This window comes from Odocoileus virginianus, chromosome 15 (assembly GCF_023699985.2).
Source record: "Odocoileus virginianus isolate 20LAN1187 ecotype Illinois chromosome 15, Ovbor_1.2, whole genome shotgun sequence".
In the NCBI taxonomy this organism is placed as follows: Eukaryota; Metazoa; Chordata; class Mammalia; order Artiodactyla; family Cervidae; genus Odocoileus; species Odocoileus virginianus.
Window position 1 is genome coordinate 19,111,678 of NC_069688.1, and position 72,089 is coordinate 19,183,766.

The window sequence follows — 72,089 nt, forward strand, 5'->3', positions numbered from 1 at the left end:
ACACACATACACTCTTAGGGCTTCCTGATGGCTCAGCAGGTAACAAATCTGCTTGCAATGCAGGAAACACAGGAGACTTGCGTTCTATCCCTGGGTCAGAAAAACCTCTCGGAGAAGGAACTGGCAATCCATTCCAGTGTTCTTGCCTGGAAAATCCCATGGACAGAGCAACCTGCTAGGCTACAGTCCAAAGGGTCACAAAGAGTCGGACATGACTGAGTGACTAAGCACTATATATTTATTATTAATGTATGTGGATATATATTTATATATATACTTATTTTTGTAGTGTGTATATATATAAGCATATATGTATTATTTTGTATATTATAAAATATATTTATATACTAATTTTGAAATATATAAATTATAAGTATATACTTTGAATTTATACTTATAGTTACATATATATGTATTTTATACTTAAGTATACATATACTTACTTATATATATACTTATTTTTAAAGCATACATGTGGTGCTTTAAAGACTGTATATAAAAAAAATATATATATATATATATATATATATATATATATATATATATGTCATTGGCCCAACTTGAAGCACAGGAGTAGCTGTGCACGCACACACACATATATATTTATATATGTATACATATATATCAAATATATACACATATACATGGATATTATATATATCTATGCAGCTACTCCTGTGTTGATTGGCTCAGTGACTCAGGATGACCAAAAGACTGGTAGAAGCGATGTAAAGACTTCTAAGCCTCTGACTCTGCTGCCTGCCCCCTTCCAGTTTTAGGAATTCTGTGGCCACTGCTCAGAAACCAGGGTACTCTGAGAGGACATATAAGGAACCAAAGCACCTGGATGACCTGAGCAATGTCACAGAGCTCCCAACCCAAGGTGAGTTGCCAGATGGGCACACCCACGTGAAGCAAATCAATGTTAGCAGCAGCCACTGTTCTGGGTTGAGCGGTTACCAAATACTTGACGCAGCTACCAGCAGCCAGAGTGACGTGCTGTCTAAGAAAATCCAGGGCACCTGGCACTGCCCCCTGATGAGGCTGGGAGAACAGGGAAGTGCCTGAGAAGGCTGGAAAAGAAAAACTGCTACTGGAACGGAAGATGTAAAGATGGTGACTTAGGTCTTTTAGCAGCAAAATAACTGGCAAAACACACACGTTTCTGGCTAGGAAAGTTTTCCAAGAAACGTTTCCAAGTGTCCATCGGTTTCCTTCAGTTGTGCAGGGGGAAGAGAGATGAAATAAGAGAAGTAGTTCCCTTGCAGGAACAGTTTAACAGAGATACAGGCAACTCAGGCCCTGTAAGGGGTGGTGGTGTGGTGGTGGGTTCCACTTTCTCCAGAGCCCAAAAGTCTCAAAGTGAGAATTGGTTTCAGAGCCATTCTGGCTGTGCATCAAAGGAGATTTTCAAGAAACTGACAAGACGACCTACCAAATGGGAGAAAATATTTATAAATCATATAAATGTAGAATCCAGTATATGAAGAACCCTTAGAACTCAACAATAAAAAGAAAACTGAAAAAAAAAAATGGACAAAGTGCTTGAACTGGTATTTCTTCAACAAAAACACAGAAATTCCCCACAGGCACATAGAACACCCACTTAGAATGGCTATTTAAAAAGAAGTCATGATAATGTAAATGCTAGCCAACTAAAATGTACTACATAGGAATGAGAGCAGAAAAGGTTCTTGTAAAATAACTAAATCTTCCCTTCATATGAGAAAGTAAACTGACATTATAAAAATGATTTATCCAGAAATACCAATTTAGTCATATAGCTTAGCACATAAAAGTGGTTAAACAAGTAAAATTACCTTTACCTGGCAAAGTTGGGAAATAGGACAGGGGTTTAAGGGCTTCCCTAGTGTCTGACAGTAAAGAATCTGTCTGGAATGCAGAAGATCCAGGTTTGATCCTTAGGTCAGGAGGATCTCCTGGAGAAAGGAATGGCAACGCACTCCAGTATTCATGCCTGAGAAATCCCATGGACAGAGGATTCGCCTGACAGGCTACACAGAGAGTCAGACATGAGTGAGCGACTAACACTTTCCCTTTTTTCACTTTAAGGGCATATTTTTTTTTTTTTTTTGGAAAGCATGTGCATGTTTTACACCATGATGATTTTTAATAAAAATAAGTTTGCGTAATTTTTGCTCATTCTGGTGTTAGTATATCCAGGTACCTTTGCAAAAATAAAACTATCCACCTAACTCTTACGTGCTTAAAATGTACTGGCATTTAAATGTGACTTAAACTTTCATTCTTACAATAAAGCTACATTTCTATTCGAGTATGAATAGTGAATTTGCAGGTTCTGACTAGACAAAGAAATCTTTATAATAGCTAATGTTTATTCAGTACTTAGTCTTTTTATCTGAAATTGTTCAAAGCCCTTTACATTTATTATTGTCACCACTTAATTTTCTAAACAACCCTCTGAGGCAGGTCTTATTATTACAGCACTTTATACATGAGAAAACTGGAGTTCAGAGTTTATGCAGCTTGCCCAGATGAAGTCAGACCTGGGACAGAAACTTAGGCACTCTGTTGCCATGGTGGCCTCACCCACCCAAAGTTAAGAACCCAATAGGCTTCATTTCTCTTCTTTGTAACTAAGAAAACCATACTTTCTGTTTGCTTTATGAAGGCATAGGTAACCACTGATAGCATGGATATAGAATAGGATGTAAGGAAAATGATAAGCAACAAAAGTTGACATTAAAGAGCGCCACTCAGGAGAGATCAGGTTCAGCCTGCATTCCACAGCATGACTCTGAAATCTGAAAAAGTCCATCGGGCAGACTCACTCAGACCCAAGAACACCTGCTCAGCAGACCCACCCTTACACAGAGCTCTTTGCTGGTGATGCTGTCTGCGTGAGGATGCAATGGAAGGACTGAAGAGAAACGTGAAATCATTTGTCCATTTATTCATTAATATGTTGTCAAATTCAGTTTTCTATACACTATAGTGTTTATTCCATTTTCTGTACTATTAGATATACATATTTAAAAAAATATTTAACTTATTTCTATGAAGAAATTAAATACTTTCTGGAAAAAAAAAAAGCCATTTTATTATTGTTCTCTAGCAACAAACCTGAAACAAATCTCAATCCACTCAGGCAGCTCACTTAAATGCCTCTGTTCACGGCATTTATCTGAAGACCGGGTTTACACAACTCTACTCTACAGAAGGCTGTTTGACCCTGTTACATAGCATATAGTTAAAGAACATTTTTGTAATAAACATGTTTCTCTTTGATATGATACAGAACAAGTTTTTCACACTTCCCAGCAGTCACTCAAATATATTAAAAATGTTTCCGTCTTTAAAAGGCACACACACTTACAGGTTCAAATCTTTATTGTTTTAAAATTCTACATGTCTTTTACAATACAACATTTTGTTATTTAAATGACCTCTAAATGGTTAATGTACAATGAATATGCTTTTCTGAAACTGAACCATGAATTACGACCTCGTCGATATGATTCTTCTAAACAGAGCACGAAAGTGTTGGGAGGGGCTGTGTGCTACCTGGAGACCACCCCCAGCACACTCCTCCTTGGAGAACCCAGGCGACCATCTGCTCAAAGTGCTTCTCAAGACTGTGGATATGCCTGATCTTAAAGTCAGTCAATTGAATTAGAGTTCCTTTTTGTTTTGAAACATCAAAGGGCATTTAAAAAAATAAATGAAACAATTTGCTTTAGTAATCTACAGAGGCAAACAAAATCATGATTATCCGCATGCAGGAATACTTCTCTTTAAATAGTTTTGAAGAATGTATACATTTTATAAAGAATGTGTTAAAGAGTGCAAGTCTTCTGATATTGGCTTCACAAAAAGACAAATGCTGGTACAGTAACTAACACGGACTATCTAAATTCAAGCTAATGTATATGTAACAGGCAATTAGCATGGCTTATCGTAGGCCACAATGCACAGGGTATGCCCTTTGAGAAAATGAACTAGTTTGGTCCCCATTTCTAGAGTTACTTGGGTAGAAAAAAACAAAACCATTTTAATTCAGCTCAGAGTTTTGATGAATTTATTGTTCCTAAAGTGTAGCCAGGTAAAAAGTAAATGATATACACCAATGAAGTACATTGTCCTGTTGACTTTTATATAAAAAGATGGCCTGCTGTTTTTGGAGTGATGAAAGAGCACTGTTGGACAAACCAGGAAACATCACAGAAGGTCTCAATTTCTTCCTCAAATTACACTTTCTTATTCCAGGACACAGCTTTCACTCTGTAAAACTTTGTCCCCAAAGGAACTTTAAATCTGTTTTGTGCCTAAGACAGAAAGAAAAGGATGATTAAACCAAAGTGCCTAAGTTCCATCCATCACACTACTCAAGGCTAGATTACTGGGGGGGGGGTCCTTTATGAGGATGTCCACCTCCTCCCCATATCAGTGGAGACTCAGCCACTAATACTGAGGCAAGAGTCAGTGATCACTGATAAAGGTACAGTGCCAAGTGAGCCGTATGTCATTATGATGAGCATTAGAAAAAGTCCAGCACCACCCGGCTCGAGTCCTGCTGGTACACAGGGCACAGAGGAGGGTGGGGAAGCTGCTCACTGGAGGTCACTGAGCCCTCAACACCAACACTGCCAACATCACAGTCAGGCGCATCCTGAGCCGGCAACACTTCACTTGTCTCTCCTCAGTGGGCGGGGGGGGGGGGGGGGGCGGCACTGAGAGTCAGGACGCATCAGCTCTGCCAACAGATGGATTCATCACCAGCTCCTTTACTGCACAAGAAGCTCCAGCAACTCAACACAGAACAGTAACTTGCTGCAGTTTTCCTGGACCGGTTGACAGTTTGTTGGTAATCTAGCTCTATTTTCAGAAGGCAAGTAACACAAATATTCATAAAACTGCTGGTGCAAATGCACATTCATGAAATTCAAGGCCTGACTCAAGTGAACTAAAAGGCCAGGACTAGCACTGCACCTGACTTCTACATGACACAGCCAGAGAACCTTCTTCCAACTCCCGGGTCTGCATCCCACCGTGAAGCTTACCTTTTTGGCCTGGCAGTACTCCTTTTCCATCACTTTTCCAAGGACCCACGGTCTTCGAGATGCACCTGAAGCTATGGAATCAAATCATTAATTTCTTTTTGAAAGTACAATTATAATTACACATGAAAACAAAACTGCCAGAATCAAAACAGACTAAGGACCTTCTTCCAAGTGAAATCACAGAAATGCAAAATGACTTATAAAACAAAACTGGATTCATTTTACTTTAAGTGCAGATGGTAAGTAAATCAGAAGCAAACAATCAGAGTACAAATCAGGAACAAATAAATCCAGGTATTCTAAGCAGCTCAGCAGTGCCACCTACTGTAAGTGCAGACACATGACCTGTTCTGCTGCTGAAAACAGGCGCAAAGCTGATTTTCTAGATTCAAAGCAAAGCACTGCATTTTTACTTTTGGCACCACAATACAAACAGTCAGTGCAAAATAAATACCTAAGAATGAAAGAATATCAAAGGGACTACTTTTTTGAAGGGAAGGGAAAAAAATGTGGAAGGAGACAGGATGAAAAAACCCATGTCACAAGCTGAGAGACACATGCTAATTCTCTTTTAAAATTCACCAGAAGTTGTCATTAAAAAGTTGATTCCAAAAGTATTTGACCAATAATTTATCTGTTTAGAGTAAAACCTCTGAAATTCCCAAGAGAAGATAAAACTGATTTTATTCTATAAATATTACTTGGCAAGATGTAAATTACCAGATCTCCTGAATAAACCATCAGAAACACACACACAGACACCACCATGGACAACAAACCCCTGGGCCACAGGACATGGCGAGCCTATTCTAAGGCCCAGTAAGCACTCCACAGACGAGTCACAGCTTCTGAAAAGAATCATCTAACACAGCAGCCCCCAAACTTTTTTGGCACCAGGGACCGGTTTAGCACAAGACAATTTTTCTACACACAGGGGTGCAGATGGTTTCGGGGTGATTCAAGCACATTACATTTACTGTGCACTTTATTTCTATTATTACTCTAACAGCTCCACCTCAGATCATCAGGCATTAGACCCCGGAGGTTGGGGACCCCTGGTCTAACACTAAAGTCCAAGGAGTGATGAGTACCCCTGGTCAAGGGCATAACACCCTGGTCAAAAAACCATTAAAAAAAAAAAAAGAAAAACTCAAGTTCATGGCTTTCAAGGTAAAAAAACTAGTAAATTAAACTGCAAGTGTCTTGTCTCACTTTCCACGGTTACACTCTACATAACCCACCAACAACAGCCACAGAGCCAGTGTCAGAGAAATGACATCTGAACACTCCAAACAGGAAGTGAAGTGAAGTGAAAGTCACTCAGTCATGTCTGACTCTTTGTGACCCCATGGACTATACAGTCCATGGAATTCTCCAGGCCAAACAGGAAGATCAAACCAAATGGATACAGTCCTTCTATTTAGGCAAAGTATTCCAGGGTGTCTATTATGCTCTTTTTGAGTTCTTTTAAAGGCCAATGTACCAGATAATTGTAATATACTAACTGCAACTTGGTATATTTTAACAAAGCTCATTGCTTTGAAAAGAAAATGAAAGTAGTGACAAGTTTAATAATGAAAAACAAGGCAGAAACACAGAATGATATGTTGCACAGAAGAGACATTCTATAATTTAAAAGAATTTATTTTCGCCAAAACAAGGAGTGCCCCTATAAACAAATGAGCACGTTATAGTCAAGCTTACATAGGTATGAGCATTTTAACAGTACAATCCTGCTATCACCAGGGTATGAGATAACTGACCTGACTGCGTTAGCTGCACTCAGGCCGAACTGTCAACAGAATCCAGTAAAATAATCTGGATAATGCAAACCAAATAAAAACAAACAAGAAAGCAGATGGAAGCAGAGCTCTCTCTTGCCTGTGTAACTCTGACACAATCAGACAGCACACACTGGGTTTATGTCTCAGTGTGACACTTACCGCCCTCTCCCGGCCTGAGGTCCAGGGCGGGCAGGGACTCCGCGTGCAGGAAGTAGAGGGTGGGGCTCACGGTGAAGAGCACGTAGTTGTCGTGGCGCTCGTCCAGGATGATGAGCACCAGGTCGCCCACCTGGAAACTTAGCAGAGGAGCAGCTTCAATCACTGAGAAGCCACCACCACCCCACCTCAACGGTCTGCTTGTGGATGCTGCAGGGCCCAACCAACGTTTCGTTATCAATGCAACAGCAGGTGTCTCAGCTACATGACTGCTCACGCAGTGCTGGACATACACATATGTTCAAAGGGTAACACCAGCAACTGTCAGAGACCAACACTGGTTAAGAGAACAACCACACACACACACACACACACACACACACGGCTTGGGTGAGGAGGAAAAAAAATACCCAAGTTCACCTAGTTACAGGAAGAAGGTACTCATCCAAACCTAGTATTTTACAACAAGGCACACAAATAGGGGGCGCAAACGAGTAGTCACGTTGAGGAGGGAAGCGCTAACTTGTCCAACAGTGCTGCTCCAGGCTCTGAGGAAAGTCCCCTCAGTCTGGGAGGAGAGGCAGTAAGGAGACCAGGTATGATGGCCTGGGGTTTCAGATGGCATCTGTCTGTCTCCTCAGGGTCCTTCAGAATTATCTTCGAAATACCAGTTCAAAATTAATTTGGATCTCAGACAATAGTGGTCCTGAACCTGATAAATCATTAACATCACTAGGGAAACTCTACAAAGATAACAGTCTTTCCTTCATTAACTGTTTATCTCACAATTAACTGCCTGCCTAAAAGAATAGGACCAGACATGTTCGGGACAAACATCAGAAGACAACACCTCAAAAGGGAAGGTGGGCTTCTCGGAGATGGCGTTTTTGTTTTCAGCTCATCTCTCTCATTTTTGAAAGACTGTAAGCTGATTTGACTTGACATACGGCTGGCAGGGAAAGACAGATACACCCAGCCCTTTCAAATTACTGAGTTTAATGTCAGTAACCCAGACATTTGGTTAACAGATCTATTACAGACAAAACAGAAAGTCTTCTTTATTTTTTAAGTCAGTGCTAACAAGCAGTGCATTATTGATGTGTAGCATATCAAGAAAACAAAGTCCGAGAAATAAAAAGAGGAAGAAACACTGCAACTTAAAAAAATCAAGAGTCTCCAATCTAAAATGAAAAAGATGAAGGTGGTAAAAGGGATTTAAAAGAGGTGGCAGCAACTGAAGAGGCTTTAGAAATGCAATGTAAGTGACAATTAAAGCTAGGTACAATCCCAATGCAGGAGACACTGGAGACCCAGGTTCGATGCCTGGGTGGGGATGATCCCCTGCAGAAGGAATCCAATATTCATGTCTTGGGAAAGCCCATGGACAGAGGACCCTGGTGGGCTACAGTCCAAGCGGTCAAGAAGAGTCAGACATGACTGAGCACAACAGCGTCCCCAAAATAATACAGAAAAACCTTGCTTTTCAATTAAAAAAATATTACAAATGAATGTATAACACTCTGTTGACTGAAACTGAGGTTGAAGGGTTATAGTCACTGAAACACATTTTCATGAACAATTCAGTACTTTTCAATTTGGCAATTTTTTTTCCACAGGAAAAAAATACACACACACAATACTTACTCTCTAATGGCTATCTTCTCAGAATGCCTCGAGGATACGGAAGACATGCTCTGAGACATCTGGAAGAGAACAGTTCAAAAGCTTACATGAATCACGCGCTCTCTCCGGGCACTTTCTAGGCCTGACTGCAAACACTCCTTCCACTATGATGTGTGGTCACGTCTGTGTCCCAGCTTTCAGGGCCCAAACTCCCATGCTTCATTAATGTAATGCCTTTCCTTTAACAGTTACTCTCAGTGTACAAATTTACCTATACTTCTACTTATGCTACTCTTAATCAAATTTGGCTGGATTAAAAACTGGATATAGAATTATTTTATCAATAAACAGATACTTAACCCTAACAAATATCAGAAGGAAGGAGCTGATGATTTCAATAAGAGTTTATAGTCCACAATTCTGAGCAAGCAGCAGCCCAGGAAGGGCCTGCCTATCATCCTTCCCTGCAAGCATCCAGGTGGGAGGGGATGGGGCTAACTGGTCTCAGTCGGGCTTCAGCCCACTTCTCACACTGTTACTTGATACAGGGCACGTGGGTTCCCAGGTCTGGGGGCCAGAAAGGATGGCAGGGACATCTAACCCTCCCAAGCAGAGTGGCCCAACGCTAATCACGCAAACCAAGGACAGATAAATGGCTTTCCGTCTTAAACACTGAACAGCACCTACAGTGTCCTGTGCACTGCCCACTGCTCTGGGAGCGCAAAGGACACAGTGACGACGCCCTGCGGGCAGAGTCTCCTCCCCCAGGGACATGGGGAGCCGCTGTGGCAGCAACTTCTGCACCTCTTCCTGAAAGGATCTGCTTCACGCACACAGACAGCAGATAGCCTGAAAGCTGCTATGGTCGTAAGTTCAGGACTGACGGTTTAGCTGTGGTCATAAGTTCAGGACTGACGGTTTAGCAGTTATGGAAGTAATGTGGAAATTTCGCTGCTCGAGTTAAGACAGGCACATGCAAGAAACTGAATGCCTCCATACAAGACACTATACTTTAAAATAACTCCACTCTAATCAGTGCCTTAAGGTACTGAACACAGGCCTCAAACTGCTCCCATTGCCTCATAAATCCTAATCATTAGCATATGAAAAATGAAGCAACTGCTTTATTAAAGCATGTAAGACTGACTTGTAAAACTGATTAGTCAACAAAACCTACCAGGAATGAATTAATCAAACCACACAACTTCTGATCTTCATAATGAAATGTGACACAGTTTAAATGTCAAGATCAACTGGGTGAGAAAGCTTACCAGTCTCTGATTTAACCGCTTGTTTTCTTCTTCTTTCAACTGTAGTGTCTGCAGAGAAGAGAAAGAGACACCATGGTTTATGCTCATAAATACTCAAATCCAAACACAATGGACTAACGCTAATCTCTAGTATAAAAAGATCTTGGGGACATTCTTTTCTAGAGAGTCTCTCCAACTGTTTTATTTACCGGCAAAAAAGGCAAATTGAATAATTTTTAGGTATACTTCCTTATGTTAGGTGTTCTCATAGCTTAATCTGCATTAGAAGCCCTCGAGGACTTGCAAATACACACTATCAAGATCTGTCCCCAAAGGCTGTGTTAGGAGGTGGGGCCCAGGAGGTGGGACCCACAGTTACACACACAGGCAAGCAGACGTGATGACCCTTCACTAACAAGAGCACAGGGGAGAGACCCGAGCAGCGAGGGCACACGACTGCACAGTTCAGACTCCGAATCCTCAGACAGTTATCTTGTGGAGAGCAAAAGAAACTGTTAAAAATCTTCAAAGCCTAAGCAATGAAAAGTGCTCATGAACAAAGAAAGGCAAGTCTGCAACTAAGAAGAAACCCCTACTGCCATTTTTTTCTCTTCACCTCAATCAGTCCCTATAAAAAACCTAACTTTTCTTCATTATCCACATAGTCTATTTTTGCCCTATTTTGGAAAACACTTAATACTTAGTTTTTGAAAATTAATATGTGGAATTCACACTTAAACTGTGTTGCTGAATCCTGAACTGTTACCAGCCACTAGGATCAGAGATGAAAGAGCTTCTCAAAAATAACCACAAAACAACCATTAAAAAGATCTAATATATAAACACATATAGTCTGTTCTCCTGTAAGGTCGCTTCACTGCAATCCAGAGTGAAGGCCTTACCCACTATGCTTCAACATGGACAAAACGCACTTACTCGTTCCAACAGCATTATCCGCTGTCTTTCTTCAGAGAGCACGTGGACGTTTTCTCTAAGAGAAAATGACTTACTTTAGCCATACTGACAAATAAAACTGTAACAGAGTGCACAATGAGGTTGTCTGAGACACGTGTACTGTGCAACACTAATCCACACCCGCTCACCTCACATGACTACCTCCTCCCTGCACCCACAGCCCTGGGGAAACCAGGCTCCTCCTCCTACACTTCTACCTATATGACTTTCATTTCAGATTTTACCTGTAAGTGACCATTCCATCCACCACGGCCTCAGCCCCATGAATACACCTGAGCCTCTGGTAACCCCTGCTCCCCGAGGCAATGGGCTCAACCCTGGAACCCCTGCAGACACCAGTCCGGCAGCCCTTCCTGACTACCTGTGGACACTGCAGCGACACCAAGGCACCCTGTGAAACACGCCCATATGGGCTCCCACAGATAACTAGTAATGGTAACACAGTCTGTGCTATAACCAATCCACCGGGTCCAGCTCCCGAGTCCATGGGCTGCGGTCACCACTAGGGCTGCCCAGCCCTCCCACCCTCAGTGCCAGCTGGCCATGCCTGAATAGGAGGACGGGGCACTCACTGGACAGACATCGTGCTAGTCTCCATGGCTGAGTCTGGCCTCCCCTCACCAAGGGTGTCCAGGGCCTCCACCGGGGGCTCAGGAGCACAGGCCCCGTACAACTCTGGGGCTGCGGCCATGCCCGGGGAGGGCACAAAGGCACCGCCCCGCAGCCGGCTAACCTCCTCTTCCAGTCGCTTCTTCTCTTCCAGCAGACGCGCACGGTCCTCAGACAGGGACTCGATCAGATCTGCAGCCGGGGGTGGGGACAGTTACCCACAGTGTGCATCTGTCAGAGCCAAAGATGCTGCACTCCTGAGGCCCACTCACCTTTGTCCCGCTCCTGCTGCTGCATTGTGCTCTTGAGCTTATCACTGAGATCATTGATTATGTTTTCTTTCCTCATTTTCTCTCTTGTTAAAACGGTGTTAAAATTGGTCTGGAACAACAGAACGAGAACCACTCACATGATCTGCATGCACAGGGCAGTGACGGACACAAAAAACACACTACATCTATTTCTGGTGGTACGTCTCGACATGGAGAAGAAAAGTATCATTCACAAGGTGACATTTTAAATAAAAATGCCAGCTCATCACATGGATAAGAATTAACAGCACATAATGGAGAAGAAAATTTCACAGCTTAGAGAAAAAAATTCAAATATTATCTATGTAGTACTATAAACACTTTCATTTGCAAAAATTAATGTGATGTGAAAATGTTAACGATTTTGACAAGATCAGGGAGGAAGCTAGGAAGTCAGGAACAGAATTTACATTTCTTCATTTCTAAACTAGAACTGTTTCCTTTTTGAAGTACTCATGTGAAATAATGACTGTTAAAAAGAAAATGCTTTTAAATATGAAGAAGATACTTTGCAAATACCACCAGGATCAGTGTAGGAAAAGTCACACTTAAGACAGCAAAAACCTCAACTACACAGACACACTTGTTAACCTTCTCAGTCCAGGAGTCCACACACCTGCTGCTCAGCGATCAAAGATGTTCTAACATTCTGCATCTCCTCATTCTTCCTTTTCTCCTGCTCTTCAAGTTGTTCTAGAAACTTAGCTTTTTCTTCCTGGAGCTTTTCTTGAAGTTCAGCAACTAGGCTTGAAGAATCTTCTCTGGCAGATTCCATGGCATGACTTTAAAAATTAAATAGAGTATTATATTTTTTCCCCCAGTATTACAGATATAATCACAAGTATACCAAGTATCATAATTAGACGACACCAGAAATGCTAAACATCTTCCTTTATCCTAACAGTAGTTAACTGGTGTCAAAAGATCTTTCTACGTCAACTCTCGTTTTTTATCCACCAATAAAAGAGAAATAAGTGCCAGGGAAAAGCCTAATACAGATCACATACTCCCAGCAGTGTGGTTGAGTGGTTTATCTGATATTTAGGATAATCAGTTTCTACAGCAAAAGGCAACATTTTCAATATAAAAATCAATATACTTCAAGAGCTCAGCTTCAAATTCTAGTTTTACCTTCCTTGTAACTGCCAGACAAAGGACTGAGAGCTGAATAAAAATACACCTGCAGAACACATCTGTTGAAGAGCTTTCATTCTTTAAACAGGCTTTGGTTCATTTTGTTAGTTAATGAATAAATAACCTTAAACTAAAGCGAAACTTAAATGTGTACACATAGCAAACTGACATATGCCTGAATTCAGATTCACTTCTCTCAGAACTTGCTCACCTCCAAGGGGTGCTGAGGGGCTGAGAGGCGAGGTCAGCGAGAAAGCACAAAGCCCAGGCTGCTGGTTATTTTATCTGCTTTCAACCTCACAATCCTCTACATCAGAACTGCTTGTCAAGAAGTAGATACTCTCATCCAAGGTGTTAAAATATCCCCAGCTCAAGAGAAAGACTGTCGTGTGAACATTCTCACACTATCCTAGCAACCAAGTCAATGGAGAGTTTTAAATGTACATTTATTCAATTTAAAAGGACACTTCAATGTTTTTCCAAGTTTCTCCTTTGGGGCTGGGGAGGGGGTCGATTAAAAATCACAGGCAGCATCATTTCAAGGTCACTGAGGAACCAGGATGGAGCCAGGGACTTTGCTCACTCAGAAAACGGACTTGGGATAAAATGAGCCATACGCAGGGCTCACATATGAGCATCTCTTCATACTGTCTGCTTAATGTCTACTTCGTGCAGGGAAGGGACAGGCCTACAGTTACAGGGTAAGCCAACTATTGTGGGGAAAACAAAAAGCCAAGTTCCAGGCAAGTAGGCAGGGCAGAGGGAAGAGAATGAGGTTAGAGGCGAGGGGGAGGCAGGTCACAAAAGCCTAAATGGACTAATGTAACATATAAGATGAAGAAGCAACAAGGTCCTGTTGTACAGGGAACTCTATTCAATATCCTGGGATACGCCTTAATGGAGAAGAATATACACATGCTTAACTGCACCACTTTGCCACAGAGCAGAAATTAGGATAACAACGTACATCAACTATTAAAATGTTCATTGTGTCTGACTCTTTGTGGCTCCGTGGACTGCAGCCCACCAGGCTCCTCTATCCATGGAATTCTCCAGGCAAGAATACTGGAGTGGGTAGCCAACCCCTTCTCCAGGAGATCTTCCCAACACTGCAGGCAGATTCTTTATGGTCTGAGCCATGGGGCTTCAGATTATACTTCAACTATGTGTCAATGAAATAAATTTTTTAAAGTTAAAAACAAAGTAAGTCCCTGGCAATCCAGTGGTTAAAACTCCATGCTTCCAAAGTAGGGAGCATAGGTTTGATCCTTGATCAGGGAACTAAGATCCCACATGTGCTGGCATGGCCAAAAATAAATTAATTTTTAAAATTAAAGAAAAAAAAAAGGAATTATCAACTACTTGAGCTATCAGGGCAAGACACAGTGGGTGAGCTATCAGGGGCGTGAGCCATGAGAACCCACAGCCTGTCAGTACAAGATTTCTAAGTATACAGCAGTTCAGGCACACGGGGCGGCCTGTCCAAGGTAAGGGTGAGGATTTCTGAGACCCAGAGGCAGGACAGAGCATATTTGAGTTGCTGCTCCAGCTCCTCCCCTGAATACCTGTACACCCCCTGCTGTGGGAGCATTTACCCACCCCACCCCCACCCCACCACTGCCCGACCACCCCACCACCAACAGCCCATACCCGTGCGGCTGCTCTGCCAAAATGGACACTGAACGGAGCTTTGTCAAGTCCTACGGGAGAACCATGGTTGAGGCCCTTCAAATTCTGAAGCAGGGAACCTGGCTTCAGGCTTGTACCTGGTCTGTGGAGACTGACCCCCCCATGGTCTCCTCAGTTACCATAAAGTGGACACAGCCTCACTCCTGGAGCTAGGACACTCAGGTGACACGGTGGACACAAGGTGGGGTCCACACGAGTCCTGACAGCACTGGGCAGGTATGGAGGGGCTTCCGTTCCCCCACGGCAGCCATGGCGAGCCTGCAGGAGGGCCCAGTGTCCAGAGGATTCTCAGAGGACTCCAAAGCACGATGAGGAAGGGTAGGATGAGAGGGAGTGCAGTATCTGGGCAGTACCCCACAAGGACCACAATCTCTGACCGAACACTGTGCACCATACTCTTCACTGGCCCCTGGAGGACCCTGGTGCCGCCAGCCTCCCTGGCCTTCTGTGGTGACTGCCTCGACCTCTGCATCCCCCAGGCTCTGGGGACACTCAAGCGGTCCAGTTCCTCTAAGAGCCTCCAATCCCTCCAGAAAACATAAAGAGCTTCCGTTTTCAAAATGGACTTTGAGATTCAACTGTACACCAGGATATGAACAGTATACAGCAGATAGTTAATCACAAGAGACTGCGTAAAAGTGATAAGAAGCGGCTGGAGGTTAAATTACATAAAGCACATACACCTATACAGATATTCTCTTGGAAGAATTAACGATAGAACCAACTAATAATGCTCTCGAAATTGTTTATTAGGCCACAAATCCCCTCAATATATTTTAATGAGTAGAAATACCAAAGACCATTTTCTCTGATCAAAGTCAGTAACATCAGGCAGCAAGAATAATAAAAAGGCAAAAAACCCCACCACTGTATAAAACCCAGAATTTAACATTATCTTTTGAATCACAGAGGCAATAACTGAGATTGTAATATCAGAAAATAACAACCAGGAAGCGAGTCGCAACCTAGACGTTCCTAACTACTGCTCTTTTATACATACATACATACATACATGATTTTAAAAGAATGAAAATCAGTAACTTTCAAATGAAAAATTTAGGGAACAAACTACAAATAAACCAACAGGAAATTTATATATTAAAAAAGGAAAAAAAGATCCTGAAAACATTTGAAATTTTCAAAACTGATTTCTCTTGAAATCCAAAATACAAATCCATTTTTAGAGGCCATCCCAGTGGATTTACAGTGTTATTCCTTTCAAATGTTTTTAAGTAACACAGACTACTTTAAAAAGGACATCTTTACTTCACAAATATCTCAATGGTTACTTTTACCTAAGGTAAATGGGGAAATTAAGGTACTGTGATTACACACACAATTAAAATTTGAATCACCAGACTGTAATTTTATGATTACAGACTGAAGTTCTTTCTTACCTTTTTGCTAATTGACTCTCAAGATGTTTAACTTTCTCTAACAAGTCTTTCTCAACAGCTTCTCTTTCCAAGTGCATTTCTTTTCTGGCAGTCTCAATAGCAGCTTCTCTTTCACAATTAAGCCTCTGAACTAGCTGATCTCGGTCCCGTTCCTGTCTCATGACAAATTCTTCTTTGTCTTTCTCTAGCTTCTGGATAATAGCTTTGTACATATCCTCTTGCTGGGAGATTTTCTCATCTTTTTGTTTTTCAAGAGCACTCAATTCTAAGTCCAATTTACTCTGCAGTTCAGCTAATTCTTCTTTCAGACCTTTTTCTATTTCAAATGCTTGCTGATACAATGATGTCATTTTGTTCAAATCAGTTGTAAGCCTATCAGATTCTTCTTCATGTCTACTAATTAACTCGGAAATGCACTGATCTTTTTCAACTGTCATTAAAGTTCTCAGCTCTGCCAAGCCCACCTGATAATTTTCATTATTGTCGTGAATCTTTTGGTTTAGTTTACTGATCTCTGCTCTCAGCTGTTCGGTCTCTTTTTCGAAGACAGACTGCAAGGTCTTCTTCTCCTGGGCTTTGCTTTCTTCCAGCAACATTTTTATCTCGTCAGTTTCTGCTTCCTTCAGAGCCAGCTCCACCTCTAACTTACATCTCGTGTCCGACAAATCCGAAACCTTGAGCTTTAACTCTTGGAGCTGCTGCTCCTTCTCCTGGATGACTGCGGCATGAGAATCTTGGATCTGCTCAATCCTCTGCTGGTTTTCCATTTCTAGTTTCTCCAAGCAGAGCCTGTGCTCGCTCATGGCCTTCTCCAACTCCTGTGTGTGACGGCCATGCAGTGTGTCCTCCAGCTCCTTCAGATGACTCTGCTCCAGGCGCTGGAGCTCTGCCCGCAGTAGCTGGAGCTTCTCGTCATTCTCCACGTGGAGCTTCTTCAAGTCCTCCAGTGCAACCTCGCGCGACTGCCGCAGGGCTTCCATCTCACAGTGCTGGGTGTGCACCATGCGCTCCATCTCGAGCAGCTTCTGGTCCTTCTCTTTCTGCAGGCAGATGACGGCTTCCTTCTCATGCTTGACCAGAGCGAACTCATTGTCCTTATTCTGCAGCACCTCCTCTAGGCACACCAGGTCCCCCCGCAGCTTGGTGATCTTGCTCTTGTTCTCTTCACTCTCCTTCACCAGAGTAGCAAGCCTGCCCTCATACTCGCTTTTTAAAGACTCTAGTTCTTTTTGATGTTTTTCATGTAGTGTTATTTCCAAAGAGTGCTTTACTTTGTCGATAATGCTTCTTATTTCTACTGCTGTACACTGCAAGGAATTGGCAAAGTCACACTGTTCCTTCTGCACGAACGTCCGGAAGTGGCAGAAGTCCTCCTTCAGGGTCTGAATGCTGAGGTGCGAGTCGTGGGCAGACGTGCGGCACCTCCCCAGCTGGACGCTGAGGGACGCGTGGTCGCCCAGATCCTCCTGACTGGGGGCACTGGTGTCCTGCATCCGTCTGCTGTCAATGGCGTTGATGACAGAGGAGTAGAGGGACTCCACCATCATCTCCGGGCTCTGCGGGTCACTGATGGGGTTTGGAGACGATAGCTGCTCCTCTATGACAAACTCGTTCACTGCAGACATAAAGTCCGACTCAGGACTTTCTGCTAGTGAATCCAAGTCTAAGGAGGCCTGGTGGAGAGTATGCTCTATATTTGGATGGGGGATAGTCTCAAAGTCGAACGTGTGGGCGTCAATGCTGTCTGGCGACAGCTCCTCTAAGGGGCAGACCGCAGGACACAGGGGATCCTGCACGGCGAGTGGAGGCGGTGTCCTGGGTGAGGTAGTGGTTGTGATTCCTGTCGCGCTTTCCAGCCGGGGCGAGGAAGCCGACTGCGGGGACGTCTGACTCGCAGAGGCCTGGAAGAGAGAGGGACAGGCTGACCGAGCTGCGACACCATAGGCATGCATGCTAACGGGGCGAACCACTGCAAAGAATTGGATTTGCCTTTTGTTCACTCAGCAGGTCTGTAATGGTCTGTGACATTTCATCCAAACTTTGCGCTGCCTTTACCAAATTATGCAGAGCGAGTACATGCTGGTGGAGAGGTTCAAAGTCACAAAGTAAGGGAACCCTGAAACAGAGCGCAACCAAATTAGACTTCTGATTTCTTAATGATAAAGAGATAACTACAACCAAATACTGTAATCTGTGCCCAAAATGACTAATCATCCTCTATCAATCAATACCAAACAAGTTTAAGAAGACTAACACATACCACGCAACAACACAGATTACTATCAGAAAAAACTAATTTCATGTAAGGCATTAATTTTCTTCTACTTTACCGTCTTCATTTTCTGATCTTTATTTTCTAATCATCTTTATATTGCCCACAAGCTTCCCAAAGCAGCCATGGAAGAACCAGCCCATCATGAAATCCTCTGTTCTGGAGTTCCCTGCGAGCACTGGTGCTCTTCCCACCACCCAGGGCAGCAAGAACATCCCAAGGTGGGAACTACAGGCCTTTACCTGAGGAATGGCTGAACTTCAGAAGGACAAAATGATTGCAGAAACTGTAAATCTTTTAATGAAATATCTGGAAGTTCACAGTCAAACTTTCGAGGCTTCTGTGTCTATATATAAAAAAATTACCAAAAATATACAGGAAAATTTTGTATATGATTTCTTACTATGTATTGACTATACTTACTATATTTCTTGTTATAAATACTGTATTTCTTACTATATAATTCAATACAATAAATAAAAATGCTTCAAATGATCTATTCATCCCATAGAAACAAGAATAAGATAATCAACTACAAATGAAGGACTGCTCAATGAAGAGACCATCTCCCGAGTCTGAAACAACAGGGATTCTGGGCTTGCCCCCTTCTCTTCTCTGCTCTCACCATCTTTTCACAGGAATGCTGCTGTTTCCACCTACATTAAAGGAAGCCACCTGTCTCGCTACCGCAGGCTATTCCCAAATTTCCACCTGACCGACCGCTCGGTCAGCCCAGTCCTGAGGCCCACGCTGGCCCTCCATCTACTTTTGTCACCACTGGTGTGTGGTGCTGTTTTAAGGCAAAAGACTTTCTTTCTGATGTAAAACTTCCTTCCATACCCTTTTCTCCAACTTTTTGTTACATTTTCCAAAGTATGAAATCTTAGTCAATTGCAGCTTCTTAAAAAAAAAAAATCACCTACCATTCTTCTTATTATTGCTGAGAAACGCAGCTTTTAAGACAAGGCCATGGCCTTAGTCATGACTTATGCAGGGTTCCCCAGTAAAGGCGTGTGTGTAGGAAACCCTGACTGTTTGCAGACACACAAAAACACAATGTCTATAGCCCTAAGGAATCCTGTAGCATGAAACACACATGACCGTGAAACAGCATGTGTGAAGAGAAAACACGCGCGTGAGGAGAAAACAGACAGCATTTCCAAAACTTATTTGACCACGGAATTGTTTTTTGGTTTTTTTCATGTAATAAAATTAGTGGTCTCATTCTGGTTTAGAAATACAGGGACCTATTTTTCATGGCTTTGATGAAGATGACCTGATTGGGGATTGTCCAACATGAATGAAAGGGAAGCGGGGGAAGGAGAGGAGGAGGGAGACAGACCCAGTGAGGGGGAGAGACTCCATTCCCACCTATCTCAGCAGTGTCCTACGACGTCACCGTTCTGAGCAGAGAAGACTCCTGACCAAAAACTATGAATTCATCTTAGAGTCAAAAACACTGTTATTTTGATTAAAAATTTGTTTCTGATAAATATCTCCACTTCTGAAATAAAGGTCTGAACACACAGGACTTAGTCATGTTAGAAAATAAATACGTACACAAAAGGATGGGGGCCAGGAGTCCAATCCCCTGAACAGACGATTTCTTAGAAAAGACTTCCCTGTGTAAAGAGATTAACATGCAGTTACTCTACAACTCCGGCTGCATAATGCACTCATAGCGTACAAAGTAAAACCAGTACTTTTTCTTAAAAAAATGTAAGTTATTAATAAAAAACACTTACTAAATAATTTCCCAAAGGATTCCCTTTTTGACTTCTCAGCCTCATATAATTGCTTTCCGTCCTTGACTAAAGCACCGGCCCACTGAGGAAAGGAGAGCACGTGTTAGCATCAGCACCAACTCACTGAGGCCCAGACACAGTAAACAGAGTTCAGCCTGCGTACCTCCCTGTAGTGTTTTATGAACATTTTTCTCCTGACAACCTCGACAACAGCTAAGCAGTACATCTGAGGAACTGTGCTCAGAGCTTCTACTATCTTGACTCTCTCTAACAGCTCGATAACCAGGCGGAGCAAAGCCTGCAACTTCTCTCCATCCTGATCAGCGTGGAGCATCACAAAGCAACACCACCTGCAGAATGAAATCAAGACGTACAGACTCTGAAAAACCATCCATGCCCATGGTTGTCAACCAACAAAGTATGTCAGCATGGTAATAAAATCACACCATCACTTGGGAGAAATACAAAGTGTCAACTCTCAACACCCCAAACCAGCTGCCTGAGAACCACTTACTTGAGTCTGACATGAAGGTTATTTGCGAGCTCCTGTTTGGCAGTGGTGCACTTCTGTTTAATGTCCAACAGCTTTCTATGGTTTTGCAACATAATCATCAACTGATTTGCATGACTCAGGCACAAATCAGGTAGCACAGATGCATCCTTCAAGTTTTCGGCTCTCATCTGATTAGCTAAAAATCCCTTTGAGAGAAAACATTTTAAAGGATATTAACTTTCATTAAAAACAGGAATATTCGTTTAAGAGGAAAAGCTTCATATTAGACACAAACTGTTCTCCTTTCAAATAATATTTTAAAATCTCCTATGTAGTAGATGTGTCCATAGCAAAAGATTCAGAGTTTTTAAGAAATTTATGCTCATCTAATTCTGTTCAATTTTCATGCTTAAAAAAAGAGAGAGAGATTCAGGAAGATAAAGCAACCTGTCCAAGGACACAGCAGGCAGATGAGAACCAGAACCAGTGACGGTAAACCCCTGCTAGGCTGCTGTGCAGTCAGAGGCAAGGGAAGTCTCACAGGGTCACTGACTTCACAACAGATTTAATCTAATCAGTGATATCAACAGTATACACTTCTCCCAATAAAGTAACAATAAGTTGACTGCATCACTCACTGAAAAGCTATTCCCCACTCCAATAATCCTGGGCTGTTGTACTTTATTCCACTGACCTGTGTGCATGTCTTCAGAACAATGATTTCCACAGTATTATTTTGTAGGAAAAATAATGATTAGACTCTTTTCTTAGCTATCCTTATTTATTTTCACAAGTGAGCCTTGCATCTTTTTGTTAGGTAAGGATTGTGCTTAGGCTGTAGATTAATTCAGACACATGTGTCAAATCCAACAGCAAACAATTAAAAAAAAAATAAGTCTAAAGACATCTTGAAGAGACATCTTGATGAGTCACTGTAGTGACAGCTTTCTTCCTGTTCTATTTACTGAACAGTTAACATGTCAGGGAAGTTTCGGGGTGTGCACATCCATGTTACTATCACACCTGCCACCGTACACAATCAATTGCATTTGTAGGGCTCAAGCTAGTACAGCACACGTAGCTTCTTTCTGTAGTTCTCTCTCTTCACTGTTTCACATTTTTCTAAACATCATGAACATAAATTAAGGTTTAAATGATCTGTTAAAGTCAAGATGGTTCAATATCTGAAAACAAGACAATTTTAATAATAATAATGTTATACTTTATTTTTCTTCCAATATGTTGCAAGATTAACTGTGGTTATGCTTTTTCTGTAATTTAGTACAAAAAAAAAACTTACTGCTTTAATCTCCTTTGATAAAATCTTAAGAGGTTTTCAATACATTTTACTGAATCCAAGGAAAATACTACATCAATCCACAATCCATGGAGTGCAAGCTCAACGCAGGAGAAATACAAAGAAACCCACAACTCACCACGTCGCAAACTGCTAAAAACCAAACCAAAGGCAAACAGCTACAAGTGAATCACTAATAGCCTAAAATTCCCTATCAAGAGAAAATATCCTTGAGAAACAAAGGATTTTCCAATGACAAAAACTGAATTTACCACAAGCTGGAAATACTAAAGAATACTTTACTGGAGAAAAGTAGTGTAAGTTTCTCAGTCATGTCTGACTCTTTGAGACCCCATGAACTGTAGCCTGCCAAGCTCCATGGGGATTCTCCAGGCCAGAACACTGGAGTGGGTAGCTTTTCCCTTCTCCAGGGGATCTTCCCAACCCAGGGATCAAACCCAGGTCTCCCACATTACAGACAGATTCTGTACCATCTGAGCCACCAGGGAAACCCATTTTTAATGTATGATAGACTTCAATACATCAAAGATAAATGTATCATTTAAAGGGAAGACTGCTAATACATTAAAAAGACAATATATTTTGATCACAATGAACTTATTCCAAGAATCCAAGGATGGTCCAAGATTAGAAGTAGAATGTACCTTCCTTAAACTTACACGGCTTTCTAATAAAACAAGGGGGAAAAAAAAAAAAACCACCACAAAAACCACCACAGACCAGGAATTAACCAAGGACGGCCAGTGTAACATCTATCAACTCTCAGCACTGCACTGGGAGGGGGTGGTGGGGTGGGGACCCATTCAGTGCAAACACAAGATGAAGAAATCAGTTAAGGTGGCTGGATCCAAAATTAAGGGACAGAAAAAGAGAATCTGGTAGTTACAAGATCAATTCAGTCCATAAACTATAAAAACATAAATATTTCAATCATGTTTAAAAATTACAGAACGTCACCACATGGGGAAAACTTCCAGGTCAGTCACTCTCCACAATCCCACCACCTTCTCATGGTTATAAATCTAATCTGGTATCAGAGTTCCTGGAAGTGAAAGTAGCTTAGTCATGTCTGACTCTGCGACCTCATGGACTATACAGTCCATGGAAATCTCCAGGCCAGAATACTGCAGTGGGTAGCCTTTCCCTTCTCCAGGGGATCTTCCCAACGCAGGGATCAGTCTCCCACATTGCAGGCGGATTCTTTACCTGATTTCTTGGAACACGGCATTGAACTAGATCTCCTAAGGCTCCCCATTTTCCTGAAGTGGGAGCAGGAGGTGCTCAGGGATCACGGACAGGGGCCGTCGGCGTGTGCAGGGCTCCCTACCGCTCAGTGCAGCCTCAGCTCAAACCTCTGAACATGAGGAACCGGCCGCCTCCTGTTCTACCAGAACCAGTAATACCACCATTAACAGTACTCATGGGTGATGTGGAAACACAGGGCACAGCAAACAAACAGTGCATATAAAAGACTAGTCTAGAAACCACAAATCCCCTTTCCTGAGAGAGGTCTGCAGTAAGCACCTGAGCGAGTTCTTTCTGCTCGTTGACCAGTCGGCCACAGCTGGCAATCATCTGGTCCAGGGCGTACAGCCTGTCCTCCAGGCCCTTGATGGCTTTCATGTTCTGATTATCGAGATTGGCAATAGTCTGACGGCATTCTGCCATAAAGGGTCGAATGATCCGGGGATCAAGCTGAGTGACATGGAAATATGAATGAAATTTTCAGCCAAGAGCTTAAAATACATTTCACACTACTTTGATACACATCTTTAAAAAAAAAAAAGTGATAGTGAAGATTATAGAAAAGTGGAAACATGAGAAATCAAGATTATATTTCTATAAGGTCAAGAACAGGGTAATTACAATATTACAAAAACACAATTATTACCGATTATATTGGGATACTTAAGAAGCAATCAAGTTCCAGGCATACACCTTTCAACTCAAGCCACAATTCATTCAATTCTCAACAGCCCCAGCGAAAATTCTATTTTCAAGGTCTTATGAAGTAGAGCAAAATTAGTAACAAAAACATATTCTTTGGTCATTACCTGTCTAATCAATCCAACCTCCCCCCTAAAACATATCAACATCTTCAAACCTCCCTCCCCTTGGCAGTATCTTTATTTTCAGTTTGCACTCCTCCAGCAATCTTGTTTCATCTCTACACTCTCTTGCTGTGTAATTTCTCCTGTTGCTGGACTTTAATCCTTCAAGTTTCCAGGAATTTATGTAATTCAGGAACCCAAACATTTCTCTCCACCTGCTCCTCTCCCCTCAGAAGAACAGTGCACACTGGTGTTTTCCATGCAGACGGCCCTACACTGGCTGCTCTCGGGGCTCATGTGTGGCCCACCGGAGACCACCTCCTCCGGTTTCAGTGTCACCTCCACGGGACCCTGCTCCTCTTCCGCCTCCTCCAAAAACAGGCAATCCCAGAAGGTTCTGTGCAGTGGCCCATTTCTACTGCTTCTCACAGGGTTTCAGCAGTGACTGTAACCAGAATAAGGTAACTCTCAACCTTTTTCAACCCTTTATCTTCCCACCAGTGTCCAATCCATGTTTCTGCCTGCCTGCTAGCATCTCCACGTGGACATTGGCCACGATCACTGACTCATTAGAGTTGTCCTCTGCTTAAGTTCCTAAACGGCTTCCTTCTGCCCAGAGACACAGAACTGCAGATGAATGAATCCTGAGTTTCTCCAGTTAGGCCTCTGTTCATGCTGACTGCCCAACCAGCTACTGAAGCCCACCTCTGCTGACTGTGAGCAGTCCAGTCAAACACATCTTCCCTGAACACCACCGGCTAAAGGACCATAAATTATTTATTTTTGGTACAGTGTTCAGCACGCTGACAACACATGGAAGCAATTAAAAATGAACTATTCTACAGTTACCGAGAATTCAGTGTAGTCATAAGCAGCTGCACTTCTAAGATCATGAAGATGTCAACAGCCCTTATTTAACATGGGAGGCATCTGCCTTGTACGACAGCTAACTGTGTGCATATGTGAACACTTTCTATCTTCATGGTGAGTCCAGTGCACACATATCCAAAGTACTGACTAGCTATAAATTATTAGGGTGACGAAAGGCTATAGAAGATGACTAAAACAGATTTCATCTTGGGCAAAATTATGACACATATAACAGCAATGCTTAAGGAAGAAAAAATTCCAGACCATATACCGCTGGTTACGATGTTCCTGTATTTCATAACTCACTGAGAGAACAACACAAGTATACAGACGAATGTAAGTGTCTTAAGACTCGTTCAACTCTGTGGGTGTAAATGAATGTGAATTTTCATCAAGCCAGACAAGGATTACTGTTTCTTCTCCCTTGTCATATAAAGTGAATAAAACTTGAGGCTTTGCTAGATTTCATTCAGACATGCAAACACACAGCCACCTGTAAGCCCTTTAAAAAGAGGCTCCCATGGCCTAGAGGCCTGTTCTCTGACTGATGTAAAACTATAAAAAATGACACTTCAATCATTCTATCACAAGCACATGACTGATTTTCCACAAACATAAATGGAATTTTCAGGCTACTAAAATGTCAATAGTTTGAATAGAATACTAGCTTTCATTCATTTCTGGCAGTAATCTTTGCATAATAAATTCCACACTTCTCTACCCTGGCAAACTGAAGCTTTCTTTGACAACAAATAATAAACGGTCAAAATGAAAGCCACGCCCACAGGACATCATCAAGGACGCGGGTACTGAGAGAATGACGACTCAGATTGCACTCCGCCTTCAGCAAGAACAGAATGCTGCTGTTTCCAGGGACCCAGATCCGTGTGGCCTTTCTCCCAACAGCCAGCCACAGACCAAGCCTCTGTCCAACTGAGAAGCTCACCTGCATGCACTGTTTCATCTGGTCCGTCCCACTGACACACGTGCCCCACCAACTTCCTCTCAGGCAGCCAAGATTTTCTACCACTTACTGATCAGGTCTGAAGAGCTTTATTCCAGATTTACTACCCAAGTTTGAAAGCTTTTATAACTGTACTTGGGGAGAGCATAACCCTAAGCACAAGTCACTATGATTACAAAATACAAGTAAAACAACGTCTAAGTTCTGACTTTTAAAATATCTCAGTTGAATCCAAAATTACTTCTTTTAAACATCAGGGTGGGGAGGGGGCCCGATTAGAAAGAGGCCCACGGGGTTTTCTGGGAGGTAGAACAGTGTTGTCCTCCTTTGGAAGCTGGTTCCTAACCACTCAAGACTTGTGTATTTCACTGAATGTAAATCATTTTTGGTGTAAAACAATTTAACTATTAAAGATATAAGCAAAATTATATCTGCAGCATAGCTGCAAAGACAAATTACAGGAGATATTACAAAGTCCAAGTGATACTACAGGACCATGAAGAAAAAAATTCTAAGTAGCACCACCACCACCAAAACCATCCCCACTGGAGTGGACACTTCAAGGCTCGGCCCTGCATAGAGATTTTACCTATACAACCTCTAGTAATCTTTCCAAATTTTCTGTCAGTTTCATAAGTATTAACATTATCCATTAAATGATTTGGTTTGTCCAAGGTCCTACACGTGGTTATGAAGTTTCACTCCAAGACTCAAGGCACCCTTTCTCCCATTACTGTACAGGAAATACTTAGTGTAGGCAATGTAACTTCAAGTGGCGAAAACAACACAGTGACACAAGAGATCAGACTAAGACTCCTCACCCTGCTCATGGAATCAAAGCACTTCCTGACCAAGGACTCGACGTCATTAGGCCTGTCCTGCACGTTGATCCAGTCTAACAGAGAAACATTAAAGAAAGGCAGGTCCCCCTCTTTAGCCTCTACTGCCGCTGCGTCCTGCTGGGCAGGGCTTGGACAAGGCTCCCTCACATCTTTTCCACTTTCAGCATCTGCGGTGTCTGGGGCTACATGCTCCACAGACGAGTGCAATGAGGTTAAAGAGGGTTTGCTCGTTGCTGCAGGTGTATCAGAAGAGAGCACCAGTTCAGTGGAGGTCTTTGTCTCAGCCTTTTCTGAGCCTTCGCGTTCAGGCAAGGAATCCACTCTCCCCAGACATTCCCTGTAACTGTGTCTGGTGAGGCACTCCAACAGCGGAATCTTGGCCATGACTGAAACCGCAGTTCCTAAACTTAAAAGTACAAAAGACCTGTCAGTAAATCATGGGACTATTCAAGTTAGAGGTTAGCATTTGGAAAGGAAGAGGTTATCACTGCACAGAAATCTCACCCCCTCTCTCTTAGACTACATGCATCTGAGCAGTCCACGAGGTGTTCATTAAAGAAAGCAGAGAGGAGAGTACCTTTACACATTGAGACCCTCTAAAGTAAAGGTACCAAGGCCACACTATACATATGGACACTCAGTTTTTAACTAAACTTAAGGTATAAAAAAGTCAAACTTTATAATAAAGATTTACTGTAGCAGTCCCTTAAAGTTTAATGTTTTGTCTCTAAGCTAATCAAACATTTGAGATATAATAAAAGCAGAGGATAAAATTAACAGTTTTATTAGAGATTAAGGTTAACTCTTGGATTTATCACACCTTGAAAGTAGACAAACTCGCAGATAGATACATGTTGTCAAAAAACATGAAGGAAAGATGAAATCTTGACGATTTAACTGTTATAAAAATATATTAAAATCATTCATGCTCCTACAGTAACTAGCCCCTGCCTCGCACCTCTGAACAGTTACTTGAAAAGGTTATTACAAAATCTTTCAAAAGCTCTTTCCAGTCTTAATCACTCTCTTCCTTTCCAAGATGTGTCCCACTGTCATCTCAAGACCAAAATGTTCTAAATATTCATACCACAAAATACAGAAACCTGAATTAATAAGGCCCACTTGATTTCAAAAAAGAACATGCTACTTCCCTTCAACTCTAATAAAAAATTTAAGAAAAACCAAACAAAAAATGAATACAAGACACTGAAAGCATACATGTACACACACAACAAAGGGCTACATTTGTGTGGAATTATTGCAGTATTTTTTACGTTCATTATAGCTCTTTTAAAAAAGAACCAATGGGTATCAGATGCTTACGTGCAAAGAACCAAAAAAAAAAGAATCTAAATGAGAACTAGAACACAATGGCTCTTTTCCATCTTAGCAAGCCTACATTATATGGCAATATTTAAAAAGAAAAAATTTTCTTTGACTAGCATTTGAAAACTTTTCATTTGCATTTTGCCTCATTTTATTGGCAGCAAGGCAAGAAACAAAGATTCTTGGGTTTCTAAATAATTTCAAAGTATAGAGTCTTTTACATAAAGAAAATACAAGAAAACAAAATGTGGTAAATCCATATAATACGTGGAGAATAAAACTAACCATAGTTTTACAAATTTTACACTCCATAAAAGTCATTATAAAAGTCTCAAAAAAATAAACCTCAATTATATATGTGGCCTACTAGAAATGAAGTGACCGTTACTGAAAGTACTGATAAACTGCAAAGGTATTTTAAACAAACATCTTATTATCCATTTTAATGGCAAACATACTGAGTAAGTTTTAATTTGATGTCTTCTACGGATTGCAGATAATTTGAATAAATACTTTCAAATTTGAAAAGCAGCTTTTGGTAGGAATTTGAGCAATCTTCCAGATTGGCCATGATTGCAGCCCAGCCTTGGTGCTGAAGATGTTCATCATGGACCAGACCTTCACAGAAAGAGCAGAGTTTCTTGGCAACTTCATACATTTCCTATGTTGGAAAAGAAGAAACAAATGGTAAGAGAAGGTAATGCCTATGTACACGTCTGCACACGTGTACTTAAGTGGATGCATGAATGTGCTCTGAACTCATGTCAAAGGAAGCACTGTTCAGGCATGTTCTAGGTTTTGGCTCCTGCCTGCTGCCATGGTAACAAGGAGGAACTCACACCTAGGGGAGGATACAGGGCTGGAGGTCTGCGCAGAGTCGGGCAACAATAACCATCTAAAGTATAACTGTGAATTTACACAAGGGAATACTACATGGCAGTGAATACAAACCTGCAACTACACAACTGAGTCTCAGGAATATTGCACTGACTCAGGTCAGTCACAAAAGGAGTCAGGACACTGATCAACTTCACGGAAGAGAATAATGGGGACTGAACGCAAGGGAATACACAGGAGGGCCATGGCTGATGCCATATTTTTAAATCTGTGTTCACTTTGTGAAAATACAATGACAATGGATATCCAATTGTGATACGTGCATTTTCAAATATTTATGTTAATAAACAATACTCTATTATTAATTTTACTAATAGTAAAGACAAAAGTCCAAGGTCACACAAGTAACTGGGAAATGGTGACTCTGGAGATTGCACTCTGGATGGTTAGAAGACAGAGCCTGGCAGTCCAGGGGTGAGGAATACAGGCTCTCACTGTTGGGAGCCCAGGTTCCATCCCTGGGTGGGCCAACTAAGATCCCACAAACCCCGAGGAATGGCCCAAAACACAAGTCTCTAATTGCTGACTCGGTGGACAGTCTGAGTCGCAGGTCACTGTCTTGGTTACGTACAGCAGCTTTTGGGGGAATGCTACAACCTGAGGTACCTTCTTCTCTACATTTCCTATTCTTCTTTCTCCTATTTTCTTACCTACACCTGGACAGTGATCTCTCCAAGCAAAACAAATAAAACCCTGCAAACTCCCCTCATTCCCCAAAGCAAAAATGCTTCACTACAGCAATTAACTAATTAAGCTAGTGAACACTCTGATTAGAATATGATCAAGAACACTAAGAATATCTTTCCATTTGTTTATAATGTTTTATGTTCTAGAACTGAATAAGCTTTTGTTGATGCTGCTACTGAGAACGCAATATATTTACCATTTATATTCTAAAGGAGAACAAATAAGAGAAATATGAATAATGTTTACATATTTTTATCACATACTCCAATCAACCTTACAATTCTTTCTGATGTATTTTTATTAAATTCTCTCAAATTTACCAAATATGCAATCATATCACCTAAAATGGATGTTTTTAAATGGCATACAACTGTATAACCTATCTTTATTAGTATATTTGTAGACCAATAAAGAGAAAATATATCTAAAGAACTTTAGTATATAAATTCAGTTGACAGATTTGCCTTTAAAAATAATGCTACCTTCTAAAAATCATTTCCAGACCCTTTAATGTTTACTAAACATATTTCAGAAAGATAAGAGATGAGGTTCTCTTTTTTATGTTGCATCTCATGTGAAGAATGAGTCAGTTTCACAAATGCATGTACTGCATTAAAACAGATTGCTAAGAAATATATTTCCGAAAGCAAGTATTCATACTTATTAGTAGTTTATTATTTTACTAGTTTATTTTCATAAAAGGTAAATACTTATTGGTTGATTCTAAGACATTTTTTATGTCTGAAAGCAAAATGTGTCCCCCTGCTGATAGCTTACAGCTAGTGTTACAACAAAGTACTAGCAAGTCAAAAACAAACACAAACAAAAACAAAACCAAATGACTGGGAAACAACCCATAGGGTTTGCAAGCAGCAATATGAATATGTATCAGGAAGAAACTGGGTTCTCCTCCAGGACCTGACCATGGATACAAGAAAGAACCACACTCCTTAAGCTCTCTGCCTGTGTCTGTCTACCTGAACACAGAATTTCACTGATTCAAGCAATGTTCTAAAGTTATCATCTGCATATCATCCTCAAGGAAAAATGGTAAACAAATGTTTCAGATAGTTGTTCTGCGCTAAGGTCCTGTAACTGTAGAATGACTAACAAAGTGTGCACCTGAAATTATAAACCAGACAGAGGCATCACAAAATTATCTTTTCAAAAAGTTTGCTATTTTTCATGTTTTGGGCATGCTTCTATAATTTAGGCTGCTATGCTATTTAGATTTGAATGCTTTTAGAAGTAATCAGTTTTTTAGATCATTTGCTGTTGCCTAATTGTCCACAAAAACATTACCAATCATTATTTTGTTAAATACACCAGTTTTAAATTTTAAACTGTATATTACAAAGCAGAGACATTACTTTGCCAACAAAGGTCTGTCTAGTCAAGGCTATGGTTTTTCCAGTGGTCATACATGGATGTGAGAGTTAGACTGTGAAGAAAGCTGAGCGCTGAAGAATTGATGCTTTTGAACTGTGGTGTTGGAGAAGACTCTTGAGAGTCCCTTGGACTGCAAGGAGATCCAACGAGTCCATCCTAAAGGAGATCAGTCCTGGCTATTCATTGGAAGGACGGATGTTGAAGCTGAAACTCCAATACTTTGGCCACCTCATGCGAAGACTTGACTCACTGGAAAAGACCCTGATGCTGGGAGGGATTGGGGGCAGGAGGAGAAGGGGACAACAGAAGATGAGATGGATGGATGACATCACCAACTCGATGGACATGAGTTTGAGTAAACTCTGGGAGCTGGTGATGGACAGGGAGGCCTGGAGTGCTGCAATTCATAGGGTCACCAAGAGTTGGACACAACTGAGCAACTGAACTGAACTGAAGTATAAATAATATTATAATTACCACTGCAAGCTGTGTCCTTGAAGCAACAGTGTGAAAAACGGCAGGCATCATAAGGGACTCTTCAACTTTTATCTCCATGTCATTTTCTGTTGAAAAGGTAGTTTTAGGAATAGCAGGTAGACGCTCAGACAAGATCATTTCCTTGTTAAAAAGAAAAATTGGATTTGTGTCCTAGAGAAGTAAAAAACAAAAACAAAGAAGAACTGAAGTAAACTGTTATACAGACACAGAACATGCACACTGCCCTCTGTAGGAGTCAGACCCCAGTTCCCAGCCGCTGGAAAGCTGGAGCCCGCCCGTGTCAAGGAGGTCAGGCACCTACCGTCCCGGCGCTGTAGGTGCACACCCTGCGGTCGGCAGCCATGCACTCGCCCCCGTTGACCACCAGCACTTGGTGCTGAATGGCAATCTTGTACTTGCTGTGGATTGCATGCTTCAGGTCAGCCACACTTCAGAGAGGGAGGGGGGCAAAATCCGTTATTTACATTTGCCTGAAGACGGCCTTTCTCATTATCAAAGTCACTCTGTGTAAAAACATCTGACAAATGAACTTCAATCAAAAAGCTTCCCCCCAAACAGTAGTAAGACATATAAGCTTATTGTTTCTGCAACTGGATTCCACAATCAACAAGCCAATCATAAACAACTACAAGGTCAGTAAACCACCCATGTGCCACATCTAATGCTGAGCCCATGAAGTGCAGCCAGCAGAAATATTAATTCTGTGATCTTTACATAACTAGCAACGCTGCTTATATTAGCGTTTGTTAAAATCCTCATGTGATGTGGAGAGTTCAACAGACATCCCATTACATAAAACACATTAAGTGGATACCACATGAAAATTGCTCCCTTTTTCTCATCTTTCAAAAAACCATTCAATTACAAGTCAAATCATATTTTATAAAAATAAGAACTTTCAAAAAGTAATTTCATCCATTAAAAAAGATAAGGTTTATCCCAAATTTTACTCTGTCATTAACAAAACAAACACTACTGGCTTTATTCATGTAAAATAATAAAAACAATGATGAAAAACCATAGGACTGGTATATGCTGGTTTATACAGCTAGCAACAATCTCCTCAGCAGTGCACTGTGAAATTCAGGAGAACAATCAGCCATGAAAACTTACTTCTATTAGACTGCTTTGGTTTGAAATCAATGTGTTTACTGTGAAAATATAGTCACACAAACAACAAAGCACAACTTAACAAATTTAATGTTAACATTTTAGAGAAAGACGACAATTGTACATGTAAACAATGAGGACGAAAGATTTAAGACTTTCCATGTTGCCACTCTTATTTAACAAAGGAACAGTATCTTCAAAATCAAATCTTTAACTTTCTACATGTACAAAATGCAGAACTGATGAGAATCAAGGAAAACACAGCTCACGTTTGCACTGTAAGTTCAGTGTCAAATGTCAGGGTGGTTCCAGTGTTCACCAGAAATACATACAACTTCATGATGGTTTCCTGGATTCTGTAAGCTTATACCTCACACTCTGATACGGTTACTGCAAGAAACAGACAAGAGAACTGGTCAATTTAGAAACACATGCATAAATGTGGTTATGTTCCCATAAGACAGAGAACAGTTATAATACACAAGCAACAAAAAAACCAAATGGGATTTGATGTCTAACATGGCTAACTGGACAATTCAGTAAACCTGGTGCTTAAAAAATAATAATGAACAGTAATGAGGCTAATGAGAAGCATAACTTCTATCATGAAAAAAAAATAATTGATTTCAGGAAGAAAGAGGCCAGGAGTTAGAACAGTTAGGTGTATATTTCACACTGTTCTCATGTACCACACAACATTAAGAATAAAAATTTAAAATGTGGTCAAACATTTTTCTAACTCCAAAAGTTCCCCCCACTTCTTCCTTGGAACAACAACAACAAAAAATAGCTTTAAGGTTAAACTTACTAACAGCAAATAATAGCCACCACTTGCAACAGGAGGGACAGACTTGATTAATCCAAGTTCCACCCCCGCGCTGAGCTAGAAACACTCCACACAAGAAACACTGGCCCTAAGAGCTCATCACTGTGGAACAGCAGAAAGTGCATAGGATATCTGAATATTTAAACCAACTCTGCCATTACCCAGTTATCCAAGTCAAAACTCTACATATAAATAAAGCTTCCTCATCTATGAATAATGGGGCAGATGTCAAGAGATAGTATTTTATTTTTTAACAACTAAAGGTAAAAATCCCCAAGATCAATGTAAGTAATGAAAGATGACAAAAAACTAAATTTTCAGAAACTAGTAGCTATCTTTCTTTATGCTCTTTCCACATGACCTTAGAGTAGAATTATGAGGGAAGAAGGGAAAAGGAAGCAAGGCTTTAAAATTAATGTTTCCAAAATCATTATTTTAAATGCATTAGATCAAAACTCCATTATAAAGGTAGGAACTGTGACTCACCGGCAGGCACTGTTAAAAGGACTACCACTGTTGTTAAGAAGCAGATTACAAGTGGCTTATGTCTGCTTTGCTTGATATTGGCAACTGAATGGCATTACTGGTTAAACTCAGTGAACTAGAAAAGAAAAATTTCTGGATTATTATAGAGAGAAATAATTCAACAATAACAACAGCATGCTCTTCTGAAAGAGTGATCTCTACTCTTCTTCACTGAACCACAAGCACACGGCCTTAACCTAGACCATCCCATTAGAAGACATCACACAAAGTCCCCAGAGAGCACCCCAACACTGTCAAAGCCTACAGCCCCTTCTGTCTTTAATACACAATGGTCCCCACTACTTGTATATGTAATACTTACAGTTTCTTCTGTACAAGAGGAATAAGGGTACCACAGCCCCGAGCCTCAAAGCCAGCCCCTTGGACATGGGCAGGGCCTGGGATCTGTTGGAACCACTGAAACTTGGCCAAGGTAACAGGAGGTCATTTACACGATAGCACCTCCTCAACATAACCTCCACCTTGCCAGCTGACCGCTCCCACCCGCCAGCTTCACAGAACACGCGCTGTCATATGGAGAGGCCCACGTGGCAAAAAACGGGAGCCAGAGCCAGCAAGAAGCCTCTGTTCAGGAACCTGCAAGGAGCTGGTTCTTGACAAGCACGACAATTCCTGCTGAACATCAGACAAGACCCCACCCCTGCCAGAGACCATCACCGAGTATCCTGAGACAGAGCACCCAGCAAATGTGGAATAATAATATGTCTGTGCGTTTCCAACAGCTAGGACTGTGGTACTTCTCACATACAGTACCAATATCCCAGGGGCATCGCAGGAACACAGTGAGTAGAGACCATCACACCACTAGGCAGACAGGAAGTGCCCTTGCTGGGCGGCTGCTCCTCCACCCCAGTGTCTGGCTGGGACCCCACCACCTCCCGTGGCACCACTGCTGATGACCAAACCCACCTGCACGCCTCCCTAGACCCGAGTTCTCTATATAGCCCCACCCCCAACAGCTCTGTCACCTAAAACCTCTCTGGAACCAACAAACCCCCTCTCACGTGCTGTCTTACAGACCATCCTGTCTTCCTCATAGGTAGGTAAACAGCAGTAACAATCCAGTTAGTAGCAGTCTTATTGTCTACTGACCACCGACTTTGACTCCTGAGGTTCCTGTGTTCATGAAGCCCTCACTTGTCTCTGACCTCCACAAAAGTCTCTCAACCTGCTCCCTGCATCCTCAAACCCTCACCTCCCTCAGCATCCTCCCACTGTCCTCAAGGAGGACAGGGGGCGGGGGGAGGGTTGCGTAATGTGGTTCTGCTCCTGAACACCAACCACCATCAGGATGACCTTCATAGCAGCAGCCACCATTCATAAGTATTTACTGTGCTCTAGGTCACTGTTCTAATAAACGCGTCACTAAATGAAATGCTTCATTTGATCCTCACAAGAATCCTTTAAGCTGAGCTTCCCTGGCAGCTCAGATGGTAAAGTATCTGCCTGCTAATGCAGGAGACCCAGGTTCGATCCCTGGGTCAGGAAGATTCCCCTGGAGACAGGGTATGACAACCTGCTCTTTTTGGAGAATCCCATGGACAGTGGAACCTGGTGGGCTACAGTCCATGGGAATGCAAAGAGTCAAACATGATTGAGCAACTAATACTCACACACACACAGAATCCTCTAAGAGGGATACTATCATCATCCTCACCTCACAAATAAGGAAACTAAGAAATCAGGGCTTCAGTAATATCACAGGATCCAAGCCCAGACAGTGCAGTAAAACGGCAGACACTGTATGGCTTCTTCCTCTCTTCCCCTCCCCAGGTTTCACTCCCAAACGCCACACTGCTTAACTCTCTGAACAAAATGAGCTACTTCAAGTCTCTGAGGCTCTTCCCCAGCCTGGACCCTCCTTCCTCTGCCCACTGTGATCATCACCCTCCCCCCATGATCTACTGCAAACCCCCCCACCCCAGCACACACACACACACGTTTTCTTTCATGGAGTTAACCACACAATCCTGCCATTCACTGTGCTGACTTTAGATCCGCGTGCGCTACTCTGCTGCAGCTACTGGGATGTTTCTCCACACAGTTCTCACCTCTCCCGAATAACAAGCTTCTTTAAAGCAAGCATCCTGCACTCCTGGAAACCAGCTCTAAAATACTTTCCCAATAAAATGAATGAATAATCCCACACTAGCAAAGAATTCGGAGAAGGCGACGGCAACCCACTCCAGTACTCTTGCCTGGAAAATCCCATGGGCAGAGGAGCCTGGTGAGCTGCAGTCCATGGGGTCGCGAAGAGTCGGACACGACTGAGCAACTATACTTTCACTTTTCACTTTCATGCACTGGAGAAGGAAATGGCAGCCCACTCCAGTATTCTTGCCTGGAGAATCCCAGCGACGGGGGAGCCTGGTGGGCTGCCGTCTAAGGGGTCTCACAGAGTCGGACACGACTGAAGCGACTTAGCAGCAGCAGCAGCAAAGAATTATCCTATATGCCTGTGAAGACTGTGGAGAAGTCACATAATTGACACTGACCACAGGATTCTTCAGCTTGTTCCCTAAGGAAAATCCCTAAGGTTTTCAACGTTGTCATCGCCACCAAGGATAAGTAAGATCACCTACACTCACCCCACTACCGATTACAGAGTATGCAGTTACTCCCCAAATGCACCCCAGCGGCTCTACACTAACACTAAGAGACATGTTCCTGTCCCACTGCAGATCAGAACCAAATCTTTTAATGAATGAAGGGCAGGAAGCCAGCAGACTCAAGTGATAGACAGCTGACTACCAGGAGCTCCCAAGTGGCGAGCCGGTCCAGGGTGAGTAATGTCAGTGCAGACCTCTGCCCGCCCTGGAGGCTTGTGGTGTGAAGAGAAAAACTGAACAATCACAAAAACTTTACATGAGGATTTCATACTAGAGCATCATCAAGTATATCTTGACTCATCAATTACTTGTCCTTCACAAATAACTATCTTTCCACACTATTACAAATACTTCATAAACAGCAATACTGACACCCAAAATACACTCCACATATTGAGTGTGCAGTGGTTTCAGTCAAACCTGGACTTAGATGGACCAGGCTCCAAAAGACCACTCTCCCCTGGGATCCCAGCCACATGTCTGGTGGTGCCCGGGACCACCCTCACTTCAGACCAGGAGACTACAAGTTCAGGTGTCCCCTAGGCTCACAGAGTTCAGCAAAGTGCTATACTTTGGATTACCGTTTTATCATAGTGAAAGGATACACATTAACGGTAAAAGCAAAGGAAGATTTGCATGGCAGGGAGTCCGGAGTGCTCCAGGTGCAGAGCTCTGGGGGTCCTCTCCGGGGTCAGGAGGGACAGTCTTGCCTCCTCCTGGTGGGGATGTGCAGCCCACCCACGTTTTATTGTGTTTCAAATGTGTTTAAAATGTTCATTAAATCCATACCTATAGATAAGTGATGTATTTATCATTCAGCTACAGAATGTACCATGTGATTCTGTTTGTGGGTTTTAGTTTATTAACTAATACTGAGGGATGTAAATGTAGACACAAGAATTAAAAAGTCTGGAACAATTTAACATCAATTTTTTTAAAAAGGCTATCTCTGGATGCTGGACTTTGGTCTCTTTAAAAATCACAATTGGGGGTTAAAAATACTTGTTTCCATTTTTGAAAATGAAAAAAAGAACATCACACAGTTACAAAGAAATAAAGGACCTGAAAACCCACCATCTCAAGCTGGTCCAGCTAAGGGATGGACAAGGCTCCTCACCTGCTGGTCCTAGGCTGGCCCCCATCAGGCCCCCAGGGAGAACTACCCCCTCACTCCACACACTTCCCTAGATATACACATAAGAGGGAGAAGAGCACTGTGAAAAGAACGTGGATCTTGGGTCAGAAGACCTATATTCAAGTCCTGTTCCTACTACTGACTGTGTGACTCTGATGGACCTCATAACCTAAATTATTCTGATACAACAAAGCAGGAGACTTCCCAAGTCATAGGGCTGTGAGAACACAGAGAATGTATACATGCAGAGAAGGGCTATGCCAACCAAAGGCAAGACAACCACCACTGAGGGTTATGAACCCTCCCAGACCTCTGCCCTCAGCTCAGGACCGGTGCTCAGCCATTGCAAGGATCTCCAACCAGAAACCACACTGTCTCTCAAACTCAGCAGGTCTACACTTCACTTCAGTGCTTTCCCTTTAAAACTGTCCCCTAACTTCCTCTGTGAACAAAACTATTGCTCTGTTGCTACCCAAGACGTCAGTTATTTCTGTCTGCATCCTATCCCTTTTTTCCTATATAATCCAACCCCTGATTTTCCAATGACATAATCCTTATTTTAGAGCCTGGAAACTCTCTTCTGCTCGAGCCCTTCCTGAACACGCCCACCACTTATAAGCACGTAGGCCAGATGCTCCGCCCCCTGGAGCTTGGCTGTGGCCACCGCAGGCCACAAACCTATCATCTGTTTCTTCACAGCCACTGCCCCACTGACCTCAGGACAGGACCCACTCCGTACACAGTCTCCTTGGACTCCATCGTCTGCCCGCCCCTTTAAAGAGAACCCACCAACTCTGGCCTAAGGCTAGATGACCACTGAAATGGCGAGTCACATGTACTTGAATGCCGACTCTCCCACGGAGACTCAGATGACCTCTGCACATCAAGTACTGAAATACCACCTCTGCAGAGAGGGACAGCAATAATGCATCTCAGATTACTGCACAGTGCAAGGAATATAATAACAACTCCAAAAATGGTGACAGCCATCACTTTACCAACATTTTAGAACTTCATAATCAACCCGTTTGCCTTTCCAAAAGTATCTCCAGCTATTTCCCTACATGAAACCCATCCTCTCACTTTACACAGTCTTCCCATACTTGCCATCTCTGCTCATTTGAAAGTTACTCATTCAAGTGTGGTCAGAAAGCCCTTCTGGGTCCACCAGCCCCTTTGGAAGTCGCCCCTGGTCACAGACGGCCCTTAGTCTTCCCTCTCTGACTCTGAACTTACAGAACTCTCTCAAGCTGTATGAAGTGTCTCATGTGGGGAGAACAATCTCACATCGTGAAAGGACATCTGTTCCTCCTGGGTCCTTCTGGGATACAGTAAGCTATAAATGAGGGAGTATTTTTAAAAACACTGATTCCAATGCATTTATCCCCAAAGATACAGGTGTTACAATTGTACTTTCATTCTTGTAAAAACAAGAAAGCATCTCCCATATTCACACAAGTGTCCATCATTTATCACCGGATATCTGCAATTTCTTCTTTGAGGCATTACCACCACAACAATCAGGTCTGTCACTCTAGCTTACTGTCAACCTGTCTGATCCATTCAAAACTCAGAAACAGCTTCCTTACACAGGGAGACAAAGGGAAAGCCCCAGACAATAACTGACCTCCCAAATGGCACACAGCTGGTCATTATTCACCCTGTGTTTACTGAACACCCGACAAAGCCAGATTCTGGCTCAGATGGTAAAAAAAGAATCTGCGTGCAAGGCAGGAGACTCAGGTTTGATCCCTGGTTGGGAAGATCCCCTGGAGAAGGGAACGGCTACCCACTCCAGTATTCTTACCTGGAGAATCCCATGGACAGAGGAGCCTGGCAGGTTAAAGTCCATGAGGTCTCAAAGAGTTGGACATAACTAAGCAACCAATACTTCTATGCCAGGTATTAGGAGTCCAAAGACTCTCAAGTTGCTCTCAAGTCTAGCAGACCATATGAAATGTGGATAATGCTGGACAAGGTGGAACAAAAGCTTCAGAAAAAGAATAAGGAGTAGGAAAACTTCTGATTTGCAATTCTGCAAACTGTAATTCAGCAATTGAACCTGAGGGCCATGGGTGCTGCATCAATGAAACTAATGGTGTTCACCACAAATGGGAGTGTCCAGGTCACCCAGGGACTGCAAACTGGGCTTCAACCTCTCCAGATCAGATTTATTCCCACCTGATCCTCCTCTTTCTCTGCCAAGAAAAGAAAAAAGAAGGAAAGAAGAGTAGGTCAGCCATCTTCCTCACACTCCCTAGAGAGCCTTTCCAGAAAGGTCCAGGGTGTCTGTAACCAGACCTGATGGGAGGACAGCGGGACAGGAATGGAGTGAGAGGGAGACCCCTGGCAGTGTGGATAGAGCTGGGCCTTTAGGGTCTTCCTCCAGATACAGGAAGTATACATGGACAGAGTAGTTTCTCAAAAATGAGATAACAGCACGCATACATGCAATCTGTCTGAGTTGAATAGCATAATAACATGAGAATCTCTCCATACCAGTACATATAAACATATTTCACACTGTGGTGTCCTGACATTCATAAAAGCTGCGTAAAACACATGACTTAAGGATAAATTAGAATTGACTATATTAGTAAATAACAGTCTAAAATCTGTGTCCCAATAGAGATTATTATCACTTTACCTTTAATGCAATTTAAAAATCTTCATGTCCTATGGCTGATTCATGTTGATGTTTGACAGAAAACAAAATTCTGTAAAGGAACTATCCTTCAATTTAAAAAATAAATAAAAAATTTTAAAAATTTGCATGTCATTTGATAGATTCTCAGAATAACTGTTAAAAGATGCTACATCAGGACTGCACATGGTAGTTTTTAAACAATCACAAATATAAGCTTCCCATGTGTCTCAGTGGTAAAGAATCTGCCTACTAATGGAGGAGACCTAGGTTTGATCCCTGTGTCAGCAACATCTCCTGGAGGAGGGCATGGCTACCCACTCTAGTATTCTTGCCTGGAGAATAACATGGACAGAAGATCCTGGTGGGCTACAGTCCACGGGGTTGCAAGAGTCGGTCACGACTTAGTGATGAAACAACGTATGACACCGTCCTTAAATGTAAATGTGAATTCTGTCTGTTTAAAGTTTAACGTCTCACACAATAGTATCTACAACATTTTCTAATCTTTCACAGCATGTAAATGCACAGCAATATCAAAAAAGGATGCACGCAGCTGGAATTTGCAGCATAATGGTTAAAAACACAGTCATGGAAATATTGACTAATATTTCAGTATTCTGATGATTACTAACCAATTATGTGCAGCATATAGAAGAAAAATATGACCTAGATAGTCCTGAACCAGTCACAATTATGTTCATCTCTAAGCACAATTACAAGCCAATAAAGTGAGAATTTAGGGACTTCCCTGGTGTCCAGTAGTTAAGAATCCACACTTCCACTGCAGGGAGCGAGGGTTCCATCCCTGGTCTTCCAGGGAACTAAGACCCCACAGGCTGCATGGCAGGACCAAAAATAATTACAATAAAAAAATTTTAAAGGAGAATTCAACAGAGAATAAAACTGGAGGAACATCCCATAACCCTCAGGGAAGTGACTAAATAGCTGGAAGAAGGGGTGTATGGAGGTATTCAAGCACTGTGCCTGCAAAGAGTCACTTAAGAGACCACCTGTTCCTACTGCTCTCCCCTCACTCCTGTCTGCCCACCTTTCAGTAATCTCTCCTTTCCCTGTATATGACAAGGACCTCAGAGCTGCTGCAGTTTCCTTCTAATCCAAGATGGTCAGAAATAGTCAGCTTCCTCACTTCTCCTGGTCTTTCCTTCAGATTTCAGACAAGGCTTAAATAGTAATTGACTGTATACAGGACTTCAATCTCCCCTCTCTTACTGGGCGAAAACAATATGGTACACAATCCTGTATGCCCTGCAGAGCATGGCTCCATGGTCCACCTCTGTAAGGAAGCAACCACCACCTAAGTGAGTGAGTGAATGTGGAAGGGGGCTGCTAGACTGTCACTGGAGGTGCCTGAGCCAGTGTTTTCTGAATACAAAAAGCTTACTGGGGTTACCAAACAGTACTGTCTGGAAGAGAACATTTTACTACCCACGGCTTTTTTTGAAAAGTTACACACATCTGCAAAGTAAAGCATAAAGCAGGTGTTCAAACATTTGCTGAATACGGGAGAGTTTAAAGATAGTCTCAAAATTAGAGGCCCAATAAGAGCTCCTCTCAAGCTTCTGACTGAAATGAACAAGCTTACATAATAAAAATTTAGGTTCAAAAGTGTGGGGTTTTTTGTTTTTTTTTTCCCCTCCCCCAAAAACAAAGGTCTTGTGCCCTCTGCCCCTTCAATGAGTTTCATTTGTTGGAAGTAAACCTACCCTGTATTCTGAGCGTGTGTGTGTTCAGCAAGGGCCAGAAAAATGCGGCCCTCCTCTCCTATCATCCAACATCTCCACCCAAGAATCAGGCCAGAAGCAATCCTAACCGTGACAAACAAAGCATTCCAAACAGACGAAATTAAATTACTCTTTTTAAAACCGTGTCTGAGTCCGTATCTGATTTCCATCAACAGGCATTTACCAACACAACCGTTTATCAACATAAAGCACCCTGTTTTATAAAACTCTATATTTTAGACACAATGTTAAACACTAAAATGTTGAGAAAATATGTTCATTCAGACCATATTCTGTTGTTACAACATTAAAAACAGAAAGGAGAAAACCATCTTCAGATCCCCAGGAGGGCCTGCTTACAGATCCAATCAGCCGCCTTCCTCGACGGCCCCTTACGTCTTCCCACAGGAACTCCGGACCTTGTAGAACCCTGTGTGTATCAAACATGGAAACGCACCAACGAGACTCCTCATCACACGGGCTGTCTACCTCAAATTGAGTACCCCTCCTAAGCTGCTAACCTCCCCACCCTGTGAAGAAACCACACACACTCAAGCACCACCCACACACAACCGAGAAACTGTACAATACGGCGGCTAGCAAAGCAGGCCGGTCCTCCTGCGGCCCGCATCCTGCTGCCCGCGTGGGGTCTCCCCTCTCCGGCTTGAGGTCTCTCAGCCTCCGTATCCACCGCGAGCACCGCGGCCCGCCCCGGCCCGCAGGCCCCGCGCTGTGACCACACGGCAGCAGCACGGTGCGGGGACTCGGTTACCAAACAAGCCCCGGCGCCGCGGCGCGTCCAGCGGGGAGCCGGGGAGATGCACACACACACACACACACCCCACCCACCCACTCCCGGCGGGGCCGCCCGGCTCCGGCCGGGGAAGTTGTGAAATCCGCACATACGCCCCGGCCCGCACCCACCCGCGGGCCGGCGGAGGCTGAGTCATTCCCGGGAGTAACTTTATCCGGACGCTGCCCTCGGGTAGCCTCGCGCTCCGGGGTCCGGACAGAGCCGCGTCTGCGACCCTCGTCCCGGCCTGCTCGCCGTCTGACACCTCGAGGCCCGGCCAGGCGGCGACAGCGAGGGTGCGTCCCGGGCCCCGGCGCTCCCGACGCCGGCTGGGAGCACCGGGAGGTCGGGGGGCACTGGGAGGTCGGGGGCACTCAAGAGTCCGGGCCGCACAGGCCCCGCGCAGCCGCCCGCCTCCGCTTCCCGCCCGGGGACCCGCGCCCGAGGGGCCGGACGCCGCGCTCACCGGGCAGCGCCTCCTCCTCCGCCGGCAGCAGCAGCAGGGCCCGCGGCCCCCGGCACCATCTTCCGCCGCCGCCTCGTCCTCGGCGGCGGCTACCAACCGCCCATCCGCGCCGCCAACCGACACAACCGCCGGCGCCGCCGAGGCAGCCACCTCTGGGCACGGGGACGGGAAGGCCCCTCGGCTCTGCGTCAGGGGCCGGGGAAGGGCGAGCCGCGGCCGGTCAGAGCCGAGGGGCCGGGCGACGGAACCCGAGGCAGCGCCGGGCTCGGTAGGGCCGCGGGCACGGCCGCCACGGGTTTGTTATTGTCGACTCCAGCCCTTCCTGCGCGGGGCACGCCGGGAAGCGGGCGGGGGAGGGGCGGGCGCGCTCAGCGCAGCTCCGCGCAGGCCCGGAAGTCGGAGGGCTGCCGGAAGTCCGCGTGCTTCCGGGTAGGGCCGGTTCCAACTGTCTTGGCACCTGATGCTGTGGATGCCGGGGTTGGTGACTTGGGAGTCCTCCCGTGACCCCGGAGACTCCGCCGGGCGGTCTGGGACGGTGCTGGCCGTCGTCCGGGCGCGAGTGCCCCAAGGTGAGCCTGACCCTCCACTAGAGCGAGTGGCCCTGCGCCCGCCTACCCGCCGAATCCTGAGTTAGCCTGGCGGAAGAGGTCGACCTGTCGCGGAGGTGGAGGGCAGCCGAGGGACCGGGACCTCGTTTGGACCGGGACCTCGTTTGGACCGGGACCTCGTTTGGACCGGACCAGGGCCTGTGAGGCGACTGGGCGCCGGGAGGGCTGTCCCAGGCCGGGTCCCACAGTGCGGGCCTCACGCTCTCAGACCAGGAACGGGGAAGAAGGGAGCTAAAACTGGGTCGGGTTGAAGAGGTCGAAAGCGCCACGACCACCCTTTTCAGCTCGACCCTGAATTCTGTAGCAATCCCCGGGAGCTCCTGATTCTGTGAAGGTGACCAATCAATGGGCAATGGCTTGAAGCCGCAGCGTTTAAGTATTAAAAGTCTGGTGATCAGAAGTTACAGGTGGAATAATATATATGATCCTTTCAGAATTCCTGTTAAATCGGGGAATATCTGGTATGAGTTAACAACTTGCGGGTGGTAGGGCTATCATTAGAGGGCTTTAGAGTTGTGTTTGCGGAAAAAAGGGTATTAACACCCTTTTCAAGGGCTGCCAAGCCGAACACACGCTACCGGGAGACAGGCTTCGAACCTTTATTTGTCATGTTGGGAACTGATAAACACTAAACAGCTGGTTAGCGTTAGGGATTCTCGGTTTCCATCTCTCTGACCCGGTATCCGAAAGGTTGAGAAGGACCTACAGGGTACTACTTTATCTATTTTTTGTTTGTTTGTTTTAACACTGCTACAGATCCCACAGAGGCAAATCATTTTACTTTATTTTTTTGGAAGTGGAGTCTTATTACACCACGCCAACGATGTACAGCAGGGAACTGAAGATTAAGAGGCTAAATTGTTGTTACGCCTTGAGGGAAGGTGTGAGCTGGCAAGAACTGAAGAAAGGAGCTGATTCTATCAGGCACAGCATAGTAATAGGCACAGAGAGAGTAAGCGGTAAGAAGGAATTCAGCCAGAAAATTGCTAAGCAAAGCACAGTCTTAGGTCTTTAAAAAATATATTGGTGCTTGACCTTCCTCTTAGTCATCAATGACATTCATCATTACAAATTAAATACACCTTAGTATGTAAAATCATGACTGGAATGTGCTGGTGACAAATATAGTGAATAAAATCTTTCAAATGTTTCTTGTCTGACTTCTTTCTTTGGGGTGGGAGGGAGAATAAAACTAATTCAGTCCTCATCTTCCCCTTTTCCAGAGTGTAAATAGTAGGAACTTATATTCCTGATATTCTTTCCCAGTGATAAGTGAAAATGTATCAAGATAGTTTTTTGACATATGCACATATCTAGAGAAAGACCCTGATGCTGGGAAAGAGAGAGGGCAGGAGGAGAAGGGGGTGACAGAGGATGAGATGGTTGGAGGGCATCACTGACTCGATGGACATGAGTTTGAGCAAACTCTGGTAGATGGTGAAGGACAAGGAAGCCTGGCATGCTACAGTCCATGGGATCACAAAGAGTTGGACATGACTTAGCATCTGAATGACAACAACAGAGAAAACACTACTGCAGTTTCCTGATACTTCATGTGTCCATAATAATTCTCAGCGAGTTATATTTCCCTTAAAGCCAAGGATGTTAGCAACCCTCTGCACTCTCCCTTCCTTAATAAATGAAAACAAGAACAAACAAAAAATCCTAAAACAAGAACAAACAAAAAATCCAAGGACCAGCACCCCCCCCCCCCAGTTACTGTATTAAATAGACAATGCTGAGACTTAATTTGAAATTTCTAAACCACTGCTCCTTTACATTTTTAAATCTTTTTCTCTCCTTGCTACCTTCTGTAGTATCTCCCTCTTTGCTCTTAAATCTGTTATTTAGGCCTCTTCCAAATTCTCAAAAGTAATTATGATACAGATGCAAATGATGAAAACATGAGGTGCTGGAGGAGCAGAGAAGAAACTGAATGTTCGTCATCACATTATTTCATTAATAAACATTTTAGGTCCTTTTGTAGATTTCCCATGCAGACAAAAGAAGGTGTTTCTTTTTAGGAATCCTTAAGAGGCTACTATTAAAACACTGTAATAGGTCAGTCCAGTTGTTAAAGCTTTTTTTTCCACCAGGTCTCAACTTGAGTGTCACCTTTTCAAGGAGTCTTTCCCTGACATGCCCAGAGTTCACCTAGATCCTTCTGTTGGGTTGGTGAAAAGTTCATTCAGGTTTTTCCATGACATCTTACAGAAAAACCCAAACAAACTTTGTGGCTAACCCAGTATCTTTCAGTATCTGTCTGACCTGCCAAAATGGAAATCCTTCTCTAATAAAGCTATTTGCCCAGTGCCTGCTGGACACTCAAATTTATTAACAGCATCCAACACATTTTTCAGTTTATTGCTCAGCTTACCTCCCAACTCATCTTTTGTTACTTACTTTATCTAAGACCATTCTCATCCTAACTCTTACCTGCCTATGACCTTCACTGATTTTGTTTTGTGTGTTAGATACAACTTAAACTTCTCAGCCTAAGAATCTCCTAGGTACCAGCATACCTCTAGGTTATCTTCTGGCACTTCTCACCTTCACACATGCCTGGTATGAGTTTCATCATCCAGGAACGTTCTTCCGATCTTGTCCATCTCAAAGCCATCCTTCAAAACAGAATTAGGAGCTCAGCCAGCTTCCAGCATCTGGATAGTGACTACTTTCCCTTCCACCACCTCTGTTTCATGTTACACAAGTAAACTTGTCTAAATCTAAAACCCTTAAGGAACTATGAATGACTCATTTTTAAGCTCCTAGAACTTTACAGAGCTTCGCATTTAATAAAATATTGAAAGTAATGAATTATGCAAATATTCAAGTTGAAGGTTGACTAGGTAAGGTACTGTGGAAAACTTCTGCCCTCTGCCCTTAAATATCTAAAAAACTCGGATGGGGGGCTGTTCAAAAATCACTCTAGTAACAAGTTTATGACATCTTTTAACCAAAACAAAATACATCAGGGTATCAGGAAGATCACAGTACACAGCTTAATTTTGTTAACTCTGCCTGATTGGGGATTTCATTCCCCATCTGCACTAGGTATTTCTCAAACAATTTCTTAAAGATTATGTTCAAACAACCAGCAACCACGACTGACATGACATTACTCACAGTATGAATCATAATTTCCCATTTTTAAAAGTTAACTCCTTTTAAAAGCCTCAGACTTTGTTTTGAAGATCATAGCTAGTTTGGTGTGTAAAGTGTGGTCATGTGCTACTTAGAGGCTGCTGGCACGTGATTATTAAGTTAATCAGTCCAGTACTATTTACAGACCTGCCAGCTGCCCTGCTCAGCTGGCCTGTTGTTGTTCACACATATTATTAATGATAATGGTGATAGTTATGAGTGACTGTCTTCAAGCTAGTGAGGAGCTTGATGAGCTGGTGAGCAACACTGTTTCTAGTGCTACAACACAAGAAAATGCATCACACTTCATTTTCCAACAGATTTACACCCGATCAAGACAAAACAGTCATCTTTCATGTCAAGTTCCTGTCTCATTATTTTGAAAATGTGCTTAAAATGTTAAAAAGTACAGCTGGGATGTCTCAAAGCAGAAACTACTACTTCCTCCACTCCTCCATTTCTTTCAGTCAGCCCTCCCCACCTCCCATGCAGGCAGCATACCTCCCAGTTGTGTAGTTGCTAAGTCATACCTGACTCTTTTGCAACCTCATGGACTGTAGCCACCAGGCTCCTCTGTGCATGGGATTCTCCAGGTAAGTATACTGGGGTGGGTTGCCTTTTCCATTTCTAGGGCATCTTCCTCACCTAGGGATCAAACCTGTGTCTTCTGTATTGGCAAGCAGGTTATTTACCACTGAACCACCAGGCATCCTTTTTAATGTGATTTATTAAGAGATGCACTGAACTGGGTATCTTAACTGGTGTCTAGTCCTGCCTCAGTCTACTGTGCTGTGTTTCCCTAGTCAGCTCTCAACCCTCCATCAGATTGTATTGCTCTTAAATCCCTAAGCCTCACCTCTTTCCAATCCCTCTTTCTTGATCAATAATCTTACCTCCTACATCACAAGGAAACTGTGAGAAAGAACTCCTCCATCCTTCCTTGCCTTCCTTCATCTGCAGACCTATCCACGCCTCCTGTTGGTTCCCCTCCAGGTACTTGGCCCCTTCCAGTAAACAAGTCATGGCTGTTGACTCCATCATCTGTCAGTCCTGTGAGACCAGTTGACACATGCCAAATTCGGTGCATATGCAGAATGTTTTACAGAATTTAAAGCATCTTTAAAATTGGAATTTATCCTTAATTGCTTATTGTTCCACTTAAGATTAAAGTAATAAAACATACATCAGCAGTATGATTTAGTATACTTACCAAAGGTAACTTTTGATCTTTCAGTTTTATTAAAATTGATTTATTAATTGCTAGACAATTATTTACATGAAATCTCATGTTGATCTCTTAACAAAAGATCAGAATTAAAACTCTTAGGTAGATACAAAAACTATAGAGAGATTGTTTTCCTTTTTGTTTCTGTAATGTTTATGCTACTTTTTAACTTTTAGTTTTGGCTGCCTTGATTATGTGACTTTACAATAAAAATTTTACAGTCTTTATTTTTTGGCCATTGTTAGTGCATGATTGTTACTTAAGTCAATTTCGTTGTATAGAAGAATGGAGTATTGGAAATTTATCCACTTTTTAATGTCAAATACACTGGATATATACCATTGACAGGGCCTCAGGACTCTTTTTTTAACACATTGTAAAGGGAATTCTGCTCAGTGGTAAAGAATCCCCTGCCAAGCAGGAGACATGAGTTCAATCCCTGGATCAGGAAGATCCCCTGGAGGAGGAAATGGCAACCCACTCCAGTATTCTTGCCTGGAGAATCCCATGGATAGAGGAGCCTGGCAGGCTATAGTCAGTGGGGTGGCAAAGAGTTGGACATGACTTAGCAACTAAACAGCAGCAAAGGAAATTCTCCTACAGGTGATGGCCTTGAGAAACAAAGGACTAAATCTTCAGAGACCCTTACAGTCCTCCTAAATCTTCCTTCTCCTTTCCCCCTGTTCTGCCACCCTCTCTCTCAAGATGAGTTTATCAGATAAATCCTAATCCATTCACAGCTTTCTCTATCTTTGTACTTTTAAAGGAATTAATTTGAAATCACTTGTTATTCTCAAATGTTCCCTAATTTTTAAAAATATGTATGTTTGTACATAACTAGACCATAAGTTGTGAGCATTTAGGAAAACCAGAGATCTCATTTGGATTTGGAAAATCTATGATTTCAAATTCCTCCTGTTAAAATGGTGGCAACACCTACTGTAGCCACCTCACATCTCTCTCTAGGTTAGGATAAAAAGTAGCATGTCTTCCCTAGTGGTCCAGTGATTAAGGCTCTGCATTTTCACTGTTGCGGACCTGGTTTCAATCTTGGGTCAGAGGAACTAAGATCCCGCAAGCCAGGAGGCATGGCCAGAAAGAAAAAAAAAAAGAACATGTAAAATACACTACAACTCAGACATTTTGTGTGGTCCCAGAATAATAATTGGCCACTCAAAATACTTTTTTTGAAAAATGAAACTCCCTCAGTTCTTGAAATTAATGAAGTGTTAGTATGTATTTCAGTACACACATCTAGATACATTTAAAATGTAAAAGAATTTCAAAATTTTCTTAGTTTTACATCTTTCTTATCACATTCATATTACAGGCTTTTTATCTCTTCCTCTTTGCCCCTTCATTCCTTTATACCCCTAAATTTCTGGAAACCTACCCAAGGGAGATCTTTGTGTGAAATGCTTGTCTTCTTTCTATACAAGTCTCCCAAGAACACTCCTGTTTCAAGGAGATTATCTTTTTGAAAAATGTCCAACATCACCAAGGAATAAACTGGGAATCACAGGTTTCCTGAAAGGAAGTTCATGCAGCCTTTTTAAAAAAGTTATGGAATGGATGCCTTCAACAGAGCAGATAGTACATATTAAAAAAAAAAAAAAAAAAACAGCAAAAGTCCCCACCAAGTGATTTCCTACTTCATGAGTCTGCTTCGGTGGTATTGTTTACTTAAAGCATTTTCATTAGAATTGTGTAATGTAGCAATAAATTTAAAAAGTGAAAATTTAAGAAATGAAAACAACTCTTGTGGGAGGGGGGACTGGGATGGGGAGTACATGTAAATCCATGGCTAATTCATATCAATGTATAACAAAAACTACTGTAATGATGTAAAGTAATTAGCCTCCAACTAATAAAAATAAAAAATAAAAAAAAAAAGAAAACAACTCTTTAAACAGCATCCATCTTAAAAGCCCATAATAGGAATGAGTTTAGCCAAAGAATTGTAGGACTTGTACACTGAAAATTACAAATGTTGAAAGAAATTAAAGACATCCCCTGTGCATGAACTGGAAGGCTGATGAAGATGGTAATGCTTTCCAAACTGATCTACAGATTCAACATAAGCCCTCCCAAGATCCTAGGTAGGTTGTTTTTTCTTTTTTTTGCAGAAACTGGTAAGTATGTCATAAAATTCATATGAAAATCCAAGGGACCAGAATAGCCAAAACAATCTTGAAAAAGAACAAATGTGGAGCATTTACACTTCCCAAATTAAAAACTTACCACAAGGCTACAGTAATCCAGACAGTGTATGGGAAAGGAAAAGGCTACCCACCCAGTATTCTTACCTGGACAATCCCATGGACAGAGGAGCCTCACAGGCTATAGTCCATGTGGTTGCAAAAGAGCCAGCCACAACTTAGCACTAAACAACAACAGCAACAGTACCAAGTTTGGCAGAAAGCAAAGAGGAGCAAACTAAAGAGCCTTTTGATGAAAGAGGAGAGGGAAAAAACTGGCTTAAAACATAACATTCAAAAAACTAAGATCATGGCATCCAGTTCCATCACATCATGGCAAATGATAGGAAAACAATGGAAACAGTGACAGACTTTACTTCCTGGGCTCCAAAATCACTGTGGATTGTGACTGCAGCCATGAAATTAAAAGATGAAAGAAAAGCAATGACAAACATAGACACCATATTAAAAAGCAGAGACACTACTTTGCCTGCAAAGGCCCATCTAGTCAAAGTTGCAGTTTTTCCAGTAGTCATGTATGGATGTGAGAGTTGGACAATAAAAAAGGCTGAGCCCTGAAGAATTGGTGCTTTTGAACTGTGGTATTGGAGAAGACTCTTGAGAGTCTCTTGGATAGCAAGGAGATCAAACAAGTCAATACTAAAGGAAATCAACCCTGAATATTCATTGGAAGGACTGATGCTGAAGCTGAAGCTCCAATACTTTGGCCACCTGATGTGAAGAGCCGACTCACTGGAAAAGACCTGATGCTGGGAAAGATTGAAGGAAGGAGGAGAGAATGACAGAATAAGCTGCTTGGATGGCATCACTGACTCAATGGACATGCATTTCAGCAAACAGGGAGGACAGGGAAGCCTGGTGTGCTGCAGTCCATGGGGACACAGAGTCGGACATGACTGAGTGACGGAACAACCACCAACTTTGGGATAATGACCAAATACATATTTATTTAAAAAAAAAAACAACAGTGTGGTACTGACATAAGGTTATACTGATTAAAGGAAAAGAATTGAAAGTCCAGAAATGAAATGTTAAAGTTAATTGATTTTCAAGAAGGGTATCAAGATGCTTCAGTGGAGAAAGAATAGGCTTCTTAACCAACAGTGTTGGAACAACTGGGTATCTACATGCAAAAGGTGAAGTTGGGCTACCACCTCGTACCACTTAATCAGCTCAAACTGGATCAAAGACTTACATGGAACACCTAGAAAGTTAAACTCTCAGGAGAATGCATAGGAGAAAATCTTTGTGACCTTGCATTAGGCAGCAGTTTCTTAAGTATGCATGCTCAGTTGTTTCAGTCATGTCCAACTCTTGGAGACCCCATGGACCATAGCCCACCAGGCTCCTCTGTCCATGGGATTTCCCAGGCAAGAGTACTGGAGTGGGTTGCCATTTCCTTCTCCAGGGGATCTTCCTGACCCAGGGATCAAACCCACGTCTTCTACGTCTCCTGCATTGCACTTGAATTCTTTGCCACTGAGCCACCAGGGAAGCTCTTTCTTAGGTATAATACCAGGCAATTCGCACAAATTAGATAAATTGGACCTCATCAAAAGTAACAACTGTGCTTCAAAGGACACCATCATAAATGGAAAAGACTAAACAGAAGATGAGAACATAAGAACCAGTGCCCAGACTATATAGTTAACTCCTATGATGCAATAAAAAGGAACCCAGTGTTTTAAGTAGGCTGAAGATTTTAATGTACATTTCAGCAAAAATTTTCACTTATCCAATAAGCACGTGAATGTATATTCTATTTCGTTAGTTATTAGGGAAATGCAAAACAAAATTGCAACAAGATACCACTTCACATCAGTTAGAATGGCTAAAATCAAAGACAATAAGGGTGTGGAGAAATTTGGAACTCTTAGTATGATGCTGGTGGGGATCTTAAAATGGTGCCGCCACTTTGGAAAGTTGTATGGAGGTGTCTCAAAAAACTATAAACAGAAGCATTATATTACCCAGCAATTCCACTCCGAGGTATATAACCCCTGCAAAAAAAAGACACTAATTCAAAAAGATATATGCACCTCCATGTCCATAACAGCATTATTTATAATTGCCAAGGTATGGAAGCAACCTGAATGTACACTATAGATGAATGGATAAAGACGTGGTATATAGATATATGGTATATAGAAGACTACCCAGCCATTAAAAAGAATGAAATTTTGCCATCTGCAGTAACAGGACTTGGGTATTAGACTAAGTGAAATAATTCAGACAGAGGAAATCAAATACTGTATGATATCACTTATATGCAGAATCAAAAATACAACAAACTAGTGAATATAACAAAGAAGCAGCAGACACAGATATAGTGACCAACCTAGTTGTTACCAGGGGGAACTGGAAGGGGGAAGGGACAGTATAGGGGTAGGGAACCAGAAGGCACAAATTATTATATATAAAATACTACAAGGATATATTGTACAATAGAAGGAATATGACCAATACTTTATAATAACTATAAGTGAAGTGTGTTGTGAATCACCATGCTATACACATGTAACAATATAAAATTGTACATCCATTATAATTCAAAATAATTCATAAAAAATGTTTTTAATAGATACACCACTGATTTCAGAGAGAGAGGGAGCTGATAAAATGGAATGAGCATGTATGAGGTATCACACTGAGTGCTTTATATCTAGGCTTCGGCTTAAGTGGCTGTTTTTCCTCAAATTCTGTTTAAAATTCTAAATAGCATGAAAAATTTGTATTGGCACATTTTTGCTGTCTCAGTCTTGGGTTGATTATTGCTCTCTCAAAGCCAATGTAATAGCATAGTATTTGTATAATTAGTTAACTTTTAAACTTTTGTTAGTTCTTGATAAGAATACCCTTCCAGGACACTAGTACAAGTCATGGCAAGACAACTGTCTCAAAATTAAGGGAATTATTAGTAGATGCAAATACTTTAAAAGAAAACTTTTTAGGGACTTCCCTGGTCTAGAGGTCAAGACTCCACGCTTCCAATGCAGGGGGCACAGGTTTGATCTCTGGTCAGGGAACTAAGATCCTGCATGCCTTGCAGTGTGGCCAAAAAAAGAAAAAATGATACTGTATTAAGTTTGTAGCTTTGTAGCTTGCCTACTCAACATGAACTCAGCTCAAATAAAAATTGTCCAGAAATGCTTCTATCAGCAAAGCCTTGGTGTATAATTTTATTTTGAAAGGTAACTAATAAAAAGATATACAGTCATTAAGATAAGGTCCATGTCTAAAATATAGGACAGGAGAGAAACAAACCTATTGTCTTTAAACACATTCATAAAATGTTCTGTCTTGTCTACAATTGAAAACATTTAGGGTGAGGATGTAGAAGCTAGATACCAGGAGAAAGTATGTGTGGCATTTTGCCAAAAATCAGAAATTTCTAAGCATGGTTTCAGTCAACCACATTTCAGTGTTGCTTTGCCCCAGCCACAAAATGCATCATCCCCAAATAGTAAATAATGTCCTATGCCAAAACTTTGCCATCACTGCATAGTCAGTGTTGTCAAGTTCTTCATAGGAAGCTGCCCTCTGTCACAATATGAAAACCAACTGAGGAACCAGAGTATCTGAACTCAAGCTTGAGCATTAAATAACTAGTCTCCTTGTAACAACAAAGCAGCCTAGGCAGATTTATTCTTGACTCAGTAAATATAGGCCACACTCGGGTTGTGAGGCCTGTAGCCTGCCATCTGGGTGTGTCCATACAATTCAAAAGATGGCTAATAGAGTGCTGTTTGAATTCAAAAGTAGAAAGGTCATCCTTGAGATGTACTGTTTCTTCAGCTGAGAGATGACTGAGGATATTAATGCCAATCATAACACTGAAAAACTATACAGAGCTTGAAAGCAGTAAAAGGCTATTCTTCCCCAACCCTGTCTATCTGCCTCTAAGATCATGAAAACAAAGCAAGGGGCTGGGCTTGGAGCTTCCTGGGCATCCTTTTGACACTGCAATTTCTAGTAGCGATTCTCAACTACAGTCCAGTCTAGTGTACAGTCTAGCATGCTTCACAATAAGCTTCCTTGTTACTCATGGATGATCCTTTTAGTTTATTCATTCACTCAGGAAATATTTATCAGGGACCAAGGCACTCTGACTGGAGAAGGCAATGGCACCCCACTCTAGTACTCTGGCCTGGAAAATCCCATGGACGGAGGAGTCTGGTAGGCTGCAGTCCATGGGGTCGCGAAGAGTTGGACACGACTGAGGGACTTCACTTTTACTTTTCACTTTCATGCATTGGAGAAGGAAATGGCAACGCACTCCAGTGTTCTTGCCTGGAGAATCCCAGGGACAGGGAAGCCTGGTGGGTTGCCATCATGGGGTCACACAGAGTCGGACACGACTGAAGCGACTTAGCAGCAGCAGCAGCAAGCACTCTGACATGACTAAGCGACTAAATAACAACAGGCACTCTGACAAGGGTAAAGTGATATGGGAAAAGCATAATTGTCCACTAGTGGGGATGCAGATAAGTAAATAGCAGTATACTCAAGTTATACAACTGAAGACTACCCAATAGTTTAAAGTGCATGATCTAGAGCTATGTATATCTCTAAAATGTGTGTGCATGTGCATGCTAAGTTGCTTCATTCATGGCCAACTCTGTGCTACCCCATGTACTGTGGTCTGCCAGACTCCTCTGTCCATGGAATTCTCCAGACAGGAATACATACCTGAGTGGGTTGCCATACCCTCCTCCTGCCATACCCTGGATCTTCCTGACCCAGGAATCCAATCTATGTCTCTTCAGGCAGGCGGATTCTTTACCACTGAGCCACCTGGGAAGCCCCAGGTAACATCAGTGGATGGTCTTAAAGATGAAAGATAATAGAATACTGCATGTTTTTTAAAACAACACTAGGGGTCACTATAAGCTAGAAACTTTTAAACATTTTTAAATGTTAATATCAATCACACGGTTTTATTTGAATATTAAGCAACAACAAAATAAATTCAGTATTTATTATTCAAAATAAACAGGCAGATGAAGGATAAAGACAACAGAAAGAGTAAATGCAGGTTGATGATTAGGTAAAATACTCAATTTTCTGGTCGGGTGGGACACCCTGTGTCTACAGAAATAGAGTTCCTGTTACAAACTCTAGATTTTACCATTTTAAGAGATCATTCCCTCCTTCCAGAATTTGTTTATAGCTACAGATACTCTGACCCAGGAAAATGCCCAAAATTCAGTGTTTACCAATAAAGAAGCAAGGATTTCAAGTTGAGAAACTCTACCATAGACATTTCAGTCTGATTCTCTTATTTGTAGAGGATAAATAAGGCTAAGCTGTGTTACGGGTTTGCTTTCAGCTACAGTTAGGTGTGGTGGCTGTGAGGGGCCGCGCACGAGCGCGGCGGCTGCGACGGACCGCAGAAGCGCGGACGAGAGGAGCTACCCCCCCTCGCCCAAGGTCAGGGGCGGCATCCGAAGAGTGCCAGGCTGCGACGGAGCAGTAGCGGCCAAGAGGAGCTACCCCACGCCCGAGGTCGGGGGCAGCGGCCGAGAGGAGCAACCCGACGCCCAAGGAGCGGCGGCTGCGCGGACGCAGGAGGGTCGAGAGGAGCTACTCCACGTTCAAGATCAGGAGGGGTGGCCGTGAGAAGATACCCCTCGTCCAAGGTAAGGAGCAGCGGCTGCGGTTTGCTGGAGCATCCGTGAAGAGATACCCCACGTCCAAGGTAAGAGAAACCCAAGTAAGATGGTAGGTGTTGTGAGAGGGCATCAGAGGACAGACACACTGAAACCATAATCACAGAAAACTAGCCAATCTGATCACAGGACCACAGCCTTGTCTAACTCAGTGAAACTAAGCCATGCCCTGTGGGGCCACCCAAGACGGCCGGGTCATGGTGCAGAGATCCGAGAGAATGTGGTCCACTGGAGAAGGGAATGGCAAACCACTTCAGTATTCTTGCCTTGAGAACCCCACGAACAGTATGAAAAGGCAAAATGATAGGATACTGAAAGAGGAACTCCCCAGGTCAGTAGGTGCCCAATATGCTACTGGAACTCAGTGGAGAAATAACTCCAGAAAGAAGGAGGGGATGAAGCCAAAGCAAAAACAATACCCATTTGTGGATCTGATTGGTGATAAAAGCAAGGTCTGATGCTGTAAAGAGCACTATTGCACAGGAACCTGGAATATTAGGTCCATGAATCAAGGCAAATTAGAAGTGGTCAGACAGGAGATGGCAAGAGTGAACGTTGACATTCTAGGAATCAGTCAACTAAGATGGACTGGAATGGGTGAATTTAACGCAGATGACCATTATATCTACTACTGTGGGCAGGAATCCCTTAGAAGAAATGGAGTAGCCATCATGGTCAACAAAAGAGTCTGAAATGCAGTACTTGGATGCAATCTCAAAAACGATAGAATTAACTCTGTTCGTTTCCAAGGCAAACCATTCAATATCACGGTAATCCAAGCCTATGCCCCAACTAGTAACGCTGAAGAAGCTGAAGTTGAAGGTTCTATGAAGACCTACAAGACCTTTTAGAACTAACACCCAAAAAAGATGTCCTTTTCAATATAGGGGACTGGAATGCAAAAGTAGGAAGTCAAGAAACACCTGGAGTAATAGGCAATTTGGCCTTGGAGTACAGAACGAAGCAGGGCAAAGGCTAAGAGTTTTGCCAAGAGAACGCACTGGTCATAGAAAACACCCTCTTCCAACAACACAAGAAGACTCTACACATAGACATCACCAGATGGTCAACACCAAAATCAGATTGATTATATTCTTTGCAGCCAAAGATGGAGAAGCTCTATCCAGTCAGCAAAAACAAGACTGGGAGCTGACTGTGGCTCAGATCATGAACTCCTTATTGCCAAATTCAGGCTTAAATTGAAGAAAGTAGGGAAAACCACTAGACCATTCAGGTATGACCTAAATCAAATCCCTCATGACTATACAGTGGAACTGAGAAATAGATTGAAGGGACTACATCTAATAGACAGAGTGCCTGATGAATTATGGATGGAGGTTCATGACATTGTACAGGAGACAGGGATCAAGACCATCCCCATGGGGAAAAAAAAATGCAAAAAAGCAAAATGGTTGTCTGAAGAGGCCTTACAAATAGCTGGGAAAAGAAGAGAAGCAAAAAGCAAAGGAGAAAAGGAAAGATATTCCCATTTGAATGCAGAGTTCCAAAGAATAGTAAAGAGAGATAAGAAAGCCTTCCTCAGTAATCAATGCAAAGAAATAGAGGAAAACAACAGAATAGGAAAGACTAGAGATCTCTTCAAGAAATTTAGAGACACCAAGGAAACATTTCATGCAAAGATGGGTTCGATAAAGGACAGAAATGGTATGGACCTAACAGAAGCAGAAGATATTAAGAAGAGGTGCAAGAATACACAGAAGAACTGTACAAAAAAGATCTTCATGACCCAGATAATCAAGATGGTGTGATCACTCACCTAGAGCCAGACATCCTGGAATATGAAGTCAAGTGGGCATTAGAAAGCATCACTATGAACAGAGCTAGTTGAGGTGATGGAATTCCAGTTGAGCTATTTCAAATCCTGAAAGATGATGCTGTGAAAGTGCTGCACTCAATATGTCAGCAAATTTGGAAAACTCAGTAGTGGCCACAGGACTGGGAAAAGTCAGTTTTCGTTCCAATCCCAAAAAAAGGCAATCCCAAAGAATGCTCAAACTACTGCACAATTGCACTCATCTCACATGCTAGTAAAGTAATGCTCAAAATTCTCCAAGCCAGGCTGCAGCAATACGTGAACCGTGAACTTCCAGATGTTCAAGCTGGTTTTAGAAAAGGCGGAGGAACCAGAGATCAAATTGCCAACATCCACTGGATCATCGAAAAAGCAAGAGAGTTCCAGAAAAACATCTACTTCTGCTGTATTGACTATGCCAAAGCCTTTGACTGTGTGGATCACAATAAACTGTGGCAAATTCTGAAAGAGATGGGAATACCAGACCACCTGACCGGCCTCTTGAGAAACCTATATGCAGGTCAGGAAGCAACAGTTAGAACTGGACATGGGACAACAGAATGGTTCCAAATAGGAAAAGGCATACGTCAAGGCTGTATATTGTCACCCTGCTTATTTAACTTATATGCAGAGTACATCTTGAGAAACACTGGACTGGAGGAAGCACAAGCTGGAATCAAGATTGCCGGGAGAAATATCAATAACTCCAGATATGCAGATGACACCACCCTTATGGCAGAGAGTGAAGAGGAACTAAAAAGCCTCTTGATGAAAGTGAAAGAGGAGAGTGAAAATGTTGGCTTAAAGCTCAACATTCAGAAAACTAAGATCATGGCATCTGGTCCCATCACTTCATGGGAAATAGATAGGGAAACAGTGGAAACAGTGTCATACTTTATTTTGGGGGCCTCCCAAATCACTGCAGATGGTGATTGCAGCCATGAAATTAGAAGACGCTTACTTCTTGGAAGGAAAGTTATGACCAACCTAGATAGCATATTAAAAAGCAGAGGCATGCCTTTGCCAACAAAGGTCCATCTAGTCAAGGCTATGGTTTTTATAGTGGTCATATATGGATATGAGAGTTGGACTGTGAAGAAAGCTGATGCTTTTGACCTGTGGTGTTGGAGAAACTCTTGAGAGTCCCTTGAACTGCAAGGAAATCCAACCAGTCCATCCTAAAGGAGATCAGTCCTGGGTGTTCATTAAAGGACTGATGCTGAAGCTGAAACTTCAGTACTTTGGCCACCTCATGCCATTGACTCATTGTCAAGAGTTGACTCATTGGGAAAGACCCTGATGCTGGGAGGGACTGGGGGCAGGAGGAGAAGGGGATGACAGAGGATGAGATGGCTGGATGGCACCATGGACTCGATGGACATGAGTTTGAGTAAACTCCAGGAGTGGTGATGGACAGGGAGGCCTGGTGTGCTGTGATTCATGGGGTCACAAAGAGTGGGACACAACTGAGCAACTGAACTGACTGAACTGACTGACAGTTAGGTCTGTGCTGGGCTAATTCAGCAAGAAGCAAACCTGCTCTGCAGAAGCCATTAGCCTTTCCTGTTAAGTGTAGTTCTGCTTACCAGCAGCCTAATGGCAACCCACTCCAGTATTCTCGCCTGGGAAATCCCATGGACAGAGTTACCTGCAGGCTGCATACAGTCCATGGGGTCACAGAGAGTGGGATGCAACTGAGCAGGCAAGCAACCACTACCTGCATCAGTACTTTCACCCAAGAGCCCTTCTTGCTGAGGTTGAATGCTTAACCTCATCCTTTGAATTATTTGTGAATTGCCCCTCTAGAGTCTGTAAGTTAGGGGGGCAACAAAATTATTTTTAAAAAAAATGTGTGCAGTTTTCAGTCACAAATAATCATTACCATGATGTTCATTCTAAGAATGTGACTATTTCATTTGTCTTGCTACGTGATTGTGCATGCAGTGGCTCCAGTGATAAAGAACCTGCCTGCAGATGCAGGAGACATAAGAGATAGGGGTTTGATCCCTAGGTTGAGAAGATCCCCTGGAGGAGGGAATGGAAACCCACTCCAGTATTCTTGCCTGGAGAATCCCATGGACAGAGGAGCCTGGAGGGCTACGATCCATAGGGTCACATAGAGTTGGACAAGATTGAAGCTACTTAGCACACATCCATGTGGAGAGAATTTTAAAAGACACTGTAGGAAATTACCTCAATGTTTAGGACTCAGTGCTTTTACTGCCTAGGACCTGGGTTCCATCCCAGGTGGGGTAACTAAGATCCCAGAAGCCATGTGGCATGGCAAAAACAAAACAAAATAACTGAACTCATAGAAACAGTGGTGGATAGCCAGTGGCTCATGGGTGGAGGGAATGGGGAGAGGTTAGTCAGAGGGTACAAAGTCTTAGTTATAAGATGGATAAGTTCCATCTCTAACTAATGTAGATGCATGTCAAGCATCCAATCGAGAGCATGGTGACCTACAGTTAACAGCATTATGTACTTGAAAGTTGACAGGTGAACTTAAGTGTTCTCATGGAACTGCTATCAAAAAAGATATTGGATGAATTTCTACTTCTGGCCTTGACTGAATAAAGGGAATTGGATTCACTCTCAGACTCACTTTTTTTTCAAGTTACTTGGTTATAATTGGAAATCAGATTAAACAGACTATTTAGTTACTTACACTGATAGAGCTATAAGCCTCAAAAGGATCGAATGGATTTCAAACAATTTAACTGCATTTTAGAACTGAAACCCAAACATATTTAAAGAAATTTTTAAAAATTCGAACATCCAATAGCACATAATTGACAGCACTGATGTCTAGTCATGAATTACAAGACAAACATTTAAGTGGTAAAACCTGTTGTCTCAGTACCAATAGGAAGAAAACCAAGATGCAGATGCAAAAATGACATAGTCAGTAGACAAAACATTAAAATAGTTATTAGAAAAGTACTTAATATGCTCAAGAAGGTTGCAGAAAATAAATTAAATTGTAGAAAGAACCAAATTAAATTGCTAGATGTAAAAAATACTATATCTGAGATGAAAAAATATATATTAAATGAGACTAACAACTGGTAAGACATCACATGTGTGTGTATGCTCAGTCGCTTAGTCGGACTCTTTGGGACCCCATGGACTGTAGCCCACCAGGCTCTTCTACCCACAGGATTCTCCAGGGAAAAATAGTGGAGTGGCTTGCCATTTCCTCCTCCAGGGGATCTTTCCGACCCAGTCATCAGACTCAGTCTCTTGCATTGCAGGCAGATTCTTTACCTCTGAGCGAGCTGGGCAGGCCAGAAGCCCTTTATGAAACAGTTAATAAGCTAAGAATACTTCTAAGATCACTGTTTTTGACAAATTAGAGATCTAACTCACAATAGCTATTCTCCTGGAATAATCCTTTCCTGTAGAACTCTCCTAAGTATTGAATTTCACAGAAGTTTCCAAATCAGACACGCCTGTTTATGTTATGTTTACCCAGACAGACAAATTGCCAAGGCTAAGAAATTGCACAGTCCAGCATAACCAAGGCAAACTGAGGAAATTTTTAAAATATGTGTTCTTATCACAGAAAATGTCTTTCAATTGTCAAAAATCACATTTCTCAACTCATACATACCTTAGCACATTTCCGCTAAAAGCTGTTCCTCTCCAATTAGCAAATTTTCACTTTGCTTTACTTCCAGATTTGTTCAGACTGCAGAATTTTATTTTGAAAATGTTTTTGGTTTGAGTAGGCTTTGATCAAAAACTTTCACTCAAGGAATAGTTTTGTTTAAAAATTATCTAATTCACAGTTCAACAGAATCTATAAGGTAGAATGTTTTTAAAGTATTTGCATTTTTTTTTCAAATTCATCTGACTCACTGGCAAACTAAATGTTCATAAAACAAGTATTTTCACTCTTTAAGCTAACAAAAAATTTCATTGCTTTTTGTTTAGTACTTGGAGTATTAAAAAAAAGAAGGCAATTAGAAAAACCAGGTTATTTACAATTTAAAAACTTGGTCTCACTCACTATCTCCTGGTAGAAGAAAGCAGATATTGCGGAAAGGTTAATGTCAATTCACAGATAATCTCTGAAGTCTCTTGAGGGTATTGATACTTATGCTCCTCCCCTAACCATCTAATTTAAATTTAAAAGAAGACTGAGGAGCCTTTTAGTCTTCAGGTAGGAGTTACCTCTGTCCTTGAGGAGCTGAAAGGTAGACTTATCCCTGGAGGTGAGGAGGCTGTGAATCTTTGTGGCAGAGTTTCAAGTTTCAGGCTGAAAGAGATGATGAGACTGAGTCAGTTAGCAGTTGTTGGACCCCTCCTGTGTTCCAGGCAGCACTAAGTGCTAGAAAGTTAAAAAAAAAAAAAAAAATCTTATCAGACTGTCTTGTCCTCAGAGAACTTACAATTTCTGAAAAGGAGTGAGAAGAAAGCCCTCAGGTGCAATTTCACCTGTTTTCTGGTCAGTGCCTTGATCCAGAAACTGAGCTGGACAGCAGGACTTCACAGAGGGACAGTGACCTTCAGGTGACACAAAGGGAAGGGAGATGAGAGTCAGAGAAGGGTTTGGAAAGCAAGAGTATCCTCTATGCAAATGAAAGGTGAGCAGGAGCTTCTGGCCTAGAAGGAAGAAGGGCCCTTCCCCTTCCCATGCTCCGGGCTAAGGACCAGTGTCTGCAACTGCCCAGGCTGGAAGCGAGAAAGAATAAGTTATCCTTGAAGTTTGCTTTTAGAGGGTGTAGTATCTGTGGCTTGAGATTAGAAGAAGAAGTACATTCAATCAAGATTGTGAATTTATTCATGACAAGCTAAAGTTGCTGAATTTTACTAGGGGAACCCTTGAAGGTTTTTTTAAGTCAGTGGTTCCCAACCCTTTTTGGCACCAGGGACCAGTTTCATGGAAGACAATTTTCTCAGGGATGGGGGAGGGGAGTGTTTGATTTTATCAACTACGAATTGGCACTTGCTAAGAGCATTTGCCAGCTACTAAACAACAATGACAACAAGGGCGTTTGCCATCTGCCTCTGTGGAGACTGAACCCTCTGCTGCTGCAGCTGTTGACCTTCAACACCCCTGCGGAGTTCAGGGTGGAGTAAGGTGCTCTGTGCTCCAGGGAATCTGGTGGGACAGGTCTTTAGATGGTTGGATATTTTTAGCAACAGATTTTATGATCTCAATCCCTGCATCTCCTCATATCTAGAGAAGCACTAAATCTGTTCATGGTGACATCAGATCCTCATGACTAGGAGAAAGCCTCTTGTAAAGTAAGCTTGATTACATTTGTTAGGTAGTTAGAATAGAAAAAGGAGTCCAGAATGGCAGTGGCTAAAAGATCAGGAAGGGGAAAGTCCATGAAAATAAAACAAAGGAGGGTCTGAGGACCCAGTGGGGACCTCAGGTAAAACAAACAGCATTCCTGGCTAGCCTAATTTACACAGGGCAGGCCCAGGGGGAGGAGGAAAAAACATAGAAAAAGAGGAGCCAAAATTGAGCCTGGGGCCCCTCTTCTCTTTGTTCTTTTGGGTTTTTCTCCCTCATGCCTGGAGGATGTATTTTTCTTTAGTTTCTAAATAAAACTGAGCTGTAACACTGGTCTGCCCGAGGACTGTAACACTGTTCTGTCTGAAGGCTGTAACACTGGTCCATCGCTTCAGATTTCTGTTGTGATGAGACAGAACCGAGGAAATTACACAGTCCCCTGACACACTGAATCCCCCTTCACCAAAACCTTATATACCGACCTTTCCCCACTACCTCTTTGGAGCAGCCTCTCAGAGCTGGCTGAGGCGCTGCCTCCCTGGGTGCAGTCCTCATTTTGCCACAAGTAAAACTCCAGTCTCAACTTTCAAGTTGTACATCATTTTTAGTCAACAGTTACACCCACTGCTCACCTCCTGCTGCCAGCCTGGTTCCTACAGGTCAGGTATTGTTTTAATTGGCTGATGTCATAATCAGACTCATACTTCAGGAAGAGCACACCTCAGCCCTGATCCTCAAAGAGAGCTTGGATTAGAAGGGAGAACTCTGAAAATTCACATGGGAGAACTCCACGTTGTTGCAGCAAAGAGTAGAGTGCGAGTGGAGGATCAGGCCCCAGGTTTCAGGCAAGTCCCTCAGATGAGGTGGGCTGCCAAGTGGGGTCCATGGCTTCTAAAGTAAATAATTCAAGAGCCAGCCCTGGTAAAGTGAAAGCAGGTTTATTTAGATGGATGTGCATCTATAGACAGGACGTAAGCTATCTTAGAAAGTGAGACTGAGCTAGGAATTACTAGGCAGTCTGTAGAACTCTGAGACTTCAGTCAGTAAACATCCTACTCTCTTGTCCTGAACTCTTGTAATGTGTCTTTAGTCTGATAAATTATCAGCACTCAGATCCAGAACTTCTGTTCTGTATGCCTGAGGGAAAAACAGCTGGTGATCCTTCATCTTAAGCCCATACATCTGGTGGTAAAATGGCCAGGGGGAATGAAAAAGTGTGGTGACTTAATTCAAGGATCAAAAGAAGCCATAGAGATGTTAAGTATCTTGACCTTTAAATTGATTGGTTAGAAATAAGGTGATCTAAGGAAGGATATGCTCAGACAGTAAAGCTTCTGCCCACAATGCAGGAAACCTGGGTTCGATTCCTGGGTTGGGAAGATCCCCTGGAGAAGGAAATGGCAAAGTATTCTTTACCCCCTCTCATTGTCTAGGCTGGAAACTTTATACTTTCCTCCTCTTGTCACTCAGTTCTGTCTGACTCTGCAACCCCATGGACTGCAGCACACCAGACCTCCCTGTCCATCAGCAACTCCTGGAGGTTACTCAGACTCATGTCTGTTGAGTCAGTGACACCATCCAACCATCTCATACTCTGTCGTCCCCTTTATTCAATTGGCACCATAAGTGTCTGCATGTTTATGGATTCCATTCTTCCGCTCCACAGATAAGAACTCCTATACCTGTCTCAAGAGCAGCCCTGAAATATGTACTGGTAAGTTTTTATGGGCTGGGTAATTTCATATGCTAATGAGTGGGAGGATTATTTCAACTATTTGGGGGAAGGGATCCCCTGGTGGCTCAGTCGGTGAAGAAACCACCTACAATGTGGGAGACTTGGGTTTGATCCCTGGGTTGGAAAGATGCCCTGGAGGAGGGAATGGCAACCCACTCTAGTATTCGTGCCTGGAGAATCCCATGGACAGAGGAACCTGGAGGGCTGCAGTCCATGGGGTCACAAAGATACAATTGAGCAACTAAGCATGGAGATTTCCAGGAATTGGGCCACCACCCACTTTTTGGTCTTTGGACAGTGCCTTGGAAATGTTGTGGCACCTCTAGGTATGCCATTTAGCTTGCTGATGGAAGATCAAGGTCTAGTCTCAGAAGTTGATTTGTCTGCCATCTTTGACTCATTTGATTCTAATTGGTTTATGTTTTGTCCTCAGGCTATGTCTTTCTTTCAAAGGTTGTGCCCTGCCCCTTTCCCTCCTATCTCAGAATCACCATAATGCTGGCAGGAGTTGGGAAGGAAAGGAAGATTATGAGTCAAAGTGTTCAAGTAATCATAATAACAACAGTTAATGAGAATGGAGCCTTTGCTGTGTGCTTGGCACTGTGCTAAGAGCTTTATTAAGATTATCTAATCCCCAGAACCCTCCATGGATGGTGGGCATAATCAGGAAATCTACACTTGACTGTTTAGAAGAAGTAATAAGCACCAGACTCACTTGCCCAGGATGGCAAACAGACACTTGATTTCAATTTCAATCCCCCGCAGACCTCTGTAACAGTCCATGTGAAATTTCCTAGTTCACCAGAAAGACGGTCTACATGACAAAGACTCTGCTGTTCCCTCCTCCCAAAATAAACTGGCCCACTCTGTCTTTTCTTTTACTAACACCTTCTTGCCCAACCCTCCTCCTATTTCTAAAATCTTCCCCTTTTGTACAGCCTCTCAGTGTGCCTCATCTTGCCCAGTGGCTCACATAGTTTAGAATCTTTCTGTACTGCAGGAGACCTGGGTTTGAGTCCTGGATGGGGAAGATCCCCTGGAGAAGGAAATGGCTACCCTCTCCAGTATTCTTGCCTGGAGAATCCCATGAACAGAGGAGGCTGGAAGGTTATAATCTATGGTGTCTCACAGAACTGGACATGACTGAACAACTAACACATACTTTCAGGGTACCTTAAGGCTGGGTGAGATGCTGCCTAACTCATGAGTCATTTAGGATAACCAAGTACGTCTTCAAATTCATTCAGTTGAATTTTTTATTTTTAACAGCAATAAAACTAGGAATTATGGAATGGCTGGTGATTTTAAGTTTTTTGAATGTGGAAGCAGTTAATGATCTAAGAACAATTTAGGGAAGAGATGCTACTTTCTGACTGTGATGTCTAAACTTAGCAGGCAGACCTTAGCAGCACCCCAAGCCAAATTCTTGCTACAGTAGTTAGCTGAATAACGACTGTGTGTCATGATCAGTGTGGCTCAAAACTAACATTGGCACAAAATAAAGCATATGCTTAGGGTCACACATTGACTGCTCCATCAAATCTGTTTAGGAAAAGGTGGAACATAAATGATTCATGATCTGTCAATGCTTTATTTTCACCATGCACTCTTAAATTGATGGAACAACCACCAAAATTATTATGACTAGTTATAGCACTGGTCTCTCCAGCAAGGCTAAATGATGACACAGAAATCAGGGTGCAGATACTCACAACGACTCCTACAGAGAAGTGCAATCATTTTCTTGGTCTTTTAACTTTGTTTGCAGCATACACACAATCATTCTAAAAATACAATTTTCTCTTGTGTTTGCAGAGCTGAAATGCCACCTTCCAAAGGACCAATTTGTTGTTCTGTTGCTGGTGGACGGGGAAGGCTGGTACCCTCCAGTCTCCTGGGGAATGCAGAGCCCCACACACCCTCAACTGGAAAGGGAGGGTCTGACAATGTGTTGAGCATCAGAAAAGAATTTGTCAAAGAGAAAACGCTTCCCTCTCTCTGAACCTCTCAGTTCATCATTTATCTCTGCTGGCGATGTGTGAATGGACCCAGTCAAAATAACCTTTGTGTGTTGTTTAGTCACAGATTCATGTCCAACTCTTTGTGACCCCATGGACTGTAGCCCACCAGGCTTCTCAGTCCATGGTATTCTTGTCCATTCAAGAATTCTGAAGTGGGTTGCCATTTCCTTCTCCAGGGGATCTTCCTGACTCAGGGATTGAACCTGCATCTCCTGCGTTAGCAGGCAAATTCTTTACCCCTGAGCCACCTGGGAAGCCCCCAGGTGATCATATCTCCATACATTTGGCTGTCATGTCTCTGTTGAGTTTCTCTCATGTCTTTGTTTTTGGTAGTCTTGACAATTTCAAGGAGCAGTGGGCAGGTATTTCATAGAATGTCCTTCAGTTGAGATGTGTCCCATGTTTTTCTGTTGATTCAAGTGCAATTCTATGTTTTTGGGGGGACTGACAAGGTACAGTTTGTTCTTATCATCTGTATCCAGGATATACACCATCAACAGGACTCACCATGGTCAGGGCTCACCTGGATCGGCTGACTGAGATGGAATTGCTCAGATCCCCTGATACAGCTACTGTCATTTCCCCCTCACCACTGTGTTCCATGGAAGGCTTTGCATACACCCCACTCCACCACCTTGACAGAAGAGTATCTACATAAATTATCCAGAATTCTTTTGCACAAGTTCAGTTCAGTTCAGTCACTCAGTCGTATCTGACTCTTTGTGACCCCATGGACTGCTGCACGCCAGGTCTCCCTGTCCATCACCAACTCCCGGAATCCACCCAAACCCATGTCCACTGAGTCAGTGATGCCATCCAACCGTCTCATCCTCTGTTGTCTCCTTCTTCTCCCACCTTCAATCTTTGCCAGCATCAGGGTCATTTCAAATGAGTCAGTACTTCATATCAGGTGGCCAAGGTATTGAAGTTTCAGCTTTAGCATCAATCCTTCCAGTGAATATTCAGGACTGATTTCCCCTGGTTGGATCTCCCTGCAGTCCAAGGGATGGCGCTCAGGAGTCTTCTTCAACACCACAGTTCAAAAGCATCAATTCTTTGGCTCTCAGCTTTCTTTATAGCCTAACTCTCACATCCATACATGACTACTGGAAAAACCATAGCTTTGTTGGCAAAGTATTGTCTCTGCTTTTTAACATGCTCTCTAGGTTGGTCATAATTTTGCTTCCAAGGAGCAAGTATCTTTTAATTTCATGGCTGCAGTCACCACCTGCAGAGATTTTGGAGCCCCCCCCCCAAAAAAAAAGTCTGTCACTGTTTCCATTGTTTTCCCATCTGTTTGCCATGAAGGAATGGAACTAGATGCCATGATCTTAGTTTTCTGAATGATGAGTTTTAAGATGGCTTTTCCACTCTCCTCTTTCACTTTCATCAAGAGGCTCTTTAATTCTTCACTTTCTGCCATGAGTGGTGTCATCTGCATATCTGAGGTTATTGATATTTCTCCTGGAAATCTTGATTCCAGCTTATGCCTCCTCCAACCCAGCATTTCTCATGATGTACTCTGCATATAAGTTAAATAAGCAGAGTAACAATATACAGCTTTGACGTACTCCTTTCACAATTTGGAACAAGGTTGTTGTTCCATGTCCAGTTCTAACTGTTGCTTCCTGACCTGCATACAGATTTCTCAAGATGCAGTTCAGGTGGTCTGGTATGCCCATCTCCTTCAGAATTTTCCACAGTTTATTGTGGTCCACACAGTCAAAGGCTTTGGCATAGTCAATAAAGCAGAAGTAGATGTTTTTCTGGAACTCTCTTGCTATTTCAATGATCCAGTGGATATTGGCAATTTGATCTCTGGTTCCTCTGCTTATTCTAAATCCACCTTGAACATCTGGAAGTTCATGATTCATGTACTGTTGAAGCCTGACTTGGAGAATTTTGAGCATCACTTTACCAGCGTGTGAGATGAATGCAACAGTGCAGTAGTTTGAGCATCCTTTGAAAACGCCTTTCTTTTGGATTGGAATGAAAACTGACCTTTTCCAGTCCTGTGGCCACTACTGAGTTTTCCAAATTTGCTGACATATTGAGTGCAGCACTTTCACAGCATCATCTTTCAGGATTTGAAATAGATCAACTGGAATTCCATCACCTCCACTAGCTTTGCTCATAGTGATGTTTCCTAAGGCCCATTTGACTTCACATTCCAGGATGTTTGGCTCTATGTCAGGAAGAATTTAACAAGAGGCTTCCTGTGTGCTGTTTTGGATCTGTCAGGAATCCTCTAGCCCTTATTAACTTCTGAATACTCAGGAATTTAGAGGAGAGGCACTCCTTTCCCAGGACTGAGGAATCCAGGCATGTCCTTCGTTAGTTTTTCAATATGGTGATAAGTACCCTCTTCCTTCTTATGAACCATAGGGTAAAAAGTGATTGTTTAGGACTCTCTCTCTTTGATAAGGATCGACTTAGGTTTTGTAAGTCTGAAATTTTAATCTTTATCTTTGCTGAGAATAACTATCTTGTAAGACAGTATATATGCCCACACCATGTTGATTAAAACGCCTTTGCTCCATCAGAGCTTGGGTCCCTGTGTCTTTCTTTCTTTCTTTCCTTCTCTCTCTCTTTCAGGCTAATTCCTTAGAGCGCAGAGGCCCACTGAGCTCACTTTCTTTCCCGGGCTTCTAAGACCCTCTCGAGAAGGTGCCCAGTGCCTACGTGCAACAGTGTAAGCTCTAAGAACAGGGCTTTATTGGCTTTCCATGTAAACCAGGGGATATCAGCCTCTTTCTCTCTCTTACTTTCTTATCATCTACTCCGGACCACTAGGTTCCCATCCATTAAAGGACCAACACCTCTAAGTGGGTGATCATACGGTCGTGATTATCTGGGTCATGAAGATCTTTTCTGTACAGTTTCTCTGTGTATTCTTGCCACCTCTTTTTAATATCTTCTGTTTCTGTTAGGTCCATACCATTCTTGTCTTTTATTGTGCCCATCTTTGTATGAAATGTTCCCTTGGTGTCTCTAATTTTCTTAGAGATCTCTAGTCTTTCCCATGCTATTGCTTTCCTCTATTTCTTTGTGTTGATCACTGAAGAAGGCTTTCTTATCTCTCCTTGCTATTCTTTGGAACTCTACATTCAGATGGGTATATCTTTCCTTTTCTCCTTTGCCTTTAGCTTCTCTTCTTTTCTCAGCTATTTGTAAGGCCTTGTCAGACAACCATTTTGCCTTGTTGCATTTCTTTTTCTTGGGAATGGTCTTGATCCCTGCCTCTTGTACAATGTCATGAACCTCCATCCATAGTTCATCAGGCACTCTGTTTCTCAGATCTAATCCCTTCAATCTATTTGTCACTTCCATTATATAATTGTAAGGGATTTGATTTAGGTCATACCTGAGTGGTCTAATGGTTTTCCCTATTTTCTTCAGTTTAAGTCTGAATTTGGCAATACGGAGTTCATTATCTGAGCCACAGTCAGCTCCCAGTCTTGTTTTTGCCGACTGTATAGAGCTTCTCCATCTTTGGCTGCAAAGAATATAATCAATCTGATTTTGGTGTTGACCATCTGGTGATGTCCATGTGTAGAGTCTTCTCTTGTGTTGTTGGAAGAGGGTATTTGCTATGACCAGTGTGTTCTCTTGGTAGAACTCTATTAGCCTTTGCCCTGCTTCATTCTGTACTCCAAGGCCAAATTTGCCTGTTTCTCCAGGTATCTCTTGACTTCCTACTTTTGCATTCCAGTTCCCTATAATGAAAAGGACATCTTTTTTGGGTGTTAGTTGTAGAAGGTCTTGTAGGTCTTCAGAGAACCATTCTTCAGAGAACCGTTCAACTTCAGCTTCTTCAGCATTACTGGTCGGGTATACACTTGGATTACTGTGATATTGAATGGTTTGCCTTGGAAACAAACAGAGATCTTTCTGTCATTTTTGAGATTGCATCCAAGTACTGCATTTTGGACTCTTTTGTTGACTATAATGGCTACTCCATTTCTTCTAGGGAATTCTTGCCCACAGTAGTAGATATAATGGTCATCTGAGTTAAATTCACCCATTCAAGTCCATTTTAGTTCACTGATTCCTAAAGTGTGGACGTTCACTCTTGCCGTATCCTGTTTGACCACTTCCAATTTGCCCTGATTCATGGGCCTAACATTCCAGGTTCCTATGCAATATTGCTCTTTACAACATCGGATCTTGCTTCCATCACCAGTCACATCCACAACTGGAAGTTGTTTTTACTTTGGCTCCATCCCTTCATTCTTTCTGGGGTTATTTCTGCGCTGATCTCCAGTAGCATATTGGGCACCTACCAACCTGGGGAGTTCATCTTTCAGTGTCATATCTTTTTGCCTTTTCATGCTGTTCATGGGGTTCTCAAGGTAAGAATACTGAAGTGGTTTGCCATTCCCTTCTCCAGTGGACAACATTTTGTCAGAATTCTCCACCATGACCCATCTGACTTGGGTGGCCCTACAAGATGGCTCATAGTTTCATTGAGATAGACAAGCCTGTGGTCCATGTGATCAGATTGGTTAGTTTTCTGTGATTGTGGTTTTCAGTCTGTCTGCCCTCTGATGGAGAAGGATAAGAGGCTTATGGAAGCTTCCTGATGGGAGAGACTGATTTAGGGGGAAACTGGGTCTTGTTCTGATGGACAGGGCCATGCCCAGTAAATCTTTAATTCAATTTTGTGTTGATGGGTGGGACTGTGTTCCCCACCTGTTATTTACCTTGGACCAAACTATGGTGGAGTTAATGAAGATAATGGTGACCTCCTTCAAAAGGTCCCATGGACACACTGCTACACTCAGTGCCCCCGACCCTGCAGCAGGTCACCACTGACCCATGCCTCTGCCGGAGACTGCTGGACACTCACAGGCAAGTCTGGGTCAGTCTCTTGTGGGGTTACTGTTCTTTTCTCCTGGGTCCTGGTGCATGCAAGGTTCTGTTTGTGCCCTCCAAGAATCTGTTTCCCCAGTCCTGTGTAAGTTCTGGTGGCTCTATGGTGGGGTTATTTGCAACCTCCTCCAAGAGGGCTTATGCCATACCCAGGTCTGCTGCACCCAGAGCCCCTGGCCCTGCAGCAGTCCACTGCTGACCTGTACCTTTGCAGGAGACACTCAAACACAGTTCTGTCTGAGCCCTCTGAGCGTCTCTGGTGGGTATGAAGTTTGATTCTAAGCGTGATTTTGCCCCTCCTATCATCTTGCTAGGGCTTTTCTTGCTTTGCCCTTCTCT

At 42.7% G+C, this 72,089-nt stretch overlaps 1 protein-coding gene and 1 long non-coding RNA gene across 6 annotated transcripts; one reads left to right on the forward strand and one right to left on the reverse strand.

The window, feature by feature from the left end:
* Nucleotides 1–2,915: 2,915 nt before the first annotated feature.
* RB1CC1 (RB1 inducible coiled-coil 1) lies at nt 2,916–43,541 on the reverse strand. Of its 5 annotated transcripts, none has more exons than XM_070477101.1 (24): nt 43,197–43,541; nt 33,745–33,859; nt 32,702–32,822; nt 31,624–31,750; nt 31,302–31,472; nt 28,310–28,512; nt 26,505–26,931; nt 23,323–23,493; nt 20,502–20,686; nt 20,151–20,337; nt 19,988–20,069; nt 19,803–19,864; nt 18,485–18,588; nt 17,960–18,086; nt 15,971–17,871; nt 12,367–12,532; nt 11,712–11,820; nt 11,403–11,631; nt 10,792–10,846; nt 9,877–9,924; nt 8,627–8,685; nt 6,986–7,122; nt 5,043–5,107; nt 2,916–4,307 (listed from the first exon to the last, which is right to left on the reverse strand). In XM_070477101.1, exons 3-24 carry the CDS (start codon nt 32,770–32,772, stop codon nt 4,230–4,232), a joined length of 4,764 nt encoding a protein of 1,587 aa, XP_070333202.1. In that variant the 5' UTR covers nt 32,773–32,822; nt 33,745–33,859; nt 43,197–43,541; the 3' UTR covers nt 2,916–4,229. The 5 variants fall into 5 exon arrangements, 4 of the variants coding, with proteins under 4 accessions (XP_070333202.1, XP_020727571.2, XP_070333203.1 ...); XM_020871912.2 differs by having other exon boundaries at nt 5,043–5,113; XM_070477102.1 differs by lacking the exon at nt 6,986–7,122 and having other exon boundaries at nt 5,043–5,113.
* A 41-nt stretch (nt 43,542–43,582) lies between these two features.
* On the forward strand, nt 43,583–44,954 carry LOC139038453 (uncharacterized). The gene is made up of 2 exons (XR_011491450.1): nt 43,583–43,765; nt 44,602–44,954. It is a non-coding gene; the product is annotated as an uncharacterized lncRNA (long non-coding RNA).
* The last annotated feature ends 27,135 nt before the right edge of the window (nt 44,955–72,089 follow it).

Excerpts from the sequence above, each read along its gene's own strand:
- RB1CC1 (XM_020871912.2), bottom strand. The coding sequence starts at position 32,772 with ATGAAGTTGTATGTATTTCTGGTGAACACTGGAACCACCCTGACATTT. Across the intron at positions 18,087-18,484 it reads GAAGTTCAGCCATTCCTCAG|GGTTCCCTTACTTTGTGACT; the intron begins GTAAAGGCCTGT and ends GCTCTGTTTCAG. Across the intron at positions 11,821-12,366 it reads CTTTGATCGCTGAGCAGCAG|ACCAATTTTAACACCGTTTT; the intron begins GTGTGTGGACTC and ends CTGTTGTTCCAG.